The sequence below is a fragment of the Nicotiana tabacum genome, chromosome 1, assembly GCF_000715075.1.
Source record: "Nicotiana tabacum cultivar K326 chromosome 1, ASM71507v2, whole genome shotgun sequence".
NCBI lineage: Eukaryota > Viridiplantae > Streptophyta > Magnoliopsida > Solanales > Solanaceae > Nicotiana > Nicotiana tabacum.
In genome coordinates, this window is record NC_134080.1 from 177147718 (window position 1) to 177219806 (window position 72089).

The 72089-nt window shown below is 39.9% G+C and overlaps 2 protein-coding genes across 3 annotated transcripts; one reads left to right on the forward strand and one right to left on the reverse strand.

Moving 5' to 3' along the window:
* Positions 1-13761: 13761 nt before the first annotated feature.
* LOC107810485 (protein RDM1-like) lies at positions 13762-34354 on the reverse strand. Of its 2 annotated transcripts, XM_075254838.1 has the most exons (5): positions 34227-34354; positions 32689-32729; positions 32217-32324; positions 24214-24363; positions 13762-14320 (listed from the first exon to the last, which is right to left on the reverse strand). In XM_075254838.1, the coding sequence occupies exons 2-5, from the start codon at positions 32699-32701 to the stop codon at positions 13938-13940; spliced, it is 654 nt and encodes a 217-aa protein (XP_075110939.1). In that variant the 5' UTR covers positions 32702-32729; positions 34227-34354; the 3' UTR covers positions 13762-13937. The 2 variants fall into 2 exon arrangements, with proteins under 2 accessions (XP_075110939.1, XP_016490761.1); XM_016635275.2 differs by lacking the exons at positions 32217-32324; positions 32689-32729; positions 34227-34354 and adding an exon at positions 26481-26726.
* LOC107831392 (uncharacterized) lies at positions 26956-29407 on the forward strand. The gene is made up of 2 exons (XM_075254832.1): positions 26956-28889; positions 28988-29407. The coding sequence occupies exon 1, from the start codon at positions 26956-26958 to the stop codon at positions 28432-28434; it is 1479 nt and encodes a 492-aa protein (XP_075110933.1). The 3' UTR covers positions 28435-28889; positions 28988-29407.
* Positions 34355-72089: the final 37735 nt, after the last annotated feature.

The following is a 72089-nucleotide window of genomic DNA, read 5'->3' on the forward strand; positions in this document are numbered from 1 at the left end:
CCACAAGATACATAATGAAATGGGAGTGGGTGGTACGCCTACCACAAGATATATAATGAAATGGGAGCGGGTGGTACACCTACCACAAGATATAATAAAATGGGAGCGGGTGGTACGTCTACCACAAGATATAATGAAATGGGAGCGGGTGGTACGCCTACCACAAGATATAATAAAATGGGAGCGGGTGGTACGCCTACCACGAGATACATGAAATGGGAGCGGGTGGCACGCCTTGGCGCGTCTCCTTCTATCTACTATTCCTGTTTCTTTCATGTATTTCCAGAGACAGTATTGTATTTATTTCTTTCAGACATTTATTTGTAGTACTCCTAGACAGTCTGTGAAGTTGTGACACCAGTCTTGTGTAAATTTGTTATGGTTTGGTATTAGCAGTATTATTAAATCTCTACAATGCAGTCTTCCGCTTATTCAATTTTGTTGTTATCTAATTGTTGGCTCTTAACCGTTATCGTATTAAAAATGGATAGTTCAGTTGGTTGGCTTGCGTAGCTTTCACTAGTAGGCGCCATCACGACTCCCAAGGGTGGGAAATTCGGGTCGTGACAAGTTGGTATCAGAGCTCTAGGTTACATAGGTCTCACAATTCACAAATAAACTTAGTAGAGTCTGAGAGATCGGTACGGAGACATCTGTATTTATCCCCTAGAGGCTACAGAGTTAGGAAAAGTTTCACTCCCATTCTTCTCTGTCGTGCAATTTTGTTCTCTCATTGCTAAATTGAAACCTCTACTCTTGTCCTTTCACAAATGGCGAGGTCACGTGCCGCTTTTTTAGCCAAACAATGTCACAGACCGGTGATAGATCAATTACGTCTTCGGAGACTTTGCGGAGGCCGGATAGGTCTCACCAAGCTCTTCTCTACCACTTTCAGCGGTGCATCTTTTGAGGACCCGCGAGATTTTCTTGATCGCTGCTATGAAGTATTGCAGAACGTGAAGTTAGTCGAAAGCGATGGGGTTGATTTTGCTGTGTTGGAGATGACAAGTAGAGGTAGTGGAAAGATAATGTATTTACTAGACCAGTTGTGGTTCCGACGGAAGATGTAGACGTATCAAAAGATCACCTAATGAATCATGTTGGGGTTCAACGTACCTTGACGTCTGGTTGATTTATTTGAGTTGTAAAGGTCAAATATTGTGGATTATCGGATGTTGTGACATATGGCTTCGTGCCAAGTGAGGGGAGTCCACTATCTACGATCAAATTGCAGGGTCGTGTGTTATACCGATTTTGGCCTGAGATATATTTATGTGGTATTGAAAGGTTTTCCAAAACTTGTATATGATCAAGAGCTGAGATTTGAATGGGATGATGATGAGACTTGAGATATTCCCGCATCCTTAATAATTCTACATTTCAGTATCAACGGGGTCATGAAAACATATTCAGTATACTCGTAGTGCTTAAGTTAATCACAACACTCGCATGGGGCAGTCATCTTTTAATGTACCAGTGGCATGAAATTTCTTGCAATGGTTATTTAAGTTATCCGGTACAGACCTAGTATGAGCAGCCGAACTGCGGATGGGTTGTTATGAAAATGGAGATACTAGGAACATCTTGAAAAATTATCCTAGACTTGGGAGAGACATATTTCGTCAAAGCACTCAGGCTACGTGCCCCATTGCAGTTACTACTCCACTTACATGACCAACCATAGGGGTCAGGATATTAGAAGTGGAGGTGAGACTCCTAGAGGTGGAGATCCAGTCCGTTGATATGTTTTCTATGGTATGGCTGAGGTTGCTACACCAGACGGTATCGTTATAAGTACGGTCTCGAATTATTATAAACTCAAAATTTCCTTAACTTGATTCGGTTTTGAGTATCGAGGAAAGTTCTCCTATTGTGCTCCACTTATGAGTGAGCTTCATAATTCTTAAACCTACATATGTGAATACTTCTGCTGGGAGATTATATGGAGATAGCCATGTCTATTATTATGTGTTGGTCATTAAAAATAGTTGTGAAGCTAAAAGTGACTTTTGTGAATTAATTCGATGAGTTTGATTTAATTTCTAAATAATTGATTTCCATTGTAAATTATATGCCCTACCGGTAAGAGGGATCATTGTATGTTGTGATTTTGTTTAACCGAAATTATTTGAAAGAAGGAAGAAAGGAAATGAAAAATTTTAGTTGGCACAATGTGCAAAATACTTGTGATTCAGAGTTGAGGATGAGATCCTCACATTTTTATATGATATGAAATATTTAAATTGGGCTACAAGCTGCGGTGGATGTTATATAAGGACGAGGTCCTGGTGGTGAAAAATTTATGTGTTTAAATTCTCATTTTGTGAACTTAAAATTTGTGCTGTAGCACTTGTAGGGAGTCATGCCTATTAGGCTTATTTGAAAATTCTTGTATGAATATTTCTGTGCATAATTTGCCAAAATTGTATTGTAACTATTGAGTTTTAGCCTACAAGGTGAGAGCCCAGGTGGTGTTAAATTGTGATTCGTTACTTCGGGTAAGTAATTATAAGATCCCCATGCCTTGTTGTTAGTAATCTGGAGGTTTGAAACAAAATTTTGTTAACATGAGGTTAATTGGCGATGTTGTAATCTATTATGAGCAACCATTAAGACCAGAGATGTGGTTATGGTCATACATATGGTGCGTTTTATGTCAAGATATCATTGTGATAATGTCGTGCTTGTAATGCGGAGATTAGTGTTATTGATATATACTTTGTGTTGCGTTATTGGGTTGTGGACATGTTGTTAGGAGTTGTTTTGGTGTTACTCTGACGGGTGGATAGGCCCAATTATAGGGGAGACTCTGCCGAAATTTCTGAAAAATTTGGGAGTTAGAAAAATTTGGGATATTGAGATGTGCAAAGAAAGAGATAAGTTACATTATGTGTTTGAAGACGTACTCTACTTCTCATTTAAGGACGAATGACCCCAAGTGGGGGAGAATGTAATACCCCGTATTTGATGGGTGCGTAGGCACGAGTTGCTATAGCCAGTCGGGACTAATATCGTGTGTTGACGTAAAAATCGGACCTTTCTAGAAATGATTGGAGTGTAAGAAATTTGGTCTTGAAGTTTACGAATATGGATAAAGGAAATGATCTCAATTGAAATGGTGTTGTCAGACTTATGTCGAATGCGATAATGTGGGATCAACCGCGAATAATTGTGTAAAAGTAAAATCATCAATTTGGTAACTTGAGAATAATTCTTAATACGTTCGAGGACGAACATTTGTTTTAGAGGTGGAGAATGTGATGACCCAAAATGTCATCTTTAAATTAAATAATTATCTCGGTATTTTAAGAACTTGAAAAGAGCTATCAATAATTTTTCAACTTGCGTGCGCAGTCTGTATAATTTTCTGGAAGGTTTTTGTATGAAAAATGGATTAAATTATGAATTAGAGCTTTAAAAGTCAACTGAGTTGACTTCGGTCAATATTTTGAGCAAACGAACCCAGATCCAAGATTTGACGGTCCTAGGAGGTCCGTAGGAAAATATGGGACTTGGGCGTATGCCCAAAATCGAATTCCGAGGTCTCAGGACCGAGAAATGAATTTTTGAGTAAAATTGTTATCTGAAAATATTTAAGGAAAATGGAAATGAAATTTGATTAGAAAGTGATGGTATCGGGCCCATATTTTGGTTCCGGTATCCGGTACACGTCTTATATATGGTTTAAGCACTTTCTGTAAAGTTTGGTTGAAAATGGACGTCGTTTGACGTGTTTCGGACTCAAAATGGAAAATTTGATGTTTTATGAAATTTGAAAGAATTCTTGGATTTTAAAGCTTAATTCGTGGTATATGATGTTAGTTTGGCGATTTGATCGCACGGTTAAGTTTGTAGGATGTTTTTGAGTTAGTGCATGTGTTTGGTTAGGAGCCCCGAGGGCTCAGGAGTGTTTCGGAGGTATCTCAGAGTGATTTCGGACTTGGGAAAATAGCAGAAAATTTGCAGAAATAGTACCCCGTGAACAGTACCAATGAACAGTGCCCAGTATACATTATCCCGTGAACAGTAAAAATGCATGAATAGTGCCCCCGAAAATTCTGGGCAGTTAAAGGACGAACAACACGTTTTTTTTCATTTTTTTGAGTTTCAAACTCGGATTTTGGGCGATTTTGAGGTGTTCTTCACGATTTCAACTCAAGTAAGTGTCCTATACTCAAAAGTGTTTATATTACATAAATCCATGGTTATTTTCATCGTTTAATTCGGATTTAAATGGAAGAAATCAAGATTTTTGCAAAATCTTCCAAAAATAAAAATTTTAGATTTGGAGGTCGAGTTTTTATCGGAATTTGATAAAATTTGTATGGGTGAACTCGTGGTTGAATGGGTTATCAGATTTTGTAAGTTTCGTCGGAATTCAAGACGTGGGCCCCACGAGCGATTTTGAGTTAAATTTCGGATTTTGTTGGAAAATTAGTATTTTCATATGGAATTAATTCGTACGATTTATATTGAGTATATTGAATTATTATGACCAGATTTGAAGCTTCGAACGAATTCGCGAGGCAAAGGCTTGTTGGAATTTTGAATTGGTTGCAAAGCGAGGTAAGTGTTTGGTCTAACCTTAGCTTGAGGGATTAGGAGTTGTGTCTTAATTGCTACATGTTAATTGTAGAGTACGACGTATAGGCATGGTGACGAGTATCTATACGTTGGTGTCAAGCATGTCCGTGAGTCTTGTATTATAATTGTTATGACTCCGTTGTGGTTTATTGCGCTTCATATGTTATTATCACCATTGTTCTCTTGCCAGGATGTTTGATTGATATTATTGTTGCCTTGCAAGGATGTTTGTTTGATATTATTGTTGCCTTGCCAGGATGTTTGATTTGAAAGTATTTTTCCCTTGCCGGGATGTTGTTGAAATATTATTGTTCCCTTGCCGAAAAGTTGTTATATTGCTCTTGTTCCCTTGCCGGGATTCCTTGTGATTATTGTTGGCTTGTAACTGGGAGCGGGTGGTACGCTTACCACAAGATATATAATGAAATAGGAATGGGTGGTACGCCTACCACAAGATATATAATGAAATGGGAGCGGGTGGTATGCCTACCACAAGATATATAATGAAATGGGAGCGGGTGGTACGCCTACCACAAGATATATAATGAAATGGGAGCGGGTGGTACGCCTACCATAAGATATAATGAAATGGGAGCGGGTGGTACGCCTACCACAAGATATAATAAAATGGGAGCGGGTGGTACGCCTACCATAAGATATAATGAAATGGGAGCGGGTGGTACGCCTACCACAAGATATAATGAAATGGGAGCGGGTGGTACGCCTACAACGAGATACATGAAATGGGAGCGGGTGGCACGCCTGCCACGAGATACATGAAATGGGATCGGGTTGCACGCCTGCAACAAGATGTGAAAAGAAAGTGAAATATGCTTTTGTTTCCCTTATTCTTGTTAGTGATTGGATTTTGATTCCTTTATAATTCTCTTGATATTCTATTTTTACTTTTTTTTATATATATGTTCAATACTCCAAATTTCAACAATTGTTACATTTTTTTTAACTCAATTGATTTCTCAACTAAATTTTCCTTAAACCGTTTGAGGTTGTACTTTACAAAAAAAAGGAATTTCTACTATGTTTTGATTTATTGATTTCTCGTATTAAAGGTGAAGGATTCATTTGATATTGTACTTTAATTGAAAAGGGTATCTTCTTTATCAAATGATTTCTAAAAATAACTTCATATTTTCTTGTTGATTTCCTAATTGGGTTGGAAGTTGTACTCTGCTTTATGTTAAGTGAATGAGGCGTCACAAGGTGACATTTACTCGAAAGAATTATATTCGAAAGATGCTTATTTGAAAGATATTTTATTTAAAGGAAATATATTCGATATATATTCATTGAAAAGCATATTATCTTGGAGATAATTACTTGAAGGATTTATAGGCGAAAGATTTATATTTGAAGGACTTGATGAATTGATTGCACTTGTATCTATTATTTGTTGAGAAACATTTATGGTGTTCTTGTGGCCTGCTTTTACATCACTGGTTGGTCATTGTTGCCATCATTGTTATCTGCTTCCTATTATTTTTGTACGCTATATTGCACAGGTTTATTTGGTGGTCTGGTCCTAACCTCGTCACTACTTCGCCTAGGTTAGGCTAGGCACTTACTAGCACATGGGGTCGGTTGTGCTGATACTACACTCTGCACTCTTTTGTGCAGATCCCAGTGTTGTAAACTTCGGACCGCAGCGAGATTGCTGTTTTCTTGTTCATCAGGTGATCCAAGGTAGTCCTGCAGGCGTCCGCAGGCCTTGGTGTGTCTCCTTCTATCTACTATTCTTGTTTCTTTCATGTATTTCCAGAGACAGTATTGTATTTATTTCTTTCAGACCTTTATTTGTAGTACTCCTAGACAGTCTGTGAAGTTGTGACACCAGTCTTGGGTAAATTTGTTATGGTTTGGTATTAGCAGTATTATTAAATCTCTACAATGCAGTCTTCCGCTTATTCAATTCTGTTGTTATCTAATTGTTGGCTCTTAACCGTTATCGGATTAAAAATGGATAGTTCAGTTGGTTGACTTGCGTAACTTTCATTAGTAGGCGCCATCACGACTCCCGAGGGTGGGAAATTCGGGTCGTGACACTAGTCCTATTCAGTATTCCAATATTATGTAACTCAGTGTGATCTAGTATTCTAATATCATGTAACTCAGTGTGATTCAGTATTTTATTATCATGTATTGCATTATGATTCTTAGTTCCTGATTTTAAATTTCTGAATGTTGAACACTTGTATTTGGGCCTGAGCCTGTAGTTTATATGCTTTATGCATACTTGGGCCTGAGGCCGTAGTTTATGCTTTATGCATGTTTGGGCCTAAGACCGTAGTTTATGCTTTATGCATTTTTGGGCCTGAGGCCGTAGTTATGTATACGTATACTTGGGCCTGAGGCCGTAGCTTGTGCACATATATATTGGGCCCGAGGCCGTAGCTTGTTCAGATAAACAGGTTGTTCATCATTCAGAAGAGGGAGTATTCATAACCTTACTTCCTTTGTTCAGTTCAGCTATCAGTTATCAGTTATCAGTTTAGTTATCAGTTATCAGTTATCATTTCAGTTATCAGTTATTAGTTAACATTTCAGTTATCAACTATCAGTTATTAGCTATCAGTTATCATTTCAGTTTCAATATTCAGATAAACATGTTGTTCATCATTCAGAAGAGGGAGTATTCATAACCTTACTTCCTTTGTTCAGTTCAGTTATCAGTTATCAGTTAAGATTTCATTTATCAACAATCAGTTATTAGCTATCAGTTATCATTTCAGTTTCAATTTCAATAGTTATCATTTCAGTTATCAATTATCAATTCTCAGTTATCAGCTCAGTATTAGTTTTAGCATTTATAGTTCATTCTTTCAGTTGCTTTACATACCAGTACAATTCAAATATACTAATGTCCCTTTTGCCTGGGGCCTGAATTTCATAATGCAGGTAATGATTTACAGGTTGACGATTCAGAGCGCTAGGACTCTCGTATCAGCTGTTTGTTGATCCCCAGTTCTTTCGGGCATTATCATTACTACAGTCTTCAGTATTTTCAGACAGTCAGTGTTTTCAGTACTTCATTAGAGGCTTCATAGACTAGAGTAACAGTTAGACAAAGTCTCAAGCTTTTCATGTTAAGCTATGTTGGCTGCAAATATGTGTCAGAATTGTAATAGTATTTCCGCACTTTGATTTATATCATTCAGACTTTCAATATATCAGCATGTGTTAGTTTATATTCTGCATTTAGTATGTTATGATGTCACATGTTTATTCATCCAGCTAGTTGGTTCACTCGGTCACATGTAGTCAGGCACCGAGTGTCGTATTACGTCCAGGCCCAGGTTCGGGGCGTGACAACCTGTGTGTCAAGATATGGGTCGTACGACTTCCTAGTTATGCCATTCGGCTTAACTAACGCTCCAACCACATTTTGCACCCTAATGAACCAAGTCTTCCGAGAGTACATTGACGAATTTGTGGTGGTCTACTTGGATGACATTGCGGTATATAGCTAAACACTTGAAGAACACCTAGAGCACTTGCAGAAGGTCCTAGCCCGATTGCGGGAGCACGAACTATATGTGAAGCTGTCCAAGTGCTCCTTTGCTAAAAAACATATTGACTTCCTTAGATATGTCATCAAGGAGGGGCGGATCAAGATGGACCAACAGAAGATTCAGGCTATCACAGATTGGCTAAGGATATCCATGACTTGAGGGCGTTCCATGGCCTATGCAACTTCTATCGGCGATTTGTGAAAAATTACTCCCTCATCATAGTTACATTGACAGAATTCCTCAAGAAGGTCACGCCTTGGGATTGGAGACCCAGGCGAGCGGAGGCCTTCAACGCATTGAAAATGTCTATGTCTAGTAGCCCCATCTTAGCCCTCCCTAATTTGGCCAAGCCACTCGAGGTACAAACGGATGCCTCCAACTATGCCCTTGGCGAAGTCTTGCTACAAGAAAGGCATCCTGTAGCGTACGAGAGTCGGAAGCTGAAGGATACAGAGCGGCGTTATGTTGCCCACGAGAAAGAATTATTGGTTGTCATCCATTGCTTACACCTTTGGAGGCAGTATCTATTGGGAACCCCGTTCGTGGTCAAGACAGACAACACAGTTGTTAGCCATTTCATGACCAACCCAAAGCTGAATGGTCGACATGCCAGGTGGCAGGAACTCCTAGCAGAATTTTAGTTCAACCTGGAGTACCGAAGTGAGAAGACCAATCATGTCGTCGATGCGCTAGTCGGAGAGCTGATATAGCATCAGTGTGCCAACTCGCCACTCTAAGGGGGAGCGAAGTAGCCACCACCATCAAAGACCAGATACAAGATCTACTCATCAAGGATCCTGTTGCACAGTATTTGATTTATTTGGAAGGACAGGGCAAGACTCACCAGTTTTAGATGGAAGATGGTTTCCTGAAAGTGAAAGGGAATCGAATTTATGTTCCAAAAGGAGGAGATCTATGAAGGACTCTTCTAGTGTAATGACACGATACTTTGTGGGTCGGCCATCCCGGTGAAGACCGCACCATGGCATTAATTTGTCGTGCATATTATTGGCCTCAAATGGACGATGACGTCTCTCAATATGTGAATACTTGTCTAGTATGCCAGAAGGACAAGCGTGACTCTTGGAACCACTAGCTGTCCCAAAGAGACCTTGGGAAAGTGTTTCCCTGGATTTCATCACCGGATTGCCCAAGATCGGAGATCTCACAACTATTTTGGTTGTGGTGGATCGGTTTTCCAAGTATGCTACCTTTATAGCAGCCTCACAATACATCTTAGCAGAATATACAACTCGACTCTTCTTCTCTCATATCGTCAAATATAGGGGCCTGGCTAAAGACATTGTTAGTGATCGCGACTCACACTCCACTAGAAACCTTTTCGGGAAGACATGGAGGATCCTTCACAGAGCCAACTCATAATACCAAGTATTCGAGGCCCCAATTCAACGGGAAAAAGGCGTGCTCAAGCTATTCTTGATGATCGAGTAATTCACGCCTCAAGGAAAGATCACCATGAGTTCTTGGTGAAATGGCAGGTCAATGATGTAGAGGAGAATACTTAGGAGAGGAGAACAATCCTCAAAGCCAACAAGAATCTAATTGATGATTATCTTGCAAGTAAGGCGTCGAGGACGTCACCAACTCAGGTGGGGGAGCATGTCATGGGCGGCTTTCCAGCCATGCCCTATGACCTCTTGGACATGCCCTGTGGCATCCTAGCAAGCCTCCCAATGCCTAGCGCCACGGACGGTCCCGTGGTCTTGGATGCGCTAAGTGACAAGCGCGCATGTGCCTCTGCCGCCCCACCGATATCCCTCGCCCGAGTCCAGCCGCATGCAGATTCCAACAGCGTCGCGCGCACAGACCGTGATGCCAAAAATAAGGTTGTTGACAACGGACCTATTTCTACCTTGTAGAAAACTAAGTCCTTCTTATTATAAATATAGAGTAATTTTATTTCATGTACTTCCATTATGTTCCTCTAGCTTAGTTAGGTCAAGTCTGGTAACTTTGGTTTACTTTTTAAGCACTATTAGGAGAGATCAATCAATCAAACTTTCTAGCAAGCAAACAATTCTCTATACTGGTGTCTCTCCCCCTCGACACTGTATTGCCTTTTTGTAATAGCTTTCATTAATACAATCAAGCTTTCTTTCAATCTCAATTCTCATTTATGTGCTCTCAATTGCTCTTGACATTGGTTTTCTCGTACGACACTGACAATCTCATCTAGCGTACGGAGGAGACCTCAGTTGGCGGATAGTAACTGCACTAATATCAGTTGCTTAGTCTTACGTCGCCCTTCCAAGGAATCTTAGGAAGGCAACGAGTAATATTAATCTTGCTTAATGAAATATATTTAATAAAAATAAAAAAATCAAAGCTCATTAATTTATCAGCCAAGCCATACTCATTAATTTAATAAATAAAATAACCACATTTAGCAAAATGAGACATCAGATTAATACTTTCAAATAAATAATATTAACGGATAAAAGTTTTTAAAAACTTAATATTAAACACAATTATCTTTGAAATATTTTAAAAAATTTTATTGACTATAAATATCATTTATTAAATAGATATATTTTATATGTTTTTATTATTTAAAATAAATATTTTTTATTATTTTATATTTAAAATATGTTCATGTTTGAATATTGTTAAACAAATTGAGTGCCATGGAAAAATTAAATATATGGATATATTATAAAAATAATAAATAGAATAATTTAAAGTTATTTTAATTATAAGTAAAATACCTAGGTAAAAACATATTATACAGTATATAATATAGAAAGTATTACATAAATGGAAGGATTAGTAATATCAAGGACATAATAGACTTTCAAATAAAAGTATTGTAAAATCTGGCCAAGGTAACTTTTGTGATAAATAGAGCAATGTAAAATAATTTTTGTTTAACAAAAGAAAGAAAAGTGATTTTTGGGTAATAAACACAAAGTTGAATATTTTTTTTACGTAACATAAAAAAAAGTGACTTTTGCGTAATTAATGAATACAAAGTTGAATGACCACCCATAAAATTTACTCTCTATTCGCTTTGGCTAAGTTTCAATGAAATTGTACGTTTAATTAGAATTCAATTGTGATAGTTCTTCAACCTGTGGTTTGGGTTATTGACATCTCCAACTAAAGAATGATAGCCTTTTGTATGCTACCTTCCATTGTACAGTTCTTCTTGTACGAAAGAACTGTTCACGTATATATGGTATTCTGGTGACTTGTTACTGTAGGATGTATCTTTTGCTTTGGAACCTTACTAGGAATAATCTTTGCTGATGGATTCAGGAACAGCAAGAATGACAGCATGACAGTGTTAGATTAGTTAGTGTTGATGAGTTAACTTTTAAGAGGAGGAAACTTATCCCTCATTGGAAAAATAAAGAAAGGAAGAGGCGTTTATAAAAACTTCTTTGTCTTACGCGGATTGAATACTTTGAAAGATGTTTTGGAGTAAAACTAGAATTTGACTATATTATTAATAGAGAAATTTTTATAAAGCACCATCTTATAGTAGTAATTAGCCATCTATAAATATCATTTGCTATATTACGGATTATAGCAAAAATAGGCCTGAATCAGGGAAGTCCAGCTAATCAGTTGTTGTATTCGAGTGTATTCGACTATATTCATGGAGTGAGTCAATTAACATAATAGACTCCTAATATAACTCAACAAACTCAATTATAACACATAAATTTTGTATTTTCAGTTATAAAAAAGATTTTCAACCGAAAAATACCCCAAAAACATAGCAATCTTCAGAGAAATTATATAATACATCTGAATACATAAATTATATTAATTAAAAAAAAACTTATGAATACATTCATGGCATATAGAGAGATAGTGAATACAATGAAATATATAGAATACAGCGGGATACATTGAAATACAATGAAAAAAAGATAATGAATACAGTGAAATACATGAAAGCGAGATACATTGAAATACATTGAAATATATTAACAGAAAGTTGCTCAGCCCCGAACTCTGTTGTCTTTGTTCAAGAATAACCCTAATGTCGTCTCGTCGAGCTGGAGGATAAGTAGAACCAAATCAAGAACCCAAAAAAGAAAAGGTCCCTTTTTCCCTAGATTACCTCTTTTCCTCTCAATTTCTACTCCAAAATGGAGAAAATCGCTATTTCTACTCATTTGTGCCCTAGTCTTAAGCCTTTCAATTCTAATTCAAGTTCAGATGTAGGGTTTTCTTTGCCTTGCCTCACTTCTGTATTCCCAAATCAACGCAGAAAGATATTGGCTTGAACAACTTCAGTTGAACAGTTTCGTTTACTCCTCTTGATCTTCGAATATTTCGTAAGGAATTTGGTTGTTTTATGAAAGGGAAAGAATCGTTGGCTAGACAAAGAAGAGGAAGAAAATCGAAAATTTTAATGGGATGGGGGAAGAGAATGGGATGTATCAAAGTAGAGAGAGAAAGAAAATATTGTAACTGATTAGCGTATTTAGTGGCTTATGGCTAGGAGGTAACCAAAATTAAATATTTTGCTATAAACCTTAAAAGGTATCTATAGAATATAATTTATTTAAATGGTATTTAATTAAAATAAATAAAGTGTTAACCTTTGCTATAGGAGGTGAAAATTCCTTATAATCAAGATTGGGTAGTTGGGCCAGCCAATGAACTAGTTTGAAATTAACATTTTTAGGCACCTATTAATTTTGTTATTTAATAAAAAATGTTTCTAAATTATTAAAACATTTTAACAGTCTACTAATTTTGAAAAGGTGACTATTTGTTTTAAAAGGGTACCCATTGGCAAAGGTTGATCTTGTTAATTCTAACAAACTCCTAAGGGGATTATAAATACCCTATTCCCCTCCAAATCGAAATACATCACAAAAGGTAACATATTTCCATCTTCTTATCCTTCTGCTATCTATAGTTCACAAAGTTTGTTCTAGTACAATTGTTGGTACTCTGAATTTTATAAGCTTTGTGGAATTCTGAAGGAATTCTGTAATAATCCCTGCAACAACAAAAGTGGGAGGGCTAAATTCTTTAAGGACAGTGACTACACTATCAAACTCTAATTATTTTGTCCCCATATTCTGCTATTTTTCTAACAGACAGTATCAAATGCAGAGGCTATTTGCTCTAGTATCCTGATTCCACCAACAAGAATTGTACAAAATATGGTTCTTGTTCTGGCTTATTTGCTATTTGTTCTGAATAAAAAGGGGATCTTATTAAATGCTTCTGGTTTTCATGCCCTACACCTACTTGTGGTTGAGTAATGCTGTTTAACGTAGCATGTCTCGTTTAGTAGTAGTCGAATATTTCAGTCGACCATAAAAATACCTGCTGGCTGGGACATTGTCGCACTTGCACCTCTTTTTTCCAGAAAAAAAAAAAAACAGAAAACAGAAAGTAAATGGGTTTCCAGAAAAAAAAAACAGAAAATAGAAAGTAAATGGGTTTCAAAATGAATGCAGTAATTTGACATAATTTGAGTAAAGGTTTTGTGGAGTTGACATCACGCATAATTTTAGGCTACCAGTGAGCTAACCGAAGATTTCGAATTAAGAAGTTTTAATAGGCTAAGGCATATTGCTGATCGGGAATCGGTATGTCGTATTTCCTTTAAGTTGACTAACGCGAAAAAAAGCACGTATGGCACAAACACAAGATCACCATATAGCCCATGTGCTGAAAACATATTACTCTATCAACATGTGAAAGCAAGTCATTATGATGTACAATTTTTCATATAACATGGTTGTTTGGAAAGGGTGATGGAGATGAAATTTTTTCCCAAGTAGAAGGTTAATGAGTAGTCTGGACCAAGTCAATGAAGATAGATTGGAAAAGAATCTATTTTGATGAATTCTGCAGCTTTGGGAAAATTGGATCAACATAGGCATGATACATTGGATCAGCAAGCCAAAGTTGGGCAATGTAATGATGAGATGAGGCACGCCTATGAACTTCTTCAATAAGCCAGATGCTTGCTTCAGCTTTGCTAGGATGTATGATGGTATCTAATGGAACGTCATCATCGTTGGTGCCAAACCTCATTTGATCCCACTGCTTCATGTGGACATTGGTTAGGTAGTGCAGTGGTTGCCCATATAACTGCTTAATGGATGCAGCTAATCCCGCCCATGAGGTGAAAGGGATAATAGAGCCACGGTGTGTGGGAATAGGGACCAACTGCATGTACTCCTGGTACATTCTTGCTCTTCTTATCATTGAATCTGTAATGCAGAACCTGTAAGACTAGTTATACAGATATAATACATGAAATAAGATGTAAACTGTAATCTTCAATCTTGCACCGTGGTCAATTGTCTGGCTACTAGTTTGAACTAAGAATTCAACATAAAATATTTAAAACGATTTTCATACTAAAAAAAAGAAGCAGCAAAAGTAATCCCTTCGAGCATTAGTACTATTATCAAAGAGACCTCTCAATTGCTCATTCACATTAGAAAAGATAAACAGAACATAGATTTATGGACGAGATTTTCCTGGGAATCAAACAGAAGCTACTTGTAGCCAGAGATCAGTCAACTTGTACAGATGGATAGGAAGCAAAACAGATATATTTCTTTTGGTCAAGTTTCAATAAGGTTAAAAATTGACATGGAAGGGTATCTTCTAACCCTTTCACATCCAGTCTTCTCGTTTTTTACTAACCAGATGAGAAATAATCCGTCCACGTTTTACTTCCTCTCCATCAGCTCTTCTCCTTTTCATCCCCACCAAATCACATCAATTATTGTTTGGTTATTGTCAGAGTTACTTGATACAAAGAACCCTTAGTGTCTCATAAACCATTTACCGGAGAAGAAAAAAGGAATACAAGCAAACATCTGGAGTTGTCCAGATGCAGAATTTGCACTTTCATTTTATGAAATCTCCTAATTCTACAGTCATTTTTACTTCGTTTTGATTTCCCAAGGTTGCAGAAAACTTGTTTGAAAAAAAAGAAACATTTTCATCATTTTCATCCCCCAAGACAAATTTAATGCTCCATTATTCTTAAAGCCCATACAGATCCAAAACCAAGATAAAGAGGAAACAGGAAGAATCTACGTGCACTGTGCAATTGGAAGCAAAATGATGAGATGAGAGATGGGAAAAGTGGGAGGAGCTCAGATGTCTTTGTGCGCACTCAAAGTGCAGGCTTTCTTGTTGCTGGTGGTTGTGTTCTGGACATAAGCTAGAGAAAAAGGGAGAAAGACACCAGATGGGAGAGGATAAGCAACGGGAGAGACATGAATACTTGGAGTTTTATTCAGCAGCTGGATTCATCAATGAGATGATGGCGTTAGTCCACAGATTTTCCTTTCTTTTTTTTTATTGGTGAGATTTTCCTTCCGTCTCTTTTGCAAGCATTTTGCTCAAAGGGTTGAAGAGAGAAAATGTTTTCTTTGTTCAATAAGGATATAAAAATATTTGTCCTTGTTCACTAATAAATTGACTAATTATACTCATGTTTCCTTAATCAATTAGATCCACATTGAATACGGGACACAAACACCTACGAGAAGATCTCTTGAATTTATGAAAAGGCCGCTTGGATTTATATTTGTTTGTTTAATTTATTCCTTTGAGAGATAGGGGAAGTTCATACCATCAAAATCTATGGAAGCATTGGTTTATGCATTCCTGTTCTCGACTCTACTCTAGGGATAATTTTTTCTATCTTTTTTTTTTTGAGAATTATCGAGAAGTCCAACTAAGAAGGTAAAATGATTTTCTATTAACTCAGTTTAAGTACTAAGCCTCCTGATCAGTACTTCAACTAGTCTCCATGTTCCTCAAATGAATCTCTCCAAAAATGGAAAGTACTAGTTGCTCTTTCCAAAATGCTTTGTTTATCAAAACCTATTAGCGTAAATTCTCCTTTTATTCAACAAAAGTGTTCTCCCTCCTTCATTTTCTTTCCTCAAGAAAGAAGAATATTTTATGAATTATATCTAGAAAGACTTTTCAGTTTAAATGCTTGCTTCTGTAAATGCTAAATACTGGTAGTATTGTCTTCAAGTGGCTACTCTCTATAGCACCCTTGAGAAACCACAATTAATCTGGCTTCAAGGCTAAGAATGAAAAAACAGAAATTTTACTCAACTGATTCATGTCTAAAAGATTATGTATCAAGTTTGATTAGACAAGTTTTATAATTGTTAGATATAGATTAAAGGTGTTAAACGGGCTGGGTTGGACCGGTTCCGGACCGGCCCAGACCGGTAAAACCCGGAACCGGCCCGGACCGGTAATAAGGGGCTGGGCTGGGCTGGGTAGGAGGGTTTGGGGGGTTGGCGCGGTTCAGCTGGCCCAAACGGGTAACCGGAACCGGTTGAACCCGGTAGAGTGAATAGTAACTCTTACCGGGTTAACCGGCCCGGACCGGCCCGGTTCAAACGGCTAGTTTTTTTTTTATTTAATTTTTCGGACTTGGGGGCCCCACAGACCGTTGGCAACGGTCAGACCATGTTTTGGTCCATTGGCCACCGGAAATATTGCACAAATAGCCTATTTTGTTTTTTAATTTTTAACCCTTTTTCAATTTACAAAACTAACCTTCTTTAAAACTATAAATACCCTCCCCCTCTTCTTCATTTCTTCACTCAATACTCATTTCTCAATCTCAATTTCTCTCATTCTCCAATTTGCATCCCAGATTTATATACTTGTATGAACAAGCTAAATGAATATTTACAACAATTATATAATTATTATGCAAATGTAATTGATGATGCTGCTCTTAATGTAGGCAATGTTAATCCAACTATGCATTGTACCACTTCTGCTACTGTGGATGATGAAGAAGGCCTTGATAGTTTTAATATTTTTTCTACATTTTCTAACACTCAAACCAGTAGCAGGAACATTGATGAACTTCAATTCTACTTGCAGAAGCAAAAAGAGTCTCGCACAAAGGAATTTTCACCGTTGGGATGGTGGCATGAAAATGGAAAGCAATTTCCTGTTCTTTTCGCTATGGCTCGGGACGTGCTGAATGTGCCAATTTCTACTGTTGCATCGGAGAGTGCATTTAGCCAAGCAAGACAACAACTTGGAGACACCCGCCACTCATTGGGAAGCAATGCTTTGGAAGTTTTAGTATGTTTCAGAGATTGGATTAGATCGGAACGAAGAAATCAAGGACGTGAAGATGTTGATAGCCCAGAAGACGAGGAACTTGGAGATATATTAACACATGGTAACCCATCCGAATTTAACACTCCAGAAGAAGGTCAATCGGTTCATATTGATTATGATGAACTTACTAAGGCAATGCAAAACCTTTGAATTTACTATTTCACTTGTTGGAAAAAATGAAAACCTTTCAATTTGTAAGTTTGAAACTTTGAAATTTGAAATAAAAAATAAAAGTAGCACTTGCAATAAGTGCATTTTTTTCCCATCTCCCTTGTATTCTTTATGTTAGTATTTTGTAATGCACTTATTACAATATTTATACAAAATTCCAAAAAAAAAAATTAAAACTACACTAAACCCGGCCCGGCCCTCTCAACCCGTAACCCGTACGGTTCGGTTTTTATCCGGATGAACCCGAACCTGTTAAACCCATTAAGAACCAACCCGGAACCGGACCGGACCGTAACCCGTATGGGTCCAAAAAATGGAGTCCCGGACCGGCCCGGTTAGCCCGTTAAACACCCATAATATAGATATGTAGTTGTCCCACATTGGAATAGGTGTAGTATGCCCTTTGTATAGAGTAGCTATAAATTAGCACATCTTGTATTGCATTAGACACACAATATCAATATATCATATTTTTTCCCGTGCCTTCTCACATGGTATCAGAGCAATCGTGAGAGATTTATCGCTGTGCATAAATTCTAGCGACTCCGGGAAGGAAAATCAGTTGACCGAAAGCCTTTTTCCGGCAGGTCTGCCGCAAGTAAAAAAAAGCCACTTTTCGTTAGTGTTGTGCAAAAACCAACACCACCACGAAGTAGATCGGGCTCCGGCGACCAACCCATAAAAAATCTCCGTCAGAATACCCTCCACGCGCCGCCACTCGCCACTAGAAAAAAAATTTCCGGCAAAGTTTCGACGTCGCGTGGACCACCTTTTGGCCATTTTTTGACAACGACTCTTCAAGACAAATTGTTCCCCTTACAATTCCGAGACTACCCATCCAGATTACACCAAAATCCGATAACATTTATATTTTTCCGGCGTGAATAGTGATTTCAAAAGTGGACTTCCGGCCATTTTTTGAAAACGTTTCATCAGAACAGTTGAATCTGGTAATTCCAATCCTACCCCTACTATTTTTATTTCATTCCGACCACTTTGAATTTTCCCCGCAGCTACAGTACTATTCCGACTGCTACAGTAATATTCCGACTGCTACAGTATTTCCTTATTCTGTTTTATTGTTCCTTACTCTGTTTCAGTGGATTACATTTGATTATTTCTTTAATTTGGTAATAATTTGCAACGATGTCTTTGGGAATTGATGCTTTTGGGTCTAAAAACATGAGTTCTGGAAGCTCTAGTGTAATGATTACTTCGGAACCTTTAATGGGAGGTTCAAACTACTTAGCTTGGGCTTCATCTGTCGAGTTGTGGTATAAAGGTCAAGGTGTTAAAGATCATCTAATTAAACAGTCTAGCGAAGGAGATGAAAAGGCGATAACGCTTTGGGCAAAGATTGATGCTCAATTATGTAGCATCTTGTGGCGTTCTATTGATTCCAAGTTGATGCCTTTGTTTCGTCCATTCCAGACATGTTATTTGGCTTGGGCAAAGGCTCGTACCTTATACACTAATGACATATCTCGCTTCTATGATGTGATATCACGGATGACAAACTTAAAGAAGCAAGAATTAGATATGTCTACTTACTTGGGTCAAGTACGAGCAGTTATGGAGGAATTTGAGACATTAATGTCAGTTTCTGCTAGTGTAGCAAAATAACAAGAGTAGCGACAAAAGATGTTTCTAGTTCTTACACTCGTTGGACTTCTTAATGATCTTGATTCAGTGCGAGACCAGATTTTGGCTAGTCCGACTGTTCCCACAGTTGATGAATTATTCTCTCGATTACTCCGCCTTGCTGCAGCACCAAGTCACTCACTGATCTCATCACAAATACTTGATTCCTCTGTTCTCGCATCGTAGACAGTGGATGTTCGGGCGTCTCAAACTATGGAGAACAGAGGTGGACGAGGTCGTTTTGGGAGATCTAGACCCAAGTATTCTTATTGTCACAAACTTGAACACACTCGTGAAATGTGTTATTCCTTACATGGACGTCCACCCAAAAATGCTTACGTTGCTCAGACCGAGACTACAGGTAACCAAGGTTTTTCTATATCTAAAGATGAATATAATGAGCTCCTTCAGTATCGAGCAAGTAAGCAGACATCTCCACAAATAGCCTCAGTTGCCCCGACTGATACTCCTGTTGCTGGTAATTTTTTTGCTTGTGTTTCCCAGTCTAGTACTCTTGGACCATGGGTCATGGACTCAGGCGCTTCTGATCACATCTCTGTTAATAAATTTTGTCGAATATTGTATATTCACAGTCTCTTCCCACTGTTACTTTAGCCAGTGGATGTCAAACTAAGGCACAAGGAGTTGGACAAGCTAACCCATTGTCTTCTATCACCCTAGATTCCGTTCTTTATGTCCCTGGTTGTCCTTTTAGTCTTGCATCTGTTAGTCGTTTGACTCGTGCCCTCCATTGTGGTATATATTTTACTGATGATTCTTTTACTATGCAGGACCGCAGTACGGGACAGACAATTGGTACAGGACGTGAATCAGAAGGCCTTTACTACCTTAATTCACTCAGTCCTTCCACAACATGTCTAGTTACTGATCCTCCGGACCTAATCCACTGTCGTTTAGGACATCCAAGTTTATCCAAACTTCAGAAGATGGTGCCTAGTTTATCCAGTTTGTCTACATTAGATTGTGAGTCGTGTCAGCTTGGGAAACATACCCGAGCTTCCTTTCCGCGTAGTGTTGAGAGTCATGCAGAGTCTATTTTTTCCTTGGTTCATTCTGATATATGGGGTCCTAGTAGAGTCAGTTCAACCTTGGGATTTCGTTATTTTGTTAGTTTCATTGATGATTACTCAAGATGTACTTCGCTTGTCTTAATAAAAGATCGTTCTGAGTTATTCTCTATATTCCAGAGTTTTTGTGCTGAAATAAAAAATCAATTTGGTGTCTATTCGTATTTTTCGCAGTGATAATGCCTTAGAATATGTATCTTCTCAGTTTCAGCAGTTTATGACTTCCCATGGAATTATTCATCAGACATCTTGTCCTTATACCCCTCAGCAAAATGGGTTGCAGAGAGAAAGAATAGGCACCTTATTGAGATTGCTCGCACACTTCTAATTGAATCTCGTGTTCCGTTGCGTTTTTGGGGCGATGCAGTTCTCACAGCTTATTATTTGATTAATAGGATGCCTCCATCTCCCATCAAGGATCAGATTCCGCATTCAGTATTGTTTCCCCAGTCAGCCTTATACCCTCTTCCACCTCGTGTTTTTGGGAGCACATGTTTTGTTCATAACTTAGCCCCTGGGAAAGATAAGTTAGCTCCTCGTGCTCTCAAGTGTGTCTTCTTTGGCTATTCTCGTGTTCAAAAGGGATATCGTTGTTATTCACCTGATCTTCGTAGGTACCTTATGTCAGCTGACGTCACATTTTTTAAGTCTAAACCTTTCTTTGCTTCTGCTGACCACCGTGATATATATGAGGTCTTACCTATACCGACCTTTGAGGAGTTTCCTATAGCTCCTCCTCCACCTTCGAACACGGAGGTTTCACCCATACTAACCATTGAGGAGTCTAGTGTTGTTCCTCCTAGTTTCCCAGTCACAGGAACACCACTCTTGACTTATCATCGTCGTCTGCGCCCTACATCAGGCCCAACTGGTTCTCATCCTGCACCTGACCCTGCTCCTAGTACACCGATTGCACTTCGAAAAGGTATACGGACCACACTTAACCCTAATCCTCATTATGTTGGTTTGAGTTATCATCGTCTGTCATCTCCCCATTATACTTTTATATCTTCTTTGTCCTCGATTTCCATCCTTAAGTCTACAGGTGAAGCGTTGTCTCATCCAAGATGGCGACAGGCTATGAGTGACGAGATGTCTGTTTTACATACAAGTGGTACTTGGGAGCTTGTTCCTCTTCCTTTAGGTAAATCTACTGTTGGTTGTCGTTGGGTTTATGCAGTCAAAGTTGGTCCCGATTGACAGATTGATCGACTTAAGGCCCGTCTTGTTGCCAAAGGATATACTGAGATATTTGGGCTCGATTACAGTGATACCTTCTCTCCTGTGGCTAAAGTGGCATCAGTTCGCCTTTTTCTATCCATGGCCGCGGTTCGTCATTGGCCCCTCTATCAGCTAGACATTAAGAATGCCTTTCTTCACGGTGATCTTGAGGATGAGGTTTATATAGATCAACCACCTGGTTTTGTTGCTCAGGGGGAGTCTCGTGGCCTTGTATGTCGCTTGCGTCGGTCACTTTATGGTCTTAAGCAGTCTCCTCGAGCCTGGTTTGGTAAGTTCAGCACGGTTATCCAGGAGTTTGGCATGACTCGTAGTGAAGCTGATCACTCTGTGTTTTATCGGCACTCTGCTTCAAGTCTATGTATTTATCTGGTAGTCTATGTTGATGATATTGTTATTATGGCAATGATCAGGATAGTATTACTAATCTGAAGAAGCATCTCTTCCAGTATTTTCAAACTAAGGATCTAGGCAGATTGAAGTACTTTCTAGGTATTAAGGTTGCTCAATCTAGCTCAGGTATTCTTATTTCTCAAAGGAAATATGCTTTAGACATTCTTGAGGAGACAGGGATGATAGGTTGCAGACCTGTTGACACTCCGATGGATCCGAATTCTAAACTTCTGCCAGGACAGGGGGAGCCGCTTAGCGATCCTGCAAGCTATAGGCGGCTGGTTGGTAAATTAAAGTATCTCACAGTGACTAGACCCGACATTTCTTATCCTGTGAGTGTTGTAAGTTAGTTTATGAATTCTCCCTGTGATAGTCATTGGGATGCAGTCGTCCGCATTATCCGGTATATAAAATCGGCTCCAGGCAAAGGATTACTGTTTGAGGATCGAGGTCATGAGCAGATCGTTGGGTACTCAGATACTGATTGGGCAGGATCACATTCTGATAGAATTTCTACGTCTAGATATTGTGTTTTAGTAAGAGGAAATTTGATGTCCTGGAAAAGCAAGAAACAAAATGTAGTTGCTCGGTCTAGTGCAGAAGCAGAATATCGAGCAATGGCTATGGCAACATGTGAACTAGTCTGGACCAAACAATTGCTCAAGGAGTTGAAATTTGGTGAAATCAGTCAGATGGAACTTGTGTGCGACAATCAAGCTGCCCTTCATATTGCATCAAATCCGGTGTTTCATGAGAGAACGAAACATATTGAGATTGATTGTCACTTCGTAAGAGAGAAGATACTTTCAGGAGATATTACTACGAAGTTTGTGAGGTCGAATAATCAACTTGCAGATATTTTCACCAAGTCCCTCACCGGTCCTCGCATTGGTTATATATGTAACAAGCTCGGTACATATGATTTGTATGCTCCGGCTTGAGGGGGAGTGTTAGATATAGATATGTAGTTGTCCCACATTGGAATAGGTGTAGTATGCTCTTTGTATAGAGTAGCTATAAATTAGCACATTTTGTATTGCATTAGACACACAATATCAATATATCATATTTTCTCTCGTGCCTTCTCACAATAATGTTTCATTATGACAGTTCCACTTTGCACATTCTTTTTAATAGCCGTTTTTGCATGTTTTGTTATCAGAGCCAATACCATATTTAGGATGGGAAATGAAATTCTTTACAAAGAATATTATTCAAATCACATCTATCTGGATGCTCTTAGATTACATTATCAAACAAGTGGAACTGACAACGTTATCAGATCTTATACGTTAAATTGCATAACGGCTTTGTATAAAAAGTTCATCTGAAGATCTGTGCAGCTGAACTTGATACGAACCAAGGAACACAACTTACACAAGTACACATCAAGCCTCACGACCTTTCACTAGATCACAAGCAAAAGAACTAATGGACTTACAAATCTTTACAAAGAAGTGGGATGCCTTGGAGATCAAGTTGGAAGCTCGTTGAAGACTTGCAATGTCTTATATGTTTTGCCTAAAGAGGAGGAGTTGAAAGAAGACCACTTGGAGCCTCAAATTATTTTCTTTTTAGTGTATTTATCTTAGGCCTTCTTCAAAGGTAATTTTGTCTTTCATTGACCCTATTTAGACCTGGTGTAAAAGGATATTGATGAGGGTTATTTCCTCTTTAGCTTATTTTGCATATTGATGATGGTTTCTAAGGGGCTATGGCTTCCAACTTGTTGATCTAGACTTCCAAGGTGTATACACAAGGGGAATCATTCCTCTTGAGGGTAATCCTACAGTTTTAGGTTCACTTTGTTTGTAGTTGATAGGTAATTGATTGTTATCAATTGCTTCTGCTTCTCAATTACCTCTTTGTTGGGTCTAATCAAAAATTTATTGCTTGCCTTTATTTTGTTGTTTTCCGCACTAAAATTCCTACCTGAACTCCATTACAGAATTTTATACTAACACCAAAAACTATTAGATAAGCTGTGCCTGATAAATGTGATATTAATTTAACAGATTCCTTCCGGGCATTATGCTACCATCTTTACTTGTCCATGAACTGCTTTCTAAATTCTAATCACACTTGAGCAACCGACAGTTTGAAGTGAGAAATGTTGGACCATATAACCTAAACTCCTAGCTCCGTCTTTGATTCTCGAGTTCCCATACTAAAAGAGGACACAAGCTTGCGTAAATAAAAGAAACATGAAACACTACACCAACAGCCTAACTAGATCCTCATGTATTGAACAAAAACATAAGAATCTCTACCTACAACATATCTCAAACTTAATCAAGAGAAGAGGGTTCTCCTTTTTCCAGTTTTTCACAGTGATAAAGCAACTGGAGTGTGTTTCCGCTAAGGGAACATATGCAGACACTTCAAGTAGATTGAGAAACAAGACTCTACTTGATAATTATGTGAATTATGACACAGAATTTCAGTACCTTCAGAAATAAGTTCGTTAACAGGTTGACCAGTGGTGATATTATTTTTCAGCTGTTTGTTTTCTGTTTTGCGATCATCTGCATCAGAGGAAGATGAGTCGCCCGATGAGATATCCACCTGCTCAGCAAATGGCGCTGCTCTCTCCATCGCTGTAAAATTGCAGTCATTTGGAGAAAATAAAAACATGCTAGCAGCTTTAACAAACGAAAACTTTGATGAAACTACAACAACACAACCCAGTAAAATCCCACTAATGGGGTTTGGGGAGGATAGAGTGTACACAGACCTTACCCCTACCATGGAAGGGTAGAGAGGCTAAGTTTTAGGGACAAATAAGTTTAAAAACCAGTATGTGCATGACGCTTGATAAGAAGATGTGGAGGTCGAGTATTAGGGTTGTAGGTTAGGAGGTAGTTGAGTCTTGCCTTACTTCGTACTTTTGTGAGACTAGTCTGGTAGGGTTTTTGTCTAAGATAGCTAGTGGCAATGTTGTGTCTTACTATTTCTCTTTTTAGTGCAGAACCTATTTACTAGCTATCGCTTTTGCTTTGCATCTTTCTTCTGGATTTCATGTTGTTCCTATTTTTCCTATGATTTCTGTGGTGATACTAATATTGTCTCCTTTTGTCTTTTTGTTTTCTTGAGCCGAGGGTCTTCGGAAACAGCCTCTCTACTCCTTGGTAAGGTCTACGTACACACTATCCTCCCCAGACCCCACTAGTGGAATTTTACTGGGTTGTTGTTGTTGTTGTACTCCCAAGTCCCATAAAGGAAATAAAAAAATGAAGGTAGAATATGAGTTATTTGATTTGATCCCATATACAAATAAGAGAATAAGAGAATATTTACATCAAGACAGCTCATCAATGAACTGAATGAGCAACTGGCAGAAAGCCATACAATTCTCATAGACCACTATTTTGATTTCCATACATAAAATCCTAGTGTAGAGTCTAATATCCATTAGTTAAAAGTTCATCACGGTTATGAGATTCAACAACAATCATGCAATGCTCAGATCATTCCTTTTCTCTGCATATATGCTTAATTCATCATAAACTGCATGCTAAAACTAAGAATAGTACGAACTAAAGCCCACTCTAACAAGAGCCCATTCTCAATAATCAAGAATGTTGTCCATTCTCTAATAATCAAGCATCTTCATAGATAATTAAATTAATAATTATTAGATATATTAGCTTCCAAGTTCGATTGGATAGACATATTTGGATAAGAGGATACCTTTTCAAAATTGTTTTTTTATGGATTTAACTTGGACTATCAATCTAAATAACTTGTTATAGCAGGTAACTTGTCTTGTTTTTCAGGTTACTAATTCCCATTTTATGTCCAGTTACATGTAATTATCTGTTAGGTACCTAATAGAGTAAAATGTGTATATAAGATAAAACTTTTTTTCTAAAGATATTCTCTTAGTTGGGTAAATAATTAGATTTGAATTGGTTCGAAACTAAAATCCAATGTTCTAATATTAAGGATTTCATAAATGACTTTCACCCTAATTGAAACCAATAATATCATGATAAATTGTTCATCCTTTTATCTCCTACTTTTGGATTTCGCTAGAACTTTTGAGTTGGTGATCGTGAACTCTATTTATCCGAAGGAGGAGCATTTGATTACTTTCCGGAGTATGGTGGCTAAGACTCAAATTGATTATCTTCTCCTCAGGAGGTGTGATAAGGGGTTGTGCGAGGATTGTAAGGTGATCCCGAGCGAGAACCTCGCAACACAGCATAGGCTCCTGGTGATGGACGTCGGTATCTTGATAAAGAGGAAGAAGAGGTTTGTACGGGGGCAATCGAGGATCGGGTGTGGAGTCTTAACTAAGGAAAATGCGCAGGAATTAGAGGGAAGGTTGGCGGCTATGGGAGCCTGGAAGAGTGGTGGGAATGCTAGCGGTATGTGAACGGCGACAGCGGACTGTATAAGGGAGGCAGCGAGAGAGGTGTTAGGGGTCTCGCAGTGTTTAGAAAAGCGCGCGCTTCGTCGCTTTAAGCGCGAAGCGACGCGACCTACTGTCGCTTCCAGCACACTGAGGTGACTCGATCTGAGGAAGCGAGCGCTTCACAGGAAAAAGCGATGAAGCGGATAAAGCGATCGCTTCATTGCAAAAAAGCACAGGGGGTTTTCTTTTAAAAAAAATTTGGGTATGTTATTCTATTAGACAAAACAGACCCTAAATCGACCAAAAACCCCTTCCCCTTCGACAAAACAGAGTCTCACAAAACCTAGGGTTTTTTACCTGCTGAAGCTGAAATCCAAAAGCAGAGACGCCATTGCTGACCCTTTCTCTCTAGCTCAAGTTCTCCTTTCTCGCTCGCGACACTCGCCATTGCTGACCTAGGTAATTTTTTCTTCTCCTTTCTCCTTTCTCCTTTCTCCTTTCTTCTTCTGTTCTTCAGTTCTTCTCATTTTTTTTTTCATTCTTCTTCTTCTTCTTTCTTTCTCTGTTTCTCCAGTCCAGAACAGAGTAAGGAACCATTTTTTCTTTCTTTTTCCTTTTCGTTTGTGTATATTCCGGCATATATATTTAATTATTATATGTATTTCATTTATTATTATATTTCAACATATAAAATTAAATTATTATTATATTTCAGCATATAAAATTAATTATATATATGTATTATTTTTAGTTTATGTGATTTTTTAAATGTATATTTCAGTTTATATAATTAATTATTATATATATTATATGTATTTTCAGTTTATTGATTATGTTTTTCTTATATCTTAATAGGGATATTAAAATGTCTCAAAGTTCGAAAGAGAAAGACCCGGCTTGGCGATATGGCGAGAGAGTTAATGAGAAGAATACAACTGTTGTATGCAAGTTTTGCAACAAGATTACAACGGGTAGAATTTATCGCTTTAAATACCATTTAATTGGTGGCGATAGAAACGTCACAAGTTGTCCGAAATGTCCACCGGAGGTGAGGGAAGAAATAAAGAATTTTGTTGAGAAGAAGAAGGAGCAAAAAAATCAAATGGTTCATCAACCAATGGTGACCAATCTTGATGATGATGATATTGAAGAATTGTCACTTCCAACAAAACGGGGAAGAGATGGGTCAAGCCATGGATCATCGACTAAAGGTCTTATAGATTGCTACTTCTCAAAGAAGCCAGGAGCAAAGGGCGGTGGAAAAGATGTACAAAAAATTGCTAAAGACATTTTGAGGGATCGTGCAGTTAGAGCTTTTGCACGATGGGTCTATGATGCTGGGCTCCCCTTCAATTGTGTCAACTATGACACTTTTGGAGACTTTATTGAGGTCGTTGGTCAATACGGACCTGGAATGAAGCCTCCCACTTACCATGAAATAAGAGGTCCTTATCTAAATAAGGAAGTGGAGGAGACTAATAAAATTGTTGAGGAGCATAAAGTTGTGTGGAACAAGTACGGTTGCTCCATTATGATGGATAAGTGGACGGCAAGAACGGGGAAAATGATTATTAATGTGTTGGTGAATTCTCCCCGGGGAAGTTTGTTTCTTGAGTCCATTGATGCTAGTGACTCATCCACTGACCACATCAAAATGTTCACCTTGTTTCAGAACACCATCGAAAAGATTGGTCCAAGCAAAGTTGTTCAAGTGGTCACTGATAATGCAAGTGAAAATAAGAAAGCGGGTAGCATGATTGAAGAAGCGTACAAGAAAGTCTATTGGACTCCATGTGCGGCTCATTGTATCAACTTGATGTTCAGGGACATTTTCAAGGAAAAACTCTTCTCTACAGTTTTTGGCCAGGGCGTTAGGTTACATTCTTATATTTCTCAGCGGCCCTTGTTATTGAATATGATGAGAAGATTCACCATGCAAAACAATTTGGTGAAACCGGGCAAGACAAGGTTCGCCACTGCTTTCTTGAGTTTGCATAGTATCCACTGTCAAAAAGACAATTTGAGAAAGATGGTCACTTCAGAGGAATGGAGCAAGAGTAAAATTGCAAAGGAAAGTGCGGGAAAAGAGGTTGCACACATTATTCTTTCTTATTCTTTTTGGAATAATGTCCTTCATGCTCTTAAAATTGGTGGCCCTTTGGTTAATGTACTCCGTTTGGTGGATGGGGAGCAAAAACCACCAATGGGCTACCTCTATGAAGCTATGGATAGGGCCAAGGAGGCTATTCAAGCATCAGTCAGTGATGAGCAGAAATATGCAAAGGTCTTTCAGATCATTGATGCAAGATAGGACGAGCAACTTCATAGACCTTTGCATGCAGCTGGACTTATTCTGAACTCATCACTCTTTTATGAGCAGCATGAGAAAAATTCATTGGCTAAAGAAGTGTGGACAGGATTCCATCAGGTTGTTATCAAGTTGACCCCAGATGAAGACTTGCAAGAAAAGATAGTAGATCAGCTTGCTACTTACAAGGCAGCTGAAGGACTTTTTAAGCTCCGACTTGCTATTAAACAAAGAACGACGAAGTCGCCAGGTGACCAAGTGTTTCTAAATTTTATAGCTCTAACTTCAATGTATTTTTTATACTTATTAACTCTTGAACATTTTTTTTGACTTCTATAGTTGAATGGTGGGACCAATATGGTGTAAAGATTTCGGAGTTACAGGCTTTCGCCATCAAAGTTCTAAGCTTAACTTGTAGCTCATCCGGATGTGAAAGGAACTGGAGTGTTTTTGAACACGTGAGAAATAAAAAGAATTATTTCGTGTTTTGAGATAAAGTAAATTATATCTCAATTGTCCAAACTCCTACTAATTAGTTGACACATCTTTTTTGCAGATTCATACAAAGAAAAGGAATCGACTAACCTTGAAGCGCCTCCATAATCTAGTGTTCATAAAATACAATAGAGCATTGAGGCGTCGCTACAACCACCGCAATATAATTGATCCAATTCTTTTGGACAATATTGATGAGCCTAATGAGTGGCTAACTGGAGTCCCCGAAAATTGTGAAGATGAAAAAGTATTTGAAGGCGACTCCGATTTCACTTGGGGTGACGTTGCGATTGGTAGTGGAGTTGGGGAGGATCCTTATGGTTTAAGGAGATATACTCCAAGTTCAAGCTCTATTAGGAAGGGAAAAAGTGTGGCTACTACAAGTCGATCTCTATCCCTAATTGATGAAGATGAGAGTGATCATGAAGAGGAGGGGGAAAAAGAAGATGACGGGCAATATGAAGATAATAGAGGAATTCAAGATTTTGACAATCTTGAAGAAAAAGAAGAGTAGAAGAATAAGATGTTGATTCTAGTAATTTAGTAGCTTTGGTTTTGCTTGTCCTATGGTTTGTGGATGATTTGGTGGTACCTAGTACCTACTTTTAAGTATTTAAATTGAAGTTTTTGATTATTTGTAATTTTATATTATGTTTTTTAAGAATTGCGCTTCACTTTAATAAAGCATGTGCTTCGCTTTGCGCTTCGCTTTTGAAGCGAGGCGAGCCCTTGTCGCTTTTTTGCGCTTCGCACTCTCAAAAACACCGGGGTCTCAAAAGGGTACTTAGACGGGCACCGAGGCAACTGGTGGTGGAATGACGTGGTCCAGAGTAAAGTGGAAGCAAAGAAAGCGGCTTACCTTAAGTTATTGGAAAGCGCTGACGAGGAGCAGAGGAGAGCGAACAGAGAAAGATATAAGGAAGTTAGGAGGGAAGCGAAGCTAGCGGTCACGGAGGCTAAGACTGTTGCGTTTGGGCGGTTGTATGAGGAACTGGGGGTAAAGGTGGGGACAAGAAGTTATTTCGACTGGCTAAAGCGAGAGAGAGGAAGGCTCGTAATCTGGATCAAGTGAGGTGCATCAAAGACGAGGAAGGTCGGGTATTGATGGAAGAGGCCTAGATTAAGCAGAGGTGGCAGTCGTACTTTCATAGTCTTCTGAATGAAGAGGGAAACAGAAACATCATGTTAGGGGAGTTGGGGCACTCCGAGAGTCACCAAGACTTTAGGTACTGTAGGCGTATTAAGGTGGAGGAGGTCATGGGAGCAATGCGTAAGATGAGTCGAGGCAAAGCGATCGGACCAGACGAGACTCCAGTTGAATTTTGGAGGTATGTGGGTAAAGCAGGCTTGGAGTAGCTGACTGAGCTGTTAAATGTTATTTTCAAGACGAAGAGGATGCCAGATGAGCGGAGATGGAGTACGATGATTCCGTTGTACAAAAACAAAGGGGACATCCAGAATTGTAACAACTATAGGGGTATAAAGTTACTAAGTCATACCATGAAAGTTTGGGAAAGGGTGGTGGAAGAGAGGGTAAGGAGGGCGGTGTCTATATCAGAAAACCAGTTCGGGTTCATGCCTGGTTGCTCTACTACAGAAGCTATCCATATTATCAGGAGGTTGGTGGAACAGTACAGAGATAGGAAGAGGGATCTGCACATGGTGTTCCTTGATCTAGAGAAGGCATATGACACGGTCCCTAGGGACGTTCTTCAGAGATGCCTGGAGGTGAAGGGTGTGCCGATAGCTTATATTAGGGCGATAAAAGATTTATATGATGGAGCTAAGACTCGGGTTAGGACTATATGAGGTGATTCGGAGCCCTTTCCAGTAGTTACGGGGTTACACCAAGGATCCGCGCTCAGCCCGTTCTTAATTGCCCTAGTAATGAACGCATTGACACACCATATTCAAGGGGAGGTGCCATGGTGTATGTTGTTCGCTGATGATATAGTCCTGATTGATGAGACGAGAGGCGGTGTTAATGAAAGACTGGAGGTATGGAGGCAGGTCCTGGAGTCTAAAGATTTCAAGTTGAGTAGGACCAAGACGAAATATTTGGAGTGCAAATTCAGCGATGTGTCGGGGGAAGTGGACGGGGGGGTGAGGCTTGACTCGGAAGTTATCCCTAAGAGAGAGAGTTTCAAGTACCTAGGGTCTATTATCCATGGAGATGGGGAGATCGACGGAGATTTCACGCATCGTATCGGGGTGGGATGGATAAAATGGAGGTTAGTGTCTGGAGTCCTGTGTGACAAGAAGGTTCCACTGAAACTTAAAGGTAAGTTCTATAGAGCGGTGATTAGACCGGCCATGCTGTATGGGGCGCAGTGTTGGCCAGTCAAGAATTCTCATATCCAAAAGATGAAAGTAGCCGAAATGAGGATGTTGAGATGGATGTGCGGGCACACTAGGCTGGATAAGATTAGGAATGAAGATATTCGGGAGAAGGTGGGCGTGGCTCCCATGGAGGATAAGATGCGGGAAGCGAGACTTAGATGGTTCGGGCATGTGCGGAGGAGGAGCCCAGATGCCCCGGTTAGGAGGTGTGAACGGTTGGCTTTGACATGTACAAGGAGAGGTAGAGGGCGGCCTAAGAAATATTGGGGCGAGGTGATAAGGCAAGACATAGCGCAACTTTAGATTTCCGAGGACATGGCCCTGGATAGGGAGGTGTGGAGGTCGAGCATTAGGGTTGTAGGTTAGGGGGTGGTTGAGCATTTTTCTTCGTTGTTCTGGCTAGTCTGATAGTGTTTTATATAGGACTGCTAGCGGTTATTGTTCCATCACACTTTTATTTTTTGTTTATTATTATTATTTATTATTATTAATTTTTTATTTATATTTTATATTTTTTTCCAATTTTTATTATTACCATAGTTATTGTCCTTCCCACTTATTTTTTGTCACTTACGGTGCTGATCTTATTTGTATGTTTTCTGTTGTTGTTACAGATCTTTCGTTTTTGAGTCGAGGGTCTCCCGGAAACAGCCTCTCTACCCTCATGGGTATGGGTAAGGTCTGCGTACATTCTACCCTCCCCAGACCCCGCTAGTGGAATTATTACTGGGTTGTTGTTGTTGTTGTGTTTGAGTTATAAAATAAAAATTAAGGAAAAGGTGTAAATTCTTAAAAATGTTAAATATTAATTTCATTTAGCTAGCTCAATAAAAGAAGAAATTCTGCCCCACGGAAGTCCTCAAATGCCCTATTTTTATTTTTGAGGCTATTTACCTGAAAATAAACAAGTAACACAAAAATACTTTTATCACGATTCTTCAAAGATTTACCTGAAATTTCTTGTTCATGTCCACTATTGTTTCCATCATTTAACTTTGTTGCATTTGATTCAATATTTTTGTTCATCCTCCCAATGGCATAAGCAACTTTCCGTTGGTCTACAAAAAGAAAATAATTGTTTTGATGAAGTATGAGAGATTATTAAAAGCAGGTAGAAGATGCAAAAATAGAGCACTGTACTAGTGCTTAAACAAAAGAGTTTGCTAGCCCTATTACAGATAATCTTATGCTACGTATTGGAAGTTAACAAAATCCAAAAATGACTCGGGTGAGCTACCAGGGGAGTGATACTCCAGCTACATAACAAAATAAAACAATTAGCCTTGAGGGAGTAAGTTGGAGTTGATAATCCATCAAAACACCTTCTATTCCTTTTTGACCAAATTGTCCAAAATTTAATTTAATTACTGACGATTAACAATATTTTAAAGAACATAATGTGTTAATTATAAGTAAATCTACCTTGTTGTGCCATCTGTATTTAATGAATAATGGAAAGTATCCTGCAGCATGCAAAAACTTGTTAATATCGCATTCAAAATTTCAAATTGAATTAAACACATGGAATATAATTCAGCCACATTAGAAACATATACTGAGTAAAAATTATGAACTAAATATTAAATGCTAAGTCGGAAAATGTTGCTCCTTACTTTGAAACAAAATCAAAATCTAGCCAATCAGTAAGTATCAAGAATAAAAAAATAAATTGGAGCTTATACTATTAAGAGAATGTTACACCACTAATCATTTACTATTTTTAGTTTTTTATGAGTTAGTGAGTCGTCGTCACTCCTTCCCCGATGATTTGTGGTGTAGTTGCTGTTTTTGGATTGTTGGTGGGTTTTCCTTCTTTTCTAAATGATTCATATAAGGTACAAAAAAAAAATTAAAATCTTAAATATTAGGACTTCGTACCTAGTTAAGATAAGGAATGATTTAGTAAGAAAAATTTTAGTTGTTTATAAATAACAATTTTGTCTAATGTGCAATCTATTTTTAAAGGGTAAAAAAGTCAATAATATTTTGCACATGGTTTTCGTGCTTTTTATAAATGTGGAGAAATAATATACTTGGTTAAAATATTTTGGAAAGTATTTTCTCTGGAAAAACAAGTTACTCTTCCTTATGGAGTAGTAAAAACAAGCTCCATAAATGGCATTCCACGCTAATTGCCTTCTCCCCATCCCCCATCGCCCAACACCCCACCCTACTCTCTGTAGTGTTTGCCTCGTGCTCGTGCGGCAATATTGTCTACTTAGAGCCCGTTTGGGTTAACTGATTTAGAATAGCTGATAAGCATTAGGTGCTGAAAAGCACTTTTAAGTGCTGAAACTGATTTAAAAAATAAGTAGTTACGTGTTTGGATAAAAGTGCAGAAATTAATAATAAGCAGCTGAAGAACTGGGTGTACGAAGAGTTTTGTTTTAAAAAGAAGTATTTTAGGGATAGAATAGTAAATATTTTGGTCAAACCTAAAGTGCTTATAAGCTGAAATTTGATAAGTTGGGGGAGACCAACTTATGACTTTTGGCTTATTTTTGGCTTATAAGCATTTAACTTATAAGCACTTTTAATTTTACCAAACGCGTAGATAAGCCAAAAAGTGCTTATAAGCTAGTTTGACCAGCTTATAAGCTTAGCCAAACACCCTATTACTTACCAAACACCAGGATATAATCAAGAAACGCACTTATTTTCCAGGAAAATATATTTTCCATTGAAAACAATTTCCATCATACCAAACACGCCCTTTATGTTTTTCTTTTTCCGTTGTCAGTTAGATTCTTCATACTGAGAAAAAATTATCAAATAGTAGGTGTTATAATTGAAAAGAATATCACAAGCTCATTAAGACTATAAATAAACATTATGGTGCGATTCACCAAAAATTATGGATTGCCATTAAAATTCCATTGCTGAAAGGGATAAGGTTTTTTGCTAACTAAGACACATAGAAATGGATTATAAAGAAAAAGCACGCAAGAGAATAAAGTTACCAAATTCCGTTAGCGGCAGAGTGATTATGAGCAGCTTAATTGGCGGCAGAGAAGACGAACTTTAGCGACCTGGTAAACAAAATCTTTTGAAAAATTGCTGTTTGATGCAATGTAGAAAGGTTTTACTCTGTTGATTAAACCAAAAGGGTTTAATTTTATTTAAAGGGGGAATCCAATTATATTATGGGGCTGGGTTTTAAAATGAACCCGTTAGGTCTTTTGTTTAAATGGCCTCCTCATGTCGTATGGAACTGAATGTTGGCCGGTAAAGAACTCACACATCCAAAAGATGAAAGTAGCAGAGATGAGGATGTTGAGGTGGATGTGCGGGCATACAAGGATGGATAAGATTAGAAATGAAGATATTCGAGAGAAGGTGGGTGTGGCCCCCATGGAGGACAAGATGCGGGAAGTAAGACTCAGATGGTTCGGGCACATTCAGAGGAGGAGCACTGATGCACCGGTGAGGAGGTGTGAGAGACTGACTGTAGTGGGCACGCGGAGAGGTAGAGGAAGACCTAAGAAGTATTGGGGAGAGGTGATCATACAGGACATGACGCGACTTAGGATTACTGAAGACATGACCCTTGATAGGGAATTATGGAGGTCGAGCATTAAGGTTGTAGGTTAGGGGGGAGTGTAAATATTTCTACAGCACAATAGAGTGAGACTATCCAGTTAGGAGTTAGACTAGGAATGTCATTGGTCGTCTATTGATGCAGGGCTTTACCTTCTACCTTCTACCTTCTAGTTGTACTATACCAGCCATCTATTTCGTATTTCGTATTTTGTATTTCGTATTTCGTATTTCGTATTACGTATGTTGTATTTCATATTTCATGTCTCTTGTATATTGTGGTTATTTTTATCATGTATTTTTATGGTACTAATATATCATCTCCTATTACTTTTTTGAGCCGAGGGTCTCCTGGAAACAGCCTCTCTACCCTTCGGAGTAGGGGTAAGGTCTGCGTACATATTACCCTCCCCAGACCCCACTTGTGGGATTATACTGGGTCGTTGTTGTTGTTGTTGTTGTTGCCTCCTCATGTCCGTCCGTTAAAAGTAAAATTTGTGCTCGGTGTACCTCACTAATAGCCTGTTTGGCCAAGTTTCGCCAATGCACTTTTTTTCAAAAAAAAAAAAAGAAGTTTTCTTTTTTAAAGTTAAAGTGTTAATCAAGCTTTTGGAGGAAAAAAAATAATTTTGAGGAGAAGCAGAATCAGTTTTGAACAGGGGCGGATTTGGCCCAAAATAAAGGTGCACGTGAACCCGTGCTTTTACCGGCAAACTAGGTATTTTATGTATATATTTCCTCAAATTGATCTAACATTATCCACTGGCACCCATGCTTCAAAAAGGTTGAATGGGGCACTTGGTTGAAGGTTACGTTATTTACTCAAAGGAATAGGAATCGATTATCACTTAGTATTTTTTTTCTCTCCTTTTTTTAGTGGTGCACCCATGTTTTAGAAATTCTAGATCCGCCTCTGGTTTTGGAGATGCAGAAAAAAGTTGCTTCTCTCCAAAAACATTTTTGAGAAAAATACACTTAGAAGTAGTTCTTAAAAGCTTGGCCAAATATTAATTGCTGCTCATAAGTGCTTTTCAAATTAATTAGTCAAACACAAACTGTTTCTCACAAAAGTACTTTTTAGAAAAATACTTTAAAGAAAAAACACTTCTCAAAATAAGCTGATTTTTATAGCTTGGTCAAACACGTTATAAATCTGGTATTTAATTTTTGTCACGCATCTTTTAACTTTGTAAGCAAGGTAAATAACCTTTTTACCTTTTGACTCTCCTCTTCTTCTCTAACTCTTCTTCTACACTTCTTCGTAAATAATCATAACGCCGTTTTTGTTGTCCGCTCGCACAAAATGGTTGGAGGAATACTGGCAGGTTTTCTTTGAGTGACCTTTTTTGTGGTCCTACTTTATTGTAACGATCCGGCCAGTCGTTTTAAGAATTTACGTCCCAATACCCTATTAACTATTTTTTCCGTGTTTGTTTCTGCTATTTTGATTCGCCGGGATGTTTGGTTTTGAGTTTTTGGGACACATAGTCCCTAAATGAGAGTTTAAGCTTTAGAATTTGGACCATAGTCGGAGCAGTATGAAGACGTCCTCGGAATGGAATTCCGTCGGTTTCATTAGCTCCGTTGGGTGATTTCGGGTTTAGGGGCGTGTTCGGATTGTATTTTGGAAGTCTGTAACTAATTTAGGCTTGAAATGCCGAAAGTTAAATTTTTGAAGTTTCCGGTTCGATAGTGAGATTTTGATATCAGGGTCGGAATGGAATTCTGGAAGTCGGAGTAACTCCTTAGTGTTGAATATGACGTGCATGCAAAATTTCAGGTCATTCGGACGAGGTTTGGTAGACTTTTTGATCGAAAGCGTAATTTGAGAGTTTTTTTGGAATTCTTAGGCTTGAATATGATGTAAATTTGGTGTTTTAATATTGTTCTGAGCGTTTCGAAGATTAGAACAAGTTTGAATGATGTTTTAGGATTAGGGCATGTTTGGTTGAGGTCCCGGGGGCCTCGACTGTGTTTCGGATGCTCAACAGACCATTTTTGGACTTGGAGAAGGATCAGATTTTTGTTGGGTTTTGTTGCAGACTTTTCTTCATCGCAATCGCGTGAGGAGGCTCGCGATCGTGAAGGCTTGGATGAGTAAGAGGGATTTTGTTCTACGCGATCGCGGGAAGAGGAGTGCAAACGCGTAGTATTGGTAGAAGTTGAATCGCGAACGTGTGGGCTACGTCGCGTTCGCGAAGAGGAAGAAGTGAGGCAACTGAGGAGTGGAAGTTGCTCTTCGCGATCGCATGAGGTCAACCGCGATCGCGTAGAGCTGAGCAGCGGAAGCATCGTGTTCGCGTAGGGTAAATCTGGGAGCCAGCGAAGTTTCTCTTCGCGATCGCGATTAAGGATTTTCTAAGCAGAATATAAAATTTCAAAGATGAGGGTTTGGCCATTTTTATCAAAACTTAAGCTTGGGAGCTCGGATTTAAGCGAGGTTTTGAGAGATTTTCAGAGATATCGATTGGGTAACGATTCTTAACTCCTTTTTGCTTGTAACCCATTAATCTAAACATGAATTCATCATTTAATTTCAGAATTTGTATGAAAATTGGGGGAAAGTTCTTAGACCAAAAATTCAAGTTTTGATTGGGGAATTGACATTGGATTTGGATAATTTTGGTATGGTTGGACTCGTGAGAGTATGAGAATTCTGAAAATATAAATTTTACCCGATTTCGAGATGTGGACCCCAGGGGCATTTTGGTCATTTTACCTAATTTCGCGTATTAGCTTAGAATTTGTTTGTAGAATCAGTTACATAAAGTGTTATTTACATTATGCAATTGAATTGAATAGATTTGGGCCATTTGGAGTCGAGTACTCGTGGCAATAACGTGGCTTCGGGTTGATTTTGAGCCAGTTCGAGGTAAGTGGCTTGCCTAACCTTGTGGGGGGGAAACTCCCCTTAAGATTTGGTATTGTTAATATTTGAAATGCCTTGTACGTGAGGTGACGAGTGCGTACTTGTGCTAATTGTTGAAAATCCAGTTTTCATTAAGTAACTTAAATTGTGTTTTCCATTCCTGTTTATTCTACTTGTAATTAAGCATGTTGCTAGCTTAGGAAATCATGTCTAATTGCTTTAATTGCTTTATTTGCTCAAACTGCCTTATTTGAATTATGTGAAGCATGCTAGGTTAGAAATACTTGTTCACCTTGATGTGAAATTTAATTTAATTGAGTGTTCTGCGTGTTGTTGCTGCGTGTTTACTTTGGGACTACGGGAGGGTATCCCGGGAGATCCCCTGCACATATATATTGATTTGGACTGTAGTGCGAGATAACAAGAGATCCTCGGCACATATTGAGGATACTAAGAGATCCTTGAGATACTGAGAGATCCCCAACATAGATATTGAGGATACTAAGAGATCTTCGGAATACTAAGAGATCCCCGACACACATATTGAGGATACTAAGAGATCCTCGGGATACTGAGAGATCTTCGACACACATATTGAGGATACTAAGAGATCCTCGGGATACTAAGAGATCCCTGGCACACATATTGAGGATATTAAGAGATCCTCGGGATACTGAGAGATCCCCGGTTGTTATCTCGGTGTTGAGTTATACTCCTTTCCGTGATTATTTTGTCTCTATTATAGTTGTTGTTGTTCTTTCTATTCTATGTTATTTCTTACTTTTACACTTAATTATATTGTCTTATTCTACACTGTTATACCTTATATTTCATTTAATCTTAGTAGGGCCCTGACTTTCCTCGTCACTACCCGACCGAGGTTAGGCTTAGCACTTACTAAGTACCATTGTGGTGTAATCATGCCCTTTCTGCACATGTTTTTCATGTGCAGATCCAGGTACTTCGACTTAGTCCTATCACCCTTGAGGCGAAGCGTTTTTCATAGAGACTTCGAGGTATATCTGCCGCGTCCGCAGACTGAAGAGTCCCTTTCTATTCGCAGTATTAGTATAGCCCTTCTGTATTTTTCATTTTGATAGACATTTTGGAGTTAGAGCTTTTATATATCTCTTAGCTTGTGATTCATGAGGTTCCGGATTTTGGGAGTGTTAGGTTGAGATTTTGTATTGTTAAATGCCTAGCGGCATCTTAAACACTGTTTCTTTTTGTTATATCAGATTTTAATTATTTTCTTTTCCGCATTTGTTCGGCTTACCTAGTCGTAGAGACTAGGTGTCGTCACCATAGTTCACGGAGGGCGAACTAGGGTCGTAACAAGTTGGTATCAGAGCTCTAGGTTCATAGGAGTCATGAATCACAAGCCGGTTTATTAGTCTCGCAGATCGGTACAGAGATGTTTGTACTTATCTACTAGAGGATATGTAATCGTAAGGAAAATTCCACTTCATTTGATTTTCCTGTCGTGCGAGATTTTTTTTGACATCAAAATCCTAAACCTCTGTCTTCTATTCTCTCATAGATGGTGAGGACACGTGCTACCGGAGGTGACCAGACACTCGCGCCCCCTACAAGAGCCTTCAGAGGTCGGGGCCGGGGTAGAGGCCGAGGACGCGCACGTGGTTCAGCCAGAGCGCCTGCGTGAGCTGCCATCGAGATGCCACCAGTAGTTCCAGCCGAAGTCCAGGCACCTGATACGCCTACTACTACTACTACTCCAGCACTTCAAGAGACCTTAACACCGTTCCTGAGCATGTTTGGTACATTGGTTTAGGCGGGATTGATTCGGGTTGTACCAACTACTTCACAGATCAGGGAAGGGACCCAGACTTCCGTCGCCCCCACTCCAGAGTAGCGAGTACGCATTGGTCAGGTTCCAGGTGTCATGGCGACATAGCATGTGGTCCCAGTTCAGCGGGTGGTGAGGACCTCTCGCCGAGTAGAGGATAGGTAGGTCCGGGAGGGAGAAGACAAATGAGGTTATGAGAGAAAGTATAGGGAAGCGAGGGGACCTCGTAGACCAGAGAGACCCACTGGTCCTTATTTTGGAGGAAAAGTATGGCATGGTAGAGGTTTTGTGGATCAACTAGCTCAGTTTGCCTCTCAGGCTTCACACGGTATTTCAGGTGCTCAGGGGTCTCAAAGTACCCGTACCGCACAGTTCCCACTACCACGTCAGCCGCGAGGTTGTTTTGAGTGTGATGACACATACCATGTGGTGAGTTATTGCCCTAGACTAGGGAGGGGTGCACCTCCATAGACTTCTCAGCCACAACGTGCCCTACAGGGTTCTCAGGCTATGGTTACAGCTCCAGTTGCTACCCCACATGCTCAGCCAACTAGAGGTGGAGGTCGGGGAGGTAGATGTCGCCCTAGAAGGGGAGGCCAGGCCAGATACTGTTGCCTCCCTACATATACCGAGGATGTTGCCTCTGATTCTGTCATCACAGGTATTGTACTGGTTTGTCACAGAGATGCATCGGTTCTATTCGATCCAGGCTCCACTTATTCTTATGTGTCTTCTTATTTTGCTCCGCATTTGGGTATGCCTCGGGATTCTTTGAGTTCCCCTGTTTATGTTTCTACTGCTGTGGGAGATTCTCTTATTGTGGACCGCATTTATCGGTTGTGTTTGGTTGCTCTTAGTGGTTTTGAGACCAGAGCCGATTTATTGTTGTTCAGCATGGTGGATTTTGATATTATCTTGGGCATGGACTGGTTGTCGCCCCAGTATGTTATTCTTGATTGTCACGCCAAAATCGTGATGCTGGCTATGCCAGGTGTACCGCGTGTTGAGTGGAGGGGTGCTTTAGATCACACTCCCAGTAGAGTTATTTCTTTCCTTAAGGCTTAGTGAATGGTCGAGAAGGGGTGTGACGCGTATCTAGCTTATATGAGAGACATCAGTATTGATACCCCCTTTAGTTGATTCAGTCCCAGTAGTATGGATTTTTCTGATGTGTTTCCAGCTGACCTTCCGGGCATGTCGCCCGATAGAGATATTGATTTTGGCATTGATCTGTTGCCGGGCACTCAGCCCATTTCTATTCCTCCGTATTGTATGGCTCCTCCTGAGTTGAAGGATCAGTTACAGGAATTGCTTGATAAGGGTTTTATTCGGCCCAATGTATCACCTTAGGGTGCTCATGTCCTGTTTGTGAAGGAAAAGGATTGTTCTATGTGTATGTGTATTGATTATCGCCAGTTGAACAAAGTTACAGTGAAGAACTGTTATCCTTTGCCTCGTATTGATGATCTGTTTGACCAGCTTCAGGGTGTATGAGTGTTTTCTAAGATTGACTTGCGCTCATGTTACCATCAGTTCAAGATTCAGGAGCCAGATATCTCGAAGACTACTTTTAGGACTCGATATGGTCATTACGGGTTCCTTGTTATGTCATATGGGCTAACCAATGCCCCAGCAGCCTTCATGTATTTGATGCACAGTGTGTTCCGGCCAATGACTCATTCGTCATTGTCTTTATTGATGATATTCTAATATACTCTCGAAGTCGGGAAGATCATGAGCAGCACCTGAGGACAGTGCTTCAGACCTTGAGAGAAAAGAAGTTATATGCTAAGTTCTCGAAATGTGAGTTTTGGTTGGATTTCGTGGCATTCTTAAGTCACGTGGTGTCGAGTAAGGGTATTCAGGTGGATCCGAAGAAAGTAGAGGCAGTGCAGAGTTGGCCCAGACCATCCTCAGCTACAGAGATCCGTAGTTTTCTTGGCTTGGTGGGTTACTACCATCGTTTGTGGTGGAGTTTTTCATCGATTGTAGCCCCTATGACCAGGCTGACCCAGAAGGGTGCTCCGTTCCAGTAGACGGAAGAGTGTGAGGCGAGCTTTCAGAAGCTCAAGACATCTTTGACTACAGCCCCAATTTTGATATTGCCTACAAGTTCAGGGTCTTATACTGTCTATTTGTGATGACGGGGTATTGAGGATGTAGGGTCGGGTTTGTGTACCCGATGTTGATAGGCTTCGGGAGTTGATTCTAGAGGAGGCCCATAGTTTGCGGTATTCCATTCATCCGAGTGCCACGAAGATGTATCAGGAATTGAGACAACCCTATTGGTGGAGGCAGATGAAGAAAGATATAGTTGGATTTGTAGCTCCGTGCCTCAACTGTCAGCAAGTGAAGTATGAGCACTAGAGACCGGGTGGGTTGCTTTAGCAGATGGAGATTCCGGAGTGGAAGTGGGAGCGGATCACCATGGACTTTGTAGTTGGGCTTCCACGGACTTTGAGAAAGTTCGATGTTGTTTGGGTGATTGTGGATCGGCTGACCAAGTCCGCGCACTTCATTCCTATGTGTACTACATATTCTTCGGATCGGTTAGCAGAGATTTATATCCTGGAGATTGTCGTCTGCATGGTATTCCAGTTTTCATCATTTATGATAGAGGTACTCAGTTCACATCGCGGTTCTGGATGGCCGTTTAGCATAAGTTGGGTACTCGGGTGGAGTTGAGCACAACATTTCACCCTTAGACTGACGGATAGTCTGAGCGCACTATTCAGATTCTTGAGGATATGCTCCGTGCGTGTGTGATTGAGTTTGGCGGGTCTTGGGATCAGTTCTTGTCACTGGCGGAGTTTGCTTACAACAACAGCTATTAGTCCAGCATTCAGATGGCACCGTATGAGGCTTTATATGGTAGGCGGTGTAGATCCTCGGTAGGTTGGTTTGAGTCGGCTGAGGCTAGATTATTGGGCACATATTTGGTTCAGGATGCTTTGGAGAAGGTTAAGGTGATTCAGGATAGACTCCGTACAGCCCAGTCCAGACAGAAGAGTTACGCGGACCGGAAGGTTCGTGATGTTTCCTATATGGTTGGAGAGCGGGTTCTGCTTCGGGTTTTGCCTATGAAGGGCGTTATGAGATTTGGGAAGAAAGGGAAGTTGAGTCCGAGGTTTATTGGCCCTTTTGAGATATTGAGGCGTGTTGGGGAGGTTGCTTATTGTAGACATGTGAGTTTTTACCCTCCATTTTTATATTTTAGCATGTAAATATTTAATTTAGGCATAATATAGCTATTTCAACTAATTTTTACTCTTTTACTTTATTTTATTACAAGAAAAATGAAAATTACAAAAAAATAGTTTATGTATTTTTCATAAATTTAAAAAAAAATATACAAAAATAGTACCTTATTTTTATCTTTATATAATTTCGAAAACACAAAAATAGTTTCATGTTTAGTTTAATTAATTAGGATTAGCTTTGGCATTGTGTAGTATTTCTATCTTATTTTAAAAGGAGTCAATTAAGGTGTTAGACCACAATTTTAAGAGTTTTAGAGCCCAATTCTTGGCCCAATACCCAATACCCATTAAGCCAACCCTAGGGAACAGATGGAGGGTGTTAGGTGAACAGATCAAAGGTATTTTCTGTGATAAGATTGACAAAGAAAGTGGTTAGTCAATAAACAAGCAAGGTCTTCGAGTGGAAATCAAAGTTATCATGGGAAGTGAAGGAGCAATCGCCCTCAAAGTCAAGGCCACAAACCAACCACCATATTTTAAACTGACAAGATTTTTCTTTGATTGAAATAGGGGCAGAAAATTTCATTTGTTTCGGAGAAACCCTCCGTAAGGAAAGGCAAGCACCAGACAGGTTTGATCGTAAATTCTCAGGACCCTCCTGGAAAATGAGATCTAGTTTAAAATTCAAAACAATCATGAGTAGCAAGATCTAGCATAAGTGTAACCCAAAAGAATATAAGTTGTCTTTAAAGTTTGCACGTTTGAGATAGGATTCAATTAGGAGTTTTCAGGATCCTCTTGGATAATGGGACCTAGCTTTAAGATTTCCATTAGATAACAAGATTTAGCGTAAGATATGTTGTAGGGAAGTATAATTCAGCTGTAAGAGTTCTGTCGTAGGGAAGTATAATTTAGCCGTAAAAGTTGTCACTCTTAAGATAAGACTTGAGTTTTGATTTTCAGGACCCTCCTGGATAATGGGATGTAGTTGTAAGACCTTCTTAGATAATAAGATTTAGCGGAAGTCATACCTTTAGAAAACATAATTCCGCTTTCAAAACTGTCATTTAACTAGGAGTTTGCAGGCCCCTCATGGATAATGGGATCTAGCTTTCAAATTCTTAGTAATATTTGGTAACATGATTCAATTTAATACTCACAGATGTGCCCAACTACCAAACTGGGGCAAAAAATTTTCTTTGTTTTGTCTATTTTGTTGAAATCAGGAGCTCACCTGGAGAGCACGGGAATACAGTTCAAGTTCAGCAATCAAGCGCCCACCTGGAGAGCACGAGAATACAGTTCAAGTTCAGCAATCAGGCGCCCACCTGGAGAGCACGAGAATACAGTTAAAGTTCAGCAATCAGGCGTCCTCTTAGAGAGTACGGGAATACAGTTCAAGTTTTGTTGAAATCAGGCGCCCACCTGGAGAGCACGGGAATACAGTTCAAGTTCAGCAATCAGGCGCCCACCTGGAGAGCACGGCAATATAGTTCAAGTTCAGCAATCAGGAGCCCACCTGGAGAGCATGGGAATACAGTTCAAGTTCAACAATCAGGCGCCCACCTGGAGAGCACGAGAATAAAGTTCAAAATCAGAAATTAGGCGCCCACCTGGAGAGCACGAAAATACAGTTCAAGTTCAGCAATCAGGCGCCCACCTGGAGAGCACGAGAATACAGTTCAAGTTCAGCAATCAGGCGTCCACCTGGAGAGCACGGGAATACAATTCAAGTTCAGCAATCAGGCGCCCACCTAGAGAGCACAGGAATACAGTTCAAGTTCAGCAATCAGGTGCCCACCTGGAGAGCACGGGAATACAGTCAAAGTCTTAGCAATTAGGCGCCCACCTAGAAAGCCGGGGAATACAGATAGAATTTTGGCAATCAGGCGATCACCTGGAGAGCAAGGGAGAACAACACCAGTTTTAGGGAAGGGAAACAATTTAAGTGTCAGTAATCAGGCGTCCACCTGGAGAAAAGGAAAGCATCTCAGATTATAATTCGAGTTCAATAATCAGGCGTCCACCTGAAGAAAAGGGAAAGAATCTCAGATTACAACTCAAGTCAGCAACAAAAGAAGCTCGCGGCAAGAATGCGAGTCAACAGTTCGAGCTGATCAACAGAAGTTAGTCACAATAAAGAAAAAAAGAGAAAGGCAAGAAGTTAATCCAAATGCAGAAGTTGATGAAAGATATGAGCTTCTCAAGACATGGTTGAGGTTACAAGCACTACATGTCCGGTCTTGATCCGAACATCTGAAGAAGAACGAGCTAGCACCTGCAACTAGCAAGCGTCAAGGTTCAAATCCAAAGTCTGCATGAAGAACCATTCAAGGCTCAAGATCAAGCTTCAGAAGACTTATAGATAGGAATCTTGTAACTCATAGTTGACAGTCTTAGCTAGTCTTTTTCATCTTTTGATTTTTGATGTAATAACAGGACCGTGGACCAGAAACTCAGCGGAACAGCACCTCGACCGGCTCTCCACCTCGGCATACTCCATCATCTCACTCACCTCTGAACTACACGTGGCCTGATTCCTTTATAGCCAAGGATATGTAGGCAGATCAGATACCAAGGCTCAGTCACATTCCTCTTTTCTCAGTTTTAGTCTCTCCCAAATAAGGGTCGTGTCAAAAAACCCTATCTAGTCGTTCTTTGTCTGAAAACTCTTCGCGTTTCCAGTCAAAGAGGGGCAGCTGTAGACATGTGATTTTTGACCCTCCCCAAGATTTTTATATTTTAGCATGTAAATATTTAATTTAGGCATAATATAGCTATTCAACTAATTTTTATTCTTTTACTTTATTTTATTACAAGAAAAATGAAAATTACAAAAAAATATTTTAGTTATGTATTTTTCATAAATTTTAAAAAAATATACAAAAATAGTACCTTACTTTTATCTTTATATAATTTCGAAAACACAAAAATAGTTTCATGTTTAGTTTAAGTAATTAGGATTAGCTTTGGCATTGTGTAGTATTTCTATCTTATTTTAAAAGGAGTCAATTAAGGTGTTAAACCACAAGTTTAAGAGTTTTAAAGCCCAATTCTTGGCCCAATACCCAATAAGCCAACCCTAGAGACCTTTCTAGACTCTTATTTGGAACAAAAAATAAATAAAAAGACCCTAAGGACTTAATAATAAAAGACCTAGGGACTAATTGGCAAAATACACAAAATGTAAACCTAGACTCTAGACCTATAAGACCCTAAGGAGCTGCAATACACAGGGGGGGGGGGGGGATAGAAAATAACGCCTAAAAAAAGTGATACACAAAAAGGGTTTGAAAAAGTTGCGCAGCTTTTCAACAAAAAAAGACCCCGCCCTCCCACTGGTCGTCTTCTCCATCAGAACCCCAACGAAATCTTCAGCCATTTTTGAACCAGGGAAATTCAGGCACCATTTTTCGAAAAAGGAAAGGCGAAGATCTTCATCTTCCTCATGAAGACATAAGATCAACCCTAGCACCTTAAGACCAAAGAGATCCAGCCACACCACTCAAACACGCGGAACTCCTCTACTCTTTCAATGTCGTCGCAATCGTCGGCGAACCAGTCGACCACCAGCCGCTCCCTTATCACAGAACTTGCCGGAAAACCAGCAAACCCATCAGATCGAGCCCACACACAATCACGCACACGAACAGAGTGAGGGAACGAGCGTAAGTCAGGTTTGAGATTTTAGAAAGTCGAAAAACAATGCAAAAATTTTTCGTCTTCCTCGTCCTTGATTTGATTCTTAGTTTCCGAAACATGGATGTTTAACTGAAGTCTGGAGTCGTTTGTGAGTTTGAGTCGTGTGGAGGTTGTCGTACGATTGGTTCAGGTCTATGGTTATCGCTGTCCATTTTTTCCATCGAGTTCGAGCTGCTGAAACTCGACGTTGCTGTAAACCAATCAGAGTTTCTTCTTACTAGTCGAAGAGCAACTCGTGACATATTTTCTTTGTGGTTTATCTGTGAGTATTCTTGTTACATTTTCGTTATATCAGTTTTGTTTTCTCGCTTTAACTTCTTGCCTTTGTAAGTAGTAGTAATATATTTGTTATCTTTTTAAGTTTATATTATCATGTCTTGTTTGTTTATCACTAGATTATTAGTTGTTTTGCCATTTATTATTAGATTATTAGATTAAGGAGCTGCTCGAATTCTTGTTTATAAATCAATTTGTTGTATACATGTGATGACCAATGTGAGCACGTAATTTTTGCCCTATATGAATTACTCCCATAAATTCAACACAAAATAATTTCTTTCAGTATTTGCAATTTTGTGGAATTTGGTGGCATTTTTCGTTAATTGTTTGCATTTGGCTATGCATGTTTATTTTATTCAATTAATGAAAAATACAAAAAAATACTTGGCATTTGCATTTAGGGTTTAATTTTACATTTTAGGATTAATTAGAAATTAGTTGTTTTATAAAATGGGAAAAATCACAAAGAAAATAGTTTAATTTTAGCTTTGATTTTGAGTGTCTTTTCTATTAATTTATTTTTAATTAATAGTGTTAATTATCATTTTAGGTTTAATTAGTTTTTTTTAAGTTCTAGAAATTAATTTTGATTGTTGATTAAATTTTGAAAAAAGAAGAAGAAAAGAAAAGAGAAAAAATGAAAGAAAGAAAGAAGGAAAAGAAGAGCAAAATCGGTTGGGCCTTCTTCAATTTCTCCTAGGCCCAATGCAATACCCGTCCAACCCAGTCCAACTCCCCGACCCAGTCCGTCTCCATTAATTAACCAAACGACGTCGTTTTTTTAAAACGAATCCTGGCCGTCGAGGTTTTCCAGATCCAACGGTGGATAAGCTGGGATCCTCTGGTATAAAAATGTCCTAACTCACCCCCCACCTCTCATCGTCCCCGCACACCCTCAAAGAACCCTCGCCGCCTCCGCCGTGAGCTGCCTGCCAGAAATCGTCTTCGCCGGCGGAGTTGATCCAATCAATACCAAATTAACACCATAGATTCCCCTCCTTCTCCTCTTTCAAAATCTCCAAATCCCCACTCTCGAATCCCAGCCCAGCCTCTCGAATCTTGAATCGAAAGGAATGACCGAAAACCTAACTCATCCGATTGGCCCCAAAATTACACCCCATGAGCCCCGTGACCCCCTCTTCCTAAATCACAGACCAGCTACCCTCGAATCGGACCCAAGCTCCTCGAATCTTAAATCTAAGTCAAGCCCTAAAATCCTAAAAACCTCGAATTCAAGATTTCAGTAAGGATTTAGGTCTAGTTCGACTTTATTCATGTGTTCTTGATAAGAACAAATGATTAATGTCAAACTTGGCCAGAAAATTTGAAGGTTCGAAGGTTTTTGCATTTCTTACGGTCCAGGACATGGTTAGGTATTTTGTTCTTTACCTTTTGAGTTTTAATTTTCATGTGCATTTCCCTTCTCATCTTCCTCTGTTTCTTTTGTTTGTGTTTTGATTTTTTCTGTTTTTCCGTTCTTGCAATCATTTCTACATGTGTTTCTTTTTAGGTTAATTAGTATCTTCATGAATGAGTGCAATTTTATTTGATTTGCCCGTTTGTTTTGGGCCTTTGAAACCTTAGTTCAGAGAGTCTAATGACTCCGGTTGGCCTCTTTCTTTCCCTTCTTCATCGAATCTTATGTGAAGTTCCGAGTCGAATTTGGGCCCAAAAGAAAAGGATTAGCCCAGAATTTGTAGACTCAAGCCAACACGGACTTAGGCCAATTTGACCCGTATTTGTTTGGTTTTCTGAAGTAAAAATAGGGTGCTTAAGGGGTAAAATAGAAATTGTAGATAAGGGAATCTGCAGTAACTGAATAGGGAAGCTTCTAGGAAGCTGGGGTGGAGGGCTATTTTGAATTCTTAAAATTAAACTAAGGGCACCTAGGCTAAAATGAAAATTTCAGAAGGGCCTAAGTGCAAAAATTATTTCCTTAAGGCTGCCCTACTTGCCTTGCCTATAAAGGCATCATTTCTTGCCTTTCAAGACAGAGTTTTAAGAGCCAAAATATAGAAAAAACAAAGACATCTGAAAATTTGATAAAAAATCACTGTTCCATTGAATTTCTTCTGGGATTATTGAGTTTTTTTTGTTTATTTTTCTGAAGTTATCTTTGATTCTATTTGAGGTTGAAAATGGTTCGAACTTGGGTAGTGAAAGATCTGCTTTAAGTTGGTTGATTGGTTTCTTTCTTCTGGATCGATTTCATTGTTGGTTTTGGTTGAATCTGGGTGGATTTCTGTTACTGCTGGCTGTTGATTTTTCATCCCCACTATCCCTCTTTTATCTCCAGGTATCTCTTAGCCCAGAAGTACTGACTGAATGCTGATCATGTAAATCGAGTGGGAATCCTATGGAATACAAGTTGTGTTTGACCTAAAAAAAAGAACGCATATACACACAAAGCTGCGCAGCTTTTTCAACGAGGAACGACCCCCCCGTCTCCGTCTTCTCCAAATGACCCCGAGCGTTGCATCAGCTTCTTCAACATTAGAAGCACCAGGCGACCCCATTTTCGACCCAACCTTGAAGCCTAAGACACTAAAAAATCAAGCAGCTGAACAATAGGACCCCTCCCCCCTTCATATCGTCTTCTTCGACCCCCTCGTTTGTTCATTTTCTTCAGCAACAAGCACCGAAAAATAGAGACCCATTTGGTTGTTCTTCTTATTCAACCTATAGAGAACTATAATGCCTGGACCTTGACAGAAGTAGCCAAGCTTCATCACCTTCAGCCGTGCTTCATCACCTTCAACTGTCTCCCTGAAAAAAAAAACCAAGCATCTTCATCTTCCTTGAGTAGCGACCACGGACAGGACCTAGCGGAAAACAGATAAGACGAAGACGAAAATAGGGATACAACTTCACCCCCTCCAAATCCCTCTCGCTCCTTCGTCTTTTTCGCCTCACCTCTGTCTCCGACGAGCCTCGCCGGAAGCCGGTTAGTTCGCCATCTGTCATTCGAGTCTGTCGATTCCAATCAAGGTTCTGCTCGTCGCTCTTTGTTCATTTCTGGATCTGTTCATTTCCAACTGAGCCAATCTTTTGTAATTTATTCGAATATAACTGTTACGTCTACTTTTTTCATTGTTATCTATGTCACTTTTAGACCTTGCATCAGGTGTATGATATTATAACGACTGGTTAGGTCGTCTGTTTGTTGAAAATGAGAGTCATGGCTGATTGTTGCATTTTGAAATTTCAAAGGATACCTTGTCTTCATAATATGTATTTGAACTCTCTGAAAGTAAAATGCTTGAAATAATAAAGACTTACTACTTAATTCAAAGGAGTCACCTGTCACCCATTTTTTTAAAAAGAAATTGTGCTTATGCCAGTAACTAGGCGAATTTTGTATTATCGTAGGATATTCAAGGCCGGAAGCTAGTGAATTTTGGAGTGTAATTGATTAATTTTGTGATATGATCCCGTTGTTTGTGTAGTTATTTTTCACTGTTTTGAATTTGCTCATTTAGTTATCTATTCATATGCTTGCTCGAATTGGTTATAGTTGAACATGAGTTTGTCATGGTACGGAAATTGGGTTGCTAATCATGAACTGAACTACATCAAATTAGATAAAAGGGCTCGGGTGCGCATTTATGTGACCCAAATCCAAATCTCAACAATGTTAAAATATGTCAAAGACCACGGGTGAATTTATGTGACGTGGTTCAAGACGTGTTTTAATAACCTTTTCATCTTCCTAAAAATGAATAAAAGCGGTTAAGGTTGAAAATGCACATAGGTTTGAACATGTACTAAAATCAGATAATTAAGCCGAATATAACAGTTGAGCGACCATGCTAAAACCACGGAACTCGGGAATGCCTAACACCTTCTCCCGGGTTAACAAAATTCCTTACTCGGATTTCTGGTTCGCTGACTGTAATACAGAGTCAATCTTTTCCTCGATTCGGGATTTGAATCGGTGACTTGGGACACCATAAATTATCCCAAGTGGCGACTCTGAATTTTTAATAAATAATCCCGTTTCTATTGTCACTTTAAGTTGGAAATAAAACTCCTTTATACTCCCTTCCGGGGTGTAGGTGAAAAAGGAGGTGTGACAGCTCTGCCGACTCTGCTGGGGATCGAACCCAGAATCTCTAGTTCAGGGTTCAGAATTCAAGCTTATATGAATTGTTATATTTGGTTTTATATATTATCTGATTTTGTACATGTTTGGGCCTAATGTGCTAAATGTTGCTTTTACCACTTTGATATTATCTGAACTGTATATAAACTGCTACGAAACCCTTCTCTTCTCATCTTCAGGGATGTGTTCGCTGGTCGAGACTCCCTATTCTGTTAGTGTCATACCTTGAAATAAGAAAGAGGTTCGGACAAGTTACTAAACCGGATGGCCTTTTGGTTCCCGGTACGTAGCTCCCTCCTCGGCTCGAGTTGTCTGCTCGGGTACACAGTCTAGTACACATACCCAGGTTTTTGAACTTAGAATAACTCAACCTCATGTCGGATCCCTAGTAGGCACGTTTGTTTGCATCATGTGCATTTGACTTTGGAGACTCAACACAGGGGTTGGGTTTGTCTAGGACAGGTGTACCCGAAATGTAAAGACCATTATGATGCATCTTACTTGCTACTTGCGCATTCATTTTCTTTGGATTTGCATGCTGACCGGCTTACAAGGAAAACTTAGATGGTTGAGAGGCATAAGTGCTTGTTTTGAAAAACCAATGTCCCAAAACATATCGAAACTCTGCCGAAATTTTGAAAAAAAAAGAATTTTGTAGTTTTCAAAGAAAAGAAAAAAAAGGAAAATCTTTGTGTTTTAGAAAGGAAAATAGTTGGTTTTATTTTGACAAATTTGCCCGAACTACGCCAGTTTGATTCTCACCGGATGTGAGATACGTAGGCAACCCCCATCGGGTCTAACTCTCCTTTTGCAAATTAGCCCGAAAAGAACAAAAATCTTATTTTATTTATTTTTATTAAAAAAAAATAAGCAAGGTGATGTCATTCTTGTCAAAAATAGCCGAATGGCCCCAAAAGGACGCCGGAAGGCTGTTTTTGCAAGAACAGCCGCCTTCGGTCCTTTTCAAATTTTTAGCCGGGTAGTGAGCACAGCCTTAAAATCTTTCCCTGGAAATGCTGAAAGGCCGTATTTGCAAAGCTGGGTTTTCACTTCTGAAATAAAAAAAACTGAAAAGTGTCAGCTTTGTTTTTGAGTCAATTGAATCGTGATTTTTACTTAATCACCCTAATAAATGTGCAGAATGAGCACGAGTCAGAATTTGCCAATAACAATCTTGAACAAGATCCCTTTGGAGTTGCATATGTGGTGGGATGATCTGGGTAAATCGGGACAAGACACGATCAATCTATACTTGGGAGGCCTCACTAGGTTGCTGAAGATTAATCCTAGGGGAGACATCATAAAGGCGTTGGTTACATTTTGGGACCCGGCCCACAACGTATTTCACTTTTCAGATTTTGAGCTTACCCCAACATTGGAGGAAATAGTCGGATATATTGGGGGTCCCAAAGTTCCTCTAAGACACCAGTACCTAATTGCTCCAAGGGCTGTAGCCGTACATAGGTTCCTAGACTCTTTGAAAAATAAGCAGGGGGTCCACAACCCAGACTTGGCAGCTGGTTTTTGTACTTTGCAGTTTATATACAACATATATGGTCATATAGGGGGGTTCAACAAGCCGGAAAATAAATCTACAGCAAAGGAAATCGCCTTAAGTGGGAAGAACAGAGGTGTTTTGCATTCATGGTGGTCTTTTTGGGACTTTTGGTGTTTCCTAGAAAAGATGGGAATATTGACATACGAGTAGCCGGGGTTGTCAACACTTTGCTTACTCAGGCTAACAACACCCTCGCACCCATGATAGTAGCTGAAATCTTCCGCGCTCTCACAGCCTGCAAAACCGGATGAGACTTTTTTCAGGGGTGCAATGTGTTGTTACAGATGTGGATGATCGAACACTTATGCCATCGTCCTCAATTTATGAGTTATGGGTCGACAGAGAGAACATGCATAGAAGAATTTTACACGAGGGTTGACGGGATCAGCTTGCCAGAGGGGGTCACAAGTGGGTAGCGCGCTTCCGTTCCATCACTGCAAACCAAATAGAGTGGATATTTGGATGGCTGCTTGTGGATGAGGTCATATACATGCCAGCCATCGGGCCTCATTTCCTCTTGATGAGACTTAGGAGTATCCAGCCTTATGTGCCATATCGGGATTTGAGGCAGCTGGGGAGATGCCAGATAGTTCTGAGAGATGAAGATCTTAGTGCCCAAGTAGTCGAGATCGGACTTAACGGTTAGTTTCATGAAGCAGCAGTCCGCCAAATTTGGAGCGAATGTCAATACTTAACAGCCAATACCTGTGTACCTGATCGGTCTAAAGGTGAGGTTTCACCAGGGTACCTTGCTTGGTATAGAAGAGAAATTGAGTTTGGGAGGCCGACCAAAAGACCCCATCTTCAGGAATTCGTCGAGGCATCACAAGAACAATGGGCTTGGTTGGCTAAGGAGAATGAGTACAGGGCCACAATAGGAAGGTTGGAAAAACAAGTCAAAGAACTCCAATTCGAGAATAGCTTGCAAGCAGCGACAGACGAAGGTGAAAAGAAAAAGCTACCCAAAGAAAATGAGGCCCTTCGAGCCCAAATTCAGAAAATGAAAATAGCGGCAGAAAACCCCGCCCGAAGTGACAAAGATGAAAAACTCATAAATAACCTGAGGCAGAAAGTGAGTGACTATAGTTTTGATTTGAACAAAGCAGAAAGTGAACTAGCCATGGTTCGAAAGCAATTGGCTAAAAATGTGGATGAACGAGCATGCCTGGTTAAGCAGTTGAAAGAAAAGTATGACGATGAGGTCACGAGATTAAAGAAAAGGGTCATTGCTATGGAAAACAAAATGATCAAACAGGCGAAAGATTTCAAGGTTGAAAGAGAACATTGTTATACAGCATTGGCACAATTAGAAATGGACTTACAACAATTTCAAGAATAGAATCATACGGCCGAGCAAACTTTGGAAGCCAGGGCCCAGCAAATCGGGTGTTTGTTGCAAGAAAAAGGAGTCATAAGAGAAAGAATTAGAACCATAGCCGATTACATTGTTGTGAAATGCCAAGCCTGTAAGGATATGACTCGCACCACCTTCTTTGCGGCAGTGAAGATATTTGTTAAACAGATAATGAGTGACCTGGATCGACTTCAAAGGGATCTTGCCTATAGGCCCATGGCGAGACCGAATGATGTCCCGCGGGCACCAGGAGCATTAATGTATTCATGATTTTTCATTTGAGTCTGTATTTCCTTTTCCGTTAAAGTCTCTAAGTTGTTTTGAGTCTGTATTTTCTTTCTGCGGGAGTCTGTCAGTTGTTTTCAAGTCTGTATTTTCTTTTGTGGGAATATGATAGTCTATATTTGGAGTCGGTATTTCGTCCTCGCATCAGAGTCTGTTAGTTTCTTTTGGAGTCTGTTGGTTTTGAGTCTTTGTAATCAAAGCATTTGCTTTTTGTGAAAACTGAAAATCCCAAAATATTTTTACTATTTACTTTCACACTTATCTTCCAGAACTACGCTCGGTATGATTCATGCGGGGTCATGATACGTAGGCAATCTCCATAGGATTCGACCATAACCAAAAGAAAAAAGAATAAAACAAAAATGAGAAAGGAAAAACAAGAGAGAAAAAGAAAAGAAAAGAGAGAAGAATAAGAAAATCAAGAGAAAGAAGCAAAACAAGAGGGAAATGAGAGGATAAAAACAAAGAGAAAGCAAGGGCAAGAGTGAAAGCATGAAAAAAAAAGAGAAAAAAGAAAAGCCGGGAGACGCAAACATTCGATCAAATGCATAATAGAAACGGTTAACTGCTTAGGTGCATTCATTCCTCAAATGTGCGGTTACCAATCTGTTAAAGCCCTAATCTCTAACAAAGTTTTTGTTGATATATTGAGTCCAGGCAGGTGGTTAGTTGATTGGCATTCTGGCAACTCACTCATATAACACCCGATCAAAAGACAGGCTAAATATGGCCAACCAAGAATTGGAGGCAAGTATTGTCGACCCGTCAAAAGAGGTGGAAGAATTGGATGTTAATGCGATGAAGGAAGATATGTATAAGTTAAAATAACAAATGGCTGAAATGTACCAGGCCTGGGCAAAGGGTCATCCACCACCGGTTTATCCCGCTAACCCTGTGTATATCCCACTATCGGCCCAACCTCAGGAGCCTCCCACTGTGAACTCATCTCCAGCCTTTCCCCTCTACCAACAATGCTATGGCACCACTTCCCATACTTCTCAATCTCCACCACCCAAACAAGTCCCATACCCTCCTCCACCAGTCACTCCCGTTTTTGTGGCACCTTCACCTACTGCATTACAACGATCTTCCAGTGAACCTCTGTTCCAAACTCACGACAACCAGTATTATCCTCCTGAACCCACCTTCAAAGTTCCGGAACCGTACTCTTACACCCCTAATCTTGATCTCCTGGCAAAGACCGAGAAGCCACCGAAAAATCCCGAACATAAGGAGATGATCAGAAAGGTCAAAATCTTGGAACAATCGTTTCAAGATATGAGGGGGTTGGGAGGTCAAGTAAGTGTGGCCTATAAGGATTTATGTCTGTTCCCAGATGTTCAGTTACCAGCAGGGTTCAAGATGCCTAAGTTTGACCTGTACGACGGGCATGGTGACCCAGTAGCATACTTAAGAGGATTTTGCAACAAGATAAGAGGGGCAGGCGGAAGAGATGAATTATTGATGGCATATTTCAGCCAAAGTCTGAGCGGATCGGCATTAGAATGGTATACCAGACAAGATCACAATAGGCGGTACACATGGAACGATTTGGTCCAAGCCTTCGTCTGTCATTTTCAGTACAATCTTGAAATTATCCTAGACCGTATGTCATTGACAAAGATTGAGAAAAAGCCTGGTGAGAGTTTCATGGAATATGGATTCCGTTAGAGGGAGCAAGCAGCGAGGGTTGACCCTCCGATGAAAGAAAGCGATATGGTTGATTATTTCTTGCAAGCCTTGGAGCCCACTTATTTTGGTCATTTGGTATCAGCAATGAGCAAGTCCTTTAATGAGGTTGTAAAAATGGGAGGCATGGTAGAAGAGGGACTCAAGTCTAATAAAATCATGAGCTACTCAGCAATTAAAGCAACCACCCTAGCAATCCAAAATGGTACTGGGGGTGTACTCAGGAAGAAGAAGAAAGAGGATGTTGCGACAATTGATTCGGGAGCTTAGGTCGAATCCAGGAACCTTCCATGTTACTACAACCCGCCTCGACCCTATCACCAAACTTACCCCCACACTCTATATAGCCTACCACAACACTACTACCCACCGCCAGATCCCTATTTTTCCGTCCATCATGCACAAACCTATACCTAACCTCTTGCTCACGCACAATGGCGTGCGCCAGCTCCACAAAATCCATACCCAGCTCCACAAAGTACCCATCCACCCCCAAGAGCATATAGAAATCCCCCTGGAACAGGTTTTTGGCCAAATCAAGCCTTTAAGAATGAGAGGTTGCAGAAGCAGAAGACTTTCACTCCATTGGGAGAATCATATACTAGTCTATTCCACATATTGAGACAGTTGGGTATGTTGAATCCGATCGAGGCTAAACTGCCAAATTCCCCTCCCAGAAATCTTAACCGCTCGATGAGTTGTGAGTATTGTTCAGGGCCCCCGGGTCATGACACAGAAAAATGCTGGAAATTGAAAATAGCTATTCAAGAGCTCATTGATACTAATCGGATTGAGGTCCAAGCCCCGGAGGCACCCAATATCAACCAGAACCCGTTGCCGGCCCATCATGAGACAAATATGATTGAGATAGTGCACAAGGGAGGGGAGCCTAAGAAGCCTTCGCAAATTGTCATGATGATTTAGGCTAGTGAAGCCAAGCCGTTTGAAAAGTCAACAAGTGAGAAGTCTATGATCAAGTTGAATGGGGCAAATAATGAACCATCTATGGAGGTCAAGAAGGGGTCCTCAAGTGACGTTGTAGGAAAACATGAAAGAGCAAAAGTGGTTGTGCCAGGAGTGACGAACAAGCCTGTGGTAATTGTGAAGGGTGCCTGCACAGATCCTGTCATTATCAAACTGGTAACTCAATTACCGATAGTCAACAGCAAGGCAGTCCCATGGAATTATGAACGAGTGACAGTGACTTACAAGGGGAAAGAGGTTAGAGAAGAAGTGTGTGAGACCCATGGATTGACTCGATCGGGGAGATGCTTTGCCCCCGAAGAGTTGAGAAAAGCTAAGACCTCCAGAGATAACCCAGTGTTGGTGAAGAAAGCTATGACCGAGGAAGAAGCAGAGGAATTCCTAAGAAAGATGAAAGTGCAGGACTATTCTATTGTAGAGCAGTTAAGGAAGACACCAGCTCAGATCTCACTATTATCATTATTGATCCATTCAGACGAGCACCGTCAGGCTTTGATGAAGATATTGAATGAGGCCCACGTTCCTGACAAAATCTCACTAAACCACTTGGAAAAGATAGCTAACAAGATATTTGAGGTAAATAGAGTCACTTTTTCTGATGATGAATTGCCCGTGGAGGGTACTGAGCACAATAGAACCCTCTACCTGATAGTGAAATGCGAATATTTGGTGGTTACTCGGGTACTGGTCGACAATGGTTCCAGCGCGAATATTTGCCCCCTCTCTACTCTAAACAAGCTGAAGGTGGATGATGAAAGAATTCACAAGAACAATATCTGCGTTCGAGGATTTGACGGTGGAGGGAAAGATTCAGTTGGGGACATAGTGCTTGAGCTCACAATAGGGCCAGTTGAATTTACTATGGAATTCCAGGTGCTCGATGTGACTGTTTCTTACAATCTGCTGTTAGGACGACCCTGGATTCATGCTGCCAAAGCAGTCTCATCTACTCTACATCAAATGGTCAAGTTTGAATGGGATCGATAGGAAATTGTTGTGCACGACGTAAATAATTTATGTGTTCCCAATGATGCTATTGTTCCATTCATAGAGGTTGAAGACGACGAGGGACCATGGGTTTATCAGGTTTTTGACATGGTATCGGTAGATAAAATTCCAGAAGGCAAGTGCGTGCCAATTCCAAGGGTATATGCCGCATCAGTCATGGTAGCCGTTGAAATGTTGAAAAATGGTTTTGTACCAGGCAAGGGTTTGGGTGTATCTCTGCAAGGTATCGTACAATCGGTTTCTCTTCCTAAAAACTTGGATACATTTGGTCTGGGGTTCAAGCCCACAGTCGCAGATGTGAGAAGAGCCAGAAAAATGAAATAGAGAGCATGGGCCCTTCCAAATCCAGTCCCGCATCTTTCCAGATCATTTGCCAGGCCTGGTACCAGAAAGTGGCAAGTGACGACGGTTCCCAGTTTGGTAGTTGATATGGATGGAGATTTGATGGAAAAGTTCGACAGGATATTTGACGAAGTGAACATGTTGGAGGCTGGAGAGGGCTCGAGTGAGGCGGATGTGCAATTTGTTGGGCCCAGTGCAAAGATTAACAACTGGGAAGCTACTCCTCTCCCCACCCGGAAGGAGTTTTGGTAGTTTGCTTTGATTTTCTTTCAGTTTATCTGGATTATTCCAGGGTTGTAATTAAGATTCTATGTTCCGTCCGTTTGGATGTATAAACCTTATCCTTAATTTCAATGAAATGCAATTTCCCTTTTTTCTTCCTTCCTGATAGTTTTATTTTTATTTTTCTTTTCTTCCTTGTACAGTTCTTTTTATGCTGGGTTCAATGATATGACATGCATGAGGAATCTCCGGCCCAGTCTTAAAAGCCAATCTAATTCTGAAATAGTAATTCAAGAAATAGAATGTGATGTTGAATCAAAATATGACGAAGATGAAGCCTTTGAAGAGATTAGTAAAGAATTAAGCTATTTTGAAGAAAAACCCAAGCCTAACCTGAGTGATACAGAAGCAATCAATTTAGGGAACCAAGATAATGTCCAGGAAACTAAAATAAGTGTCCATCTTGAACCACAACTTAGAGAGGAGATAATTACAGCACTGTTCGAGTATAAAGATGTTTTTGCATGGTCCTATGATGACATGCCAGGTTTAAGCACTGACTTGGTGGTTCACAAATTGCTCACTGACCCGGCATGCCCTCCTGTTAAGCAGAAGCTGAGGAAATTTAAAACTGATATGAGTGTGAAGATCAAGGAAGAGGTCACCAAGCAGTTCGATGCAAAGGTCATTCGGGTCACTCGGTATCCCACTTGGTTAGCCAATGTAGTGCCTGTGCCGAAAAAGGATGGTAGGACTAGGGTGTGTGTTGATTATCGAGATCTCAACAAGGAAAGTCCCAAGGATAACTTCCCACTGCCGAACATCCATATATTGATCGATAATTGTGCCAAACATGAGATTGGTTCTTTTGTGGATTGTTATGCGGGCTACCATCAGATCTTAATGGATGAGGAGGACATAGAAAAGACAACATTCATCATGCCATAGGGAACGTACTGTTATCGGGTCATGCCATTCGGTCTGAAAAATGCTGGGGCAACCTACATGAGGGCAATGACGACCATATTCCACGACATGATACACAGGGAGATCGAGGTTTATGTAGATGATGTGATTATAAAGTCCAGAAAGCAGTCTGACCATGTTAGAGATCTGAGAAAGTTCTTCCAAAGGCTTTGCAGGTACAATCTCAAGCTCAACCCTGCAAAATGCACATTCGGTGTCCCGTCTGGAAAGTTGTTGGGATTTATAGTCAGCCGCCAAGGTATTGAATTAGACCTGTCAAAGATCAAAGCTATCCAGGAACTGCCACCCCCAAAGAACAAGACCGAGGTGATGAGTCTGTTGGGGAGATTGAATTACATCAGCCGGTTTATTGCTCAGCTCACGACAACTTGTGAGCCCATCTTCAAACTGTTAAAGAAAGATGCTGCGGTTAAGTGGACAGATGAATGTCAGGAAGCATTTGATAAGATAAAGGGGTACTTGTCAAACCCACCTGTGTTGGTCCCGCCAGAACCAGGAAGACCTTTGATTCTATATTTGACGGTCTTGGACAATTCATTTTGTTGTGTGTTGGGACAGCATGACATCACCGGCAAGAAGGAGCAGGCCATATATTATCTTAGTAAGAAATTCACATATTACGAGGTTAAGTACACTCAACTTAAGAGGACGTGTTGCGCCCTAACTTGGGTAGCCCAGAAGCTGAAACATTATTTGTCATCTTATACTACTTACCTCATCTCTCGCTTGGATCTATTGAAGTATATCTTCTAGAAGCCTATGCCCATAGGAAGGCTCGCAAAGTGGCAGATCTTGCTCACAGAATTTGACATTGTCTACGTGACCCAGACTGCGATGAAAGCACAAGCGTTGGCCGACCATTTGGCTGAGAATCCTGTGGATGAAGAATACAAACCTTTGAAGACGTATTTCCCTGATGAAGAGGTAATGCACATTGAAGAGTTGGAACAGAGTGAAAGGCCAGGATGGAAGCTTTTCTTTGATGTGGATGCTAACATGAGAGGCGTTGGGATAGGAGTGGTACTTGTTTCTGAAACAGGGCATCATTACCCTGTTACGACTCAGCTTCGGTTCTACTGTACTAACAACATGGCTGAGTACGAGGCATGCATTTTAGGTTTGAGGATGGTTATGGATATAGGTGTCCAGGAAGTCTTGGTCTTGGGTGACTCGGACCTTCTGGTGCACCAGATTCAGGGAGAGTGGGAAACACGGGATTTAAAACTCATACCGTATCGACAATGTTTACATGATCTTTGTCAGCGATTCCAATCAATAGAGTTCAGGCATATTCCGAGGATTCATAATGAGGTCGCTGATGCTTTGGCTACTCTGGCATCAATGTTACATCACCCAGATAAGGCTTATGTGGACCCTTTACATATTCAAGTCCACGATCAGCGTGCTTATTGTAATATGGTGAAAGAAGAGCTCGATGGGGAGCCTTGGTTTCACAATATCAAGGAGTACATCAGGATGGGAGTGTATCCAGTACAAGCCACAGGTGATCAAAAGAGAATAATTAGGCGGTTGGCAAGCGGTTTTTTCTTCAGCGAAGGGGTTCTATACAAAAGGACTCCAGATCTTGGACTACTGAGATGCATAGATGCTAGGCAAGCTATAGCTATTATGACTAAAGTGCATTCTAGAGTCTGCGGACTGCATATGAGTGGGTACGTACTGCCAAAGAAGATTCTCCGAGCAGGTTATTATTGGCTCACTATGGAGCGAGATTGTATCAGTTTCGTGCGTAAATGTCATCAGTGCCAAGTGCATGGAGATTCGATTCATTCTCCATCATCTGAATTACATACAATGTCTGCACCATGGCCTTTTGTTGCTTGGGGAATGGATGTCATTGGACCAATCGAGCCAGCAACGTCCAATGGGCATAGGTTTATTCTGGTGGCCATTGATTATTTCACCAAGTGGGTTGAGGCTAAAACATTCAAGGCTATAACCAAGAAGGCGGTGGTTGATTTTGTGCACGCAAATATCATTTGCCGATTCGGGATACCGAAGCTAATCATCATAGATAATGGTGCTAATCTCAATAGTCATTTGATGAAAGAGGTATGTCAACAGTTTAAGATTGCACATCGCAATTCCACCCCATATCGTCCCAAGGCAAATGGAGCAGTCGAGGCAGCTAACAAGAACATAAAGAAGATACTTCAAAAAATGGTGGAGGGTTCTAGGCAGTGGCATGAAAAGCTACCATTTGCATTGCTGGGTTATCGCACTATTGTTCGTACTTCAGGGGGGGCGACTCCCTATTTGTTGGTGTATGGCACCGAAGCAGTGATACTCACAGTAGTGGAAATTCCATCCCTTCGAATTGTCGCGGAGGCTAAGATCGATGATGATGAGTGGGTCAAAACCCGCTTGGAACAATTGAGTTTGATCGACGAGAAAAGACTGGCAGCAGTGTGTCATGGCCAATTGTATCAACGAAGATTGGAAAAAGCATATAACAAGAAGGTGCATCCACGAAAGTTTGAAGTGGGTCAGTTAGTATTGAAACATATCCTTCCTCATCAGGCCAAAGTAAAAGGCAAGTTCGCCCCAAATTGGCAGGGGCCATTCATCGTAACTAGAGTGTTGTCAAATGGCGCTTTGTATTTAACAGATATAGAAGGCAAGTGTGTAGAAATGACCATCAATTCCGATGCGGTCAAGAGATACTATATATGATTTTCTATGGTTAATTTATATTTGTTTTTACTTGGCATATTTCTGAAGATTTGGAATGACGAAGGCATTTTGTTCTGCTATCTAAAACACTTTATCCTTTGTTGTCCCCTTTGAGCCTATTTATTTTCTTTCATACCCCTCTTTCGGAATCAGTAACGAATATCGAAAACACAAGCGCGAAAGATAAGTAAAGGAAGAAGAGAAAAAGAGAAAGAAAAAGAAAAGAGAAAGAAAAGAATGAAAAGAGAAAGAAAAGAATGAGAAAAAAGAGAGAAAAGAAAAAAAAAGAAAAAAAGAGAAGAAAAACAACAAAAAGAGAAAAGAAAGCAAAAGATGAAGAAAAGAAAGAAAAAGAGAAAACCACAACAACAAAGTAATTTTTATGACATGAACTACGTTTGACCTAATTCCTTTTAAGGATACGTAGGCAGCCTCACGGTTTGGTCCCATCAAAATAAAAATCCAAAAGTCCCCAAACAAGAAACTGGGGCAGAAGTTGTGGTTATTGTAAGAAATCTGATTTCGAAAGTTGTAATTTTTGAACCCATTCGAATTGTTTTGAGCCTTCTATACCCTTTCTTCTTAATCCCGCCCAAAATCCCACACTGCGGTCCAAAGAAAGACCTTCCGATCAGTCTTCGAGAAGTGCCAAGTCGAGTAGGTCGAGTTGATTCATATCAGGGGCCACACTCTAGTCCAAACAGGAAAAAGAAATAAAAAATAAGAGAGTCTTATTGGTGAAAACTCTCACGGGCATCGTAAGAGGACGGTAAGTTGAGTGAAAGAATAAAAAATGAGAGAGTCTTATTGGTGAAAACCCTCACGGGCACTATAAGGCGACGGGAGTAGAGAGAAATAAAAATGAGAGAGTCTTATTCGTGAAAACCCTCGGGGGCACCTTAAGGCGAAAGTGAGTTGACGGATGAACGAATGAGAGAGGTCTGTTGGTGAAAACCTTTCAAGGCACCGTAGGATGAACAAGGTCAGGATTTGGGTGAAGAAATCAGGTTATGGAAATTCCGGGGCAACAAAGTATGGCAACTGAAAGTTAATTGGTCGGACAGATTGGGATGATTAATCCGAAACGCATGTCATGATCATTGGTGCCAGCTGCTCCACTCAGATAAGTCTCTTTTCTTTCCTCTTCAGATAGTCTTCCAATTTTGGATTTTCTTATCCTTAACTCTAAAAGTCACTGCATTTTATTTCTTTTGGGTTTATTTCTCTAAGATGTTCCCGATGTCAGTTCTGTTTAAGTAAATAAGAAGGAATTTCAAAGCTCACTACCAGCTTCAAGATTGCAAAGCACAGTATGGCCAGAGCATGCCAAAGATAGCATAATGTAAAGTAGGATAAAGTGCCAACAAAAGTTCCATCAGCAAAATGATTTAGTAATTTCAGGAGAGATGCAGGGGTTAGTTAAAGGGGTTAGAGGTGTGAAACAACGATTCGGGTATAGAACACTCGGGTCATCCAAAGTCATGGAGGTTTGAAAGTCAGTCGGAAAGTTAAGCGGTTTAGGGCTAGTTTGGGGAAGCCAGTCAAAACAAACAATGTAGCGGAGAGACCTTCAGCAAGAATGCCATCAACTAACCACCACATTTTAAACTGACAAAATTTTTCTTTGATTAAAACAGGGGCAGGATATTTCGGTTGTTGCGGATAAACCCTTCGTGGAGAAAGGCGGTCACCAAACAGGTTTGATTTTTGATTTTCAGGACCCTCCTGGAAAATGGGACCTAGCGTAAAGTTCAGAAATAGCGTAATCTAGCATAAATGTATCCCAAAGGAATATAAGCAGGTTTAGAAGTTTGCATGTTCGAGATAAGATTCAATTTGGAGTTTCCAGGGCCCTCATGAATAATGAGACTTAGCTTTAAGATTCCAATTAGATAACAACATTTAGCGTAAGTTCTGCTGTAGGGTAGTATAATTCAGCCGTAAAAGTTATCACTCTTAAGATAAGACTTGATGTTTGACTTTCAGGACCCCCCTGGATAATGGGATGTAGTTTTAAGACCTTCTTAGATAACAAAATTTAGCAGGAGTCACACCTTTAGAAGATATAATTTAGATTTTTAATGCCATCATTTAGCTAGGAATTTTCAGGATCCTCATGGATAATGGACCTAGCCTTCAAATTCTTAGTAATACTTGATAACATGATGTAGTTTACACTCACATCTGTGCCCAGCCACCAAATTGGGGCAGAAAATTTTCTTTGTTTTGTCTATTTTGTTGAAGTCAGGAGCGCGCCTGAAGAGCAGGGAATACATTTTAAGTCAGCAATCAGGAGCCCGCCTGGAAAGCAGGGAATACATTCAAGTTTAGCAGTCAGGAGCCCGCCTGAAGAGCAGGGAATACATTTTAAGTCAGTAATCAGGAGCCCTCCTGGAGAGCAGGGAATACATTTCAAGTTTAGCAGTCAGGAGCCCGCCTGAAGAGCAGGGAATACATTTTAAGTCAGCAATCAGGAGCTCGCCTGGAGAGCAGGGAATACATTTCAAGTCAGCAGTCAGGAGCCCGCTTGAAGAGCAGGGAATACATTTCAAGTCAGCAATCAGGAGCCCACCTGGAGAACAAGGGAGTTCAATTCAAGTTTTAGCTTTCAAGTTCTTATTGATATTTGGTAATGTGATCCGTTTTGCACTTACATGTGGCCCAGCCACCAAATTGGGCCAGAAAATTTTCTTTGTTTTTTGTCTAGTTCATTGAAGTCAGGAGCCCGCATGGAGAGCAAGGAATACATTTCAAAGTTTAGCAGTCAGGAGCCCGCCTGGAGAGCAGGGAATACATTCGGGTTCAGTAGTCAAGCGTCCACTTGGAGAAAAGAAAAAAAAATCTCAAAGTGTAGTTGGCAGTCAGACATCCACCTGGAGAAATGGAAAGCATCTCAGATTACAATTCAAGGAGGCAACAAAAGGATTCCACCAGGAGAATATAAGTCAACAAGGCAACAAGAACCACAAGAGCAAGTTTGAAGATAGATAGGATTTTGTAATGCATAGATCATAGTCTAGTCTAGCTTCGTTTTATTTTATCATGGTGTAATAAGGGGATGCAGTAAGCAGTAGCAACAGCAACAGTAAAACCACAGTTTCATGGTAGTCTCAGCTGCCAAAACTACTCGAACTACACTGACTTAATTCCTTTTCAGCCAAGGATATGTAGGCAGCCTCAGAATCAGGGTGCGGTCAACTCTTTCAAAAAATGCTTCCCACGGAGTATTCAAACGGGCAAAAATCGCTCGTATCCGCTCACTTTATCTTTGCACGAAAACTCTTCGTGTTTCCGGGCAAAGAGAGGCAGCTGTGAGCACGTGATTTTTGCCCTATATGAATTACTCCCATAAATTCAACACAAAATAATTTCTTTCAGTATTTGCAATTTTGTGGAATTTGGTGGCATTTTTCGTTAATTGTTTGCATTTGGCTATGCATGTTTATTTTATTCAATTAATGAAAAATACAAAAAAAATACTTGGCATTTGCATTTAGGGTTTAATTTTACATTTTAGGATTAATTAGAAAATTAGTTGTTTTATAAAATGGGAAAAATCACAAAGAAAATAGCTTAATTTGCACTTTTAATTTTAGCTTTGATTTTGAGTGTCTTTTCTGTTAATTTGTTTTTAATTAATTGTGTTAATTATCATTTTAGGTTTAATTAGTTTTTTTTAAGTTCTAGAAATTAATTTTGATTGTTGATTAAATTTTGAAAAAAAGAAGAAGAAAAGAAAAGAGAAAAAATGAAAGAAAGATAGAAGGAAAAGAAAAGAAAAACCGGTTGGGCCTTTTTCAATTTCTCCCAGGCCCAATGCAATACCCGTCCAACCCAGTCCAACTCCCCGACCCAGTCCGTCTCCATTAATTAACCAAACGACGTCGTTTTTTTAAAACGAATCCTGTCCGTCGAAGTTTTCTAGATCCAATGGTGGATAAGTTGGGATCCTCTGGTATAAAAATGTCCTAACTCACCCCCCTAACCCCTCTCATCGTCCCCGCACACCCTCAGAGAACCCTCGCCGCCTCCGCCGTGAGCCGCATACCGAAAATCATTTTTGCAGGCGGTGTTGGTCCAATCAATACCAAATTAACACCATAGATTCCCCTCCTTATCCTCTTTCCAAATCTCCAAATTCCCACTCTCGAATCCCAGCCCAGCCTCTCGAATCTTGAATCGAAAGGAATGATCGAAAACCTAACTCATCCGATTAACCCCAAAATTACACCCCATGAGCCCCGTGACCCCCTCTTCCTAAATCACAGACTAGCTACCCTCGAATCGGACCGAAGCTCCTCGAATCTTAAATCTAAGTCAAGCCCTAAAATCCCAAAAACCTCGAATTCAAGATTTTAGTAAGGATTTAGGTCTAGTTCGACTTTATTCAAGAACACATGATTAATGTCAAACTTGGCCGGAAAATTTGAAGGTTTGAACGTTTTTGCATTTCTTACGGTCTAGGCCATGGTAAGGTATTTTGTTCTTTACCTTTTGAGTTTTAATTTTCATGTGCATTTCCCTTCTCATCTTCCTCTGTTTCTTTTGTTTGTGTTTTGATTTTTTATGTTTTTCCGTTCTTGCAATAATTTCTACATGTGTTTCCTTTTAGGTTAATTAGTATCTTCATGAATGAGTGCAGTTTTATTTGATTTGCCCGTTTGTTTTGGGCCTTTGAAACCTTAGTTCAGAGAGTCTAATGACTCCGGTTGGCCTCTTTCTTTCCCTTCTTCATCGAATCTTCTCTGAAGTTCCGAGTCGGATTTGGGACCAAAAGAAAAGGATTAGCCCATAATTTGTAGACTCAGGCCAACACGGACTTGGGTCAATTTGACCCGTATTTGTTTGGTTTTCTGAAGTAAAAGCTGGGTGCTTAAGGGGTAAAATAGGAATTGTAGATAAGGGAATCTGAAGTAACTGAATATGGAAGCTTCTAGGAAGTTGGGGTGGGGGGCTATTTTGAATTCTGAAAATTAAACTAAGGGCACCTAGGCTAAAATAAATATTTCAGAAGGGCCTAAGTGCAGAAATTATTTCCTTAAGGCTGCCCTACTTGCCTTGCCTATAAAGGCATCATTTCTTGCCTTTCAAGGCAGAGTTTTAAGAGCCAAAATATAGAAAAAACAAAGACAGCTGAAAATTTGATAAAAAATCACTATTCCATTGAATTTCTTCTAGGATTCTTGAGTTTTTTTTTCTTTATTTTTCTGAAGTTATCTTTGATTCTATTTGAGGTTGAAAATAGTTTGAACTTGGGTAGTGAAAGATCTGCTTTAAGTTGGTTGATTGGTTTCTTTCTTCTGGATCGATTTCATTGCTGGTTTTGGTTGAATCTGGGTGGATTTCTGTTACTGCTGGCTGCTGATTTTTCATCCCCACTATCCCTCTTTTATCTCCAGGTATCTCCTTAGCCCAAAAGCACTGACTGAATGCTGATCATATAAATCGAGTGGGAATCCTATGGAATACAAGTTGTGTTTGACCTAAAAAAGAAGAAGAACGCATATACACACAAAGCTGCGCAGCTTTTTCAACGAGGAACGACCCCCACCCCCCGTCTCCGTCTTCTCCAAACGACCCCCAGGGTTGCATCAGCTTCTTCAACATTAGAAGCACCAGGCGACCCAATTTTTGACCCAACCTTGAAGCCTAAGACACTAAAAAATCAAGCAGCTGAACAACAGGACCCCTCCCCCCTTGGGATCGTCTTCTTCGACCCCCTCGTTTATTCATTTTCTTCAGCAACAAGGACTGAAAAATAGGGACCCATTTGGTTGTTCTTCTTCTTCAACCTATAGAGAACTATAACGCCTGGACATAGACAGAAGTAGCCAAGCTTCATCACCTTCAGTCGTGCTTCATCACCTTCAACCGTCTCCCTGAAAAAAAACCCAAGCATCTTTATCTTCCTTGTGCAGCGACCACGGATAGGACCTAGCGGAAAACGGATAAGATGAAGACGAAAATAGGGATACAACTTCACCCCTCCAAATCCCTCTCTCTCCTTCGTCTTTTTCGCCTCACCTCTGTCTTCGACGAGCCTCGCCGGAAGCCGGTTAGTTCGCCATCTGTCGTTCGAGTCTATCGATTCCAATCGAGGTTCCGCTCGTCGCTCTTTGTTCGTTTCCGGATCTGTTCGTTTCCAACTGAGCCAATCTTTTGTAAGTTATTCGAATATAACTATTACATCTACTTCTTTCATTATTGTCTATGTCATTGTTAGACCTTGCATCAGGTGTATGATATTATAACGACTGGTTAGGCCATCTGTTTGTTGAAAATGAGAGTCATGGATGATTGTTGCATTTTGAAATTTCAAAGGATACCTTGTCTTCATAATACGTATTTGAACTCTTTGAAAGTAAAAGGCTTGAAATAATAAAGACTTACTACTTAATTCAAAGGAGTCACCTGTCACCCGTTTTTTTAAAAGAAATTGTGCTTATGCCAGTAACTAGGCGAATTTTGTATTATCGTTGGATATTCAAGGCCGGAAGCTAGTGAGTTTTGGAGTGTCATTGATTAATTTGGTGATATGATCCCATTGTTTGTGTAGTTATTTTTCATAGTTTTGAATTTGCTCATTTAGTTATCTATTCATATGCTCGCTCGAATTGGTTATAGTTGAACATGATTTTGTCACGATACGGAAATTGGGTTGCTAATCATGAACTGAACTACATCAAATTAGATAAAAGGGCTCGGGTGTGCATTTATGTGACCCAAATCCAAATCTCAACAATGTTAAAATATGTCAAAGACCACGGGTGCATTTATGTGACGTAGTTCAAGACGTGTTTTAATAACGTTGCCATCTTCCTAAAAATGAATAAAAGCGGTTAAGGTTGAAAATGCACATAGGTTTGAACATGGACTAAAATCAGATAATTAAGCCGAATATAACAGTTGAGCGACCGTGCTAAAACCACGGAACTCGGGAATGCCTAACACCTTCTCCTGGGTTAACAGAATTCCTTATTCGGATTTCTGATTCGCGGACTGTAATACAGAGTCAATCTTTTCCTCGATTCAGGATTTGAACCGGTGACTTGGGACACCATAAATTATCCCAAGTGGCGACTCTGAATTTTTAATAAATAATCCCGTTTTGATTGTCACTTTAAGTTGAAAAAAAACTCCTTTATACTCCCTTCTGGGGTGTAGGTGAAAAAGGAGGTGTGACAACCAACTACGAATGTTGAATGTTGGATGCTTTGTTGAATTAAGTGATAGAAGCTGGTGGATAAGAAATTTGGGGGTGCATTTCATGTGACCCGATTATAACAACTTCGAATAATAAAACTCTTTGAAACAATTTGAGGCGTGCCGTGCCAAACAAAACCTAAAAATGCACGGCCCTCATGTCATTGATTTTGCATATTTGAATCCTTTGAAATCGAGGCGCGCCATTTAGTGAATCTTCCCTGGCCCTCGCAAAGTTAAAAATTCGTAGTTACTTTAGGCACGTTATTTTAATAATTTACCTTCCTAAACTCGGGTGAGCATTTATGTGACCCAAATCCAAATCTCAACAATATTAGATAAAATATGTCGAGAGCTGCGGGTGCATTTATGTGACGTGGTTCAAGACATATTTTAAATGACGTTGAATTTTTCCTAAAATCAATTAAATAAAGCGGTTAAGTTAAAAAATGTGCATAGGTTTAAAAGTGTATTAAAATCAGATAATACGCCAATAATAACAGTTGAGCGACCCTGCTAGAACCACGGAATCCGGGAATGCCTAACACTTTTTCCCGGGTTAACAAAATTCCTTACCCGAATTTCTGGTTCGCGGACTGTAAAATAGAGTCAATCTCTTCCTCGATTCGGGATTTGAACCGGTGACTTGGGACACCTCAAATATCCCAAGTGGCGACTCTGAATCTTTAAATAAATTAATCCTGTTTCGATTGTCACTTAAATTGGAAAACCCCCCTTATACCCCTTCTCGGGGGGTAGGTAAAAAAGAGGTGTGACACTTATAAGTTTGCCTTACCTCCCAGCTTGGCAGGAGTTCATCCGGTATTTCATGTTTTCATGTTCCGGAGGTATCACGGGGATTCATCGCACGTGTTGGATTTTACTTCAGTCCAGTTGGATAAGGATCTATCTTATGTTGAGGAGCTAGTGGCGATATTGGACAGGCAGGTTCGAAAGCTGAGGTCAAAAAACATTGCATCAGTAAAGGTTCAGTGGCGGGGTCAGCCGTTCGAGGAGGCGACCTGGGAGACCGAGCAGGATATGCGCAGCCATTACTCTCATCTTTTCACTACTTCAGGTATATCTCTATGCTCGTTCGAGGACGAACGAATGTTTAAGTGTGGGATGATGTAACGACCCGACAGGTCGTTTTAAGAATTTACGCCCCAATCCCCTATTAACTTCTTTTCCCGTGTTTGTTTCTGCTATTTTGATTTTTCGGGATGTTTGGTATTGAGTTTCGGAGTGTTTTGGGACATGTAGTCCCTAAATGAGAGCTTAAGCTTTAGAATTTGGACCGTAGTTGGAGTAGTGTGAAGACGGACTTAGAATGGAATTTTTTCGATTCTATTAGCTCCGTTCGGTGATTTTTGGCTTAGGGGCATGTTCGGATTGTGTTTTGGAGGTCCGTAGCTAATTTAGGCTTGAAATGCCGAAAGTTGTATTTTTGCAGTTTCCGGTTCGATAGTGAGATTTTGATATTGGGGTCAGAATGGAATTCTAGAAGTTGTAGTAGCTCTGTAGTGTTGAATGTGACGTGTGTGCAAAATTGTAGGTCATTTGGACGAGGTTTGATAGACTTTTTGATCAAAAACGTAATTTGAGGGTTTTTGGAATTCTTAGGCTTGAATCTGATGTAAAATTGGTGTTTTGATGTTGTTTTGAGCGTTCGAAAGATTGGAACAAGTTTGAATGATGTTTTAGGATTGGTTGGCATGTTTGGTTGAGGTCCCGGGGGCCTCGGGTGTGTTTCAGATGCTCAACAGACCATTTTTGGACTTGGAGAAGGATCAGATTTTTGCTGGTTTTTGTTGCAGACTTTTCTTCATCGCGATCGCGAAGGCTTAGATAAGGCAGAGGGATTTTGTTCTACGTGATCGTGGGAAGAGGAGTGCGAATGCATAGTATTAGCAGAAGTTGAATAGCGAACGCGTGGGCTACGTCGCGTTCGCAAAGAGGAAGAAGTGAGGCAACTGAGGAGTGGAAGTTGCTCTTTGCGATCGCGTGAGGTCAACTGCGATCGCGTAGAGCTGAGCAGCAGAAGCATCGCGTTTGCGTATGGACTATCGCATTTGCATAGGGTAAATTTGGGAGCCACCGAAGTTTCTCTTCATTATCGCGTGGAAGCTTCCGCGACCGCGATTAAGGATTTTCTGGGCAGGATATAAAATTTCAAAGATGAGGGTTTGGCCATTTTTATCAAAACTTAAGCTTGGGAGCTTGGATTTGAGCGAGGTTTTGAGAGCTTTTCAGAGATATCAATTGGGTAACGATTCTTAACTCCTTTTTGCTTGTACCCATTAATCTAAACATGAATTCATCATTTAATTTTAGAATTTGTAAGAAAATTGGGGGAAAGTTCTTAGACCAAAAATTCGAGTTTTGATTGGGGAATTGACATTGGATTTGGATAATTTTGGTATGGTTGGACTCATGAGAGTATGAGAATTCTGAAAATATAAATTTTACCCGATTCCGAGATGTGGACCCGAGGGGCATTTTGGTCATTTTACCTAATTTCACGTATTAGCTTAGAACTTATTTGTAGAATCAATTACTTGAAGTGTTATTTAGATTATGCAATTGAATTGAATAGATTTGAGCCATTTGGAGTCGAGTAATCGTGGCAAGAACGTGGCTTCGAGTTGATTTTGAGCTGGTTCGAGGTAAGTGGTTTGCCTAACCTTGTGTGGGGGAAACACCCCTTAGGATTTGGTATTGTTGATATTTGAAATAAATATCAAATATTTATTTGGGTCATCACTTGTTTTAGAAATAAATTCTTTGTTCCGAGGCCATAAAAACCTCTTTCTCTCTCACCTCGATTTGCGTGCGCAGTCCAGGCACGTAGCCGGAAAACCATTATGTGAAAATCTATAAAAATGATATATTTTGCCTTTAAAATGAATTTAAGTTGATTTCGGTCAACGTTTTAGGTAAACGGACCCAGACCCGTGATTAGACGGTCCCGGAGGGTCCGTAGGAAAATATGGGACATGGG

Coding starts and splice junctions, on each gene's coding strand:
- LOC107831392 (XM_075254832.1), top strand. CDS start 26,956: ATGTTTTTCTTATATCTTAATAGGGATATTAAAATGTCTCAAAGTTCG.
- LOC107810485 (XM_075254838.1), bottom strand. Junction 24,364..32,216: donor ACATGAACAAGAAATTTCAG/GTAAATCTTTGA, acceptor GCAATTTTACAG/CGATGGAGAGAGCAGCGCCA. Junction 14,321..24,213: donor TAACGAACTTATTTCTGAAG/GTACTGAAATTC, acceptor TCTGCATTACAG/ATTCAATGATAAGAAGAGCA.